This window comes from Henckelia pumila, chromosome 4 (assembly GCF_033568475.1).
Source record: "Henckelia pumila isolate YLH828 chromosome 4, ASM3356847v2, whole genome shotgun sequence".
NCBI lineage: Eukaryota > Viridiplantae > Streptophyta > Magnoliopsida > Lamiales > Gesneriaceae > Henckelia > Henckelia pumila.
The window spans coordinates 151,771,109-151,843,197 of NC_133123.1; the positions used below are offsets into that span (position 1 = coordinate 151,771,109).

The following is a 72,089-nucleotide window of genomic DNA, read 5'->3' on the forward strand; positions in this document are numbered from 1 at the left end:
ATAGGTAAAAACCATACTAACAGACATCTCGAAGGAGATAGCTCAGTATGCAAATGAATGCAACATAAATCAATGACATATAAATCATGCAGTCACATAATACATGCATACTCAGTCATGATATCTCGAACAGTACTTTCGTACCTCAAAACAGTGCAAGCTCTACCAACTCTAGGTCCATGCATATAGTCTGCTCTACACTGCCAAATGATACTTGTAGTAGCCCATAACCAAAATCAGTAATTGAGGGATTAATCATAATTACTTGGGTAGAGTTCGAAAGCTCCGAAGGTGAGTTCGGAAGCTCCGATCGGGATCGAAAGCTCCGAACAGGATCGGAAGCTCCGATCGATATTACGTCAGGCATGACGTGTGGTTGGATCGGAAGCTCCGATCAGGACCGGAAGCTCCGATCACCCCTATCCGGAGTCATCAAGTGATATTTTGACACGTGGCAGATCAGGATCTTCGGAAGCTCCGATGACAGGATCGGACGTTCCGATCGAGGTTCGGACGTTCCGATCAAGGATCGGAAGTTCCGATCGTTGTCTATAAATAGAAGGCCGAGACTTCACTTTCATTTGCCAATTCCGAGTTCTCCTTTCCTTTCTAGTCCTTTTGGAGCTGTTCTGGTCTTCTTAGGCTTGGTCCGGAGGTCGGAGAGGCGTTCGGTAGTCGTAGCGGAGTTGTGCCCATGTTCTGGAGGCATCGACATCAAAGGGCTAACGACGGACGAAGGTATAGATTTTGCTTCCTATAAATATTTAGGAGTATGCAATAGCTTAGTTAAGGCTTTTAGAGCACTTTGATGATAGTGATATCATTTGGCAGTGTAGAGCAGACTATAGGCGTGGACCTAGAATTGGTAGAGCTTTCACTGTTTTGAGGTACGAAAGTACTGTTCGAGATATCCTGACTGAGTATGCATGTATTATGTGACTGCATGATTTATATGCCATGATATTATGCTGCATTCATTTGCATCTTGCTGTATCTCTTTCGAGATGTCTATTAGTAGGGTTGTACCCTATCCTGTTAGTGGATGGACTTCCATCGATTTGGGTCCGGCGTATCCACGATTATCTCGGTATGGGAGCCACCTCCTGAAGCGACGGCACAACGTGCTACATACCAGGGCCCGGTCTGTCTCTGTTATCTGATCCTTGACCTCGAGTCTATAGGAAGTTCACTTTGCATGCATGTATACTCATACTCTCGTACTGAGAGTTGTATGCTCACGTCTCGTACTCTGTATTTTCTAGACACCCTATTCCATGGGGCAGGTTTGCGATTGGACGAGGAGGGTGGATCCAGGAGGGGCTAGTCAGTGGTTGGTCAGCTGGAGCTTCGTCTAGGTTTATTACTGTTGTTTGGGTTTATACAGCTATTCGATTTGGTTGTATATTATTGGATAATTACAGATTCCTTTACTTGGGATTGTATAATGTTATTGGATTCCGCAGTTTTATTCTGATATCTGTTTAATTAAGTTAATTGCATGCATAAGTTCTGTTTAGTAGGTGATCCGGGTAAGAGTCACTACATTTATGGTATCAGAGCATGCAAAAGAATTCTTGGGATTTAGTCTCATCTTGAGGTATTTTTGTAGATGTCAAATCGTGACGACCAGAGTTCTCATGGCAGTGTTGGTGGGCGTTGGGGTGATGCCGACCGGGAGCCTCGTCGAGAACGGCGTCATCGTCACCATGACGACGAGCGTTTCACTGTGCGTCGATTCTTAGCTATGGGTCCTAAGCCCTTAGTTGGAGGTGAGTTTCCGGAGGATGCGGAGAACTGGTTAGACCGCATGGAGACGACTTTTCAGACTTTCCAATGCACCGATGAGCAGAAGGTGGAGACCCTTGGCTATCTTCTGGATGGGCGTGCGCGCAGGTGGTGGAGGTTTACTTCTACACCTTTTGTTGCGGCGAGAGGAGTGGCCACCTGGGCCGAGTTTCGCACAGCTTTCCAAAAGCGGTATTTTCCTCTTGCACTCCGACAGTCGAAGGCAGGCGAGCTACTGAGTCTGCGACAGGGAACCATGTCTATCGATGAGTATCAACAAAGGTTCTTTGATCTGCTATCCTATTGCCCCGAGATTGCTGATAGCTCAGAGATGAAGTATAATCTGTTTCTTCAGGGCCTTAACCCTGAGATCCATGACCGTGTGGCGGTTGGCGACGACATGTCCTACGAGGGTTTGGTGAGCCGTTGTCATCAGGCAGAGGACAGCATTCGGCGGAACAGGTCTTTCCCTCAGTCGAGGCCTGCTACTTCTTTGGGTCCCCATGCCCAAACTTTCAAGAAGTCTGGATCTTCTTCTTCCTCTGGTTCTGGAGGTATTGTCCGTTATGGTAAGAAGGACAAGTGTGATCACTGTGGGAAGAACCATCCATCTGACAAGTGCCGCAGAGCTTCTGGAGCTTGTTTCCGTTGTGGAGAGACTGGTCATATCCGGAGGGATTGTCCACAGTCTGGGGGAGGCGGTTCTGGATCTGGTTCAGGATCGGGTTCTCAGGCCACCGTTCAGCAGAGGTCGCAGGGACAGTCTGCTGGGAGTTCTCATTTGAGGCCACGAGCTTCTGGCCAGGTGTTTGCCCTGAGACATGATCAGGCTGTGGAGGAGAATGAGAAAGTCATTGCAGGTACATTTATGCTTTATGGTATACCTGCTCTTGTACTTATTGACACTGGTGCATCTCATTCCTTCATTTCTGCACGTTTTGTTAAGAGGCATAAGTTACCATGCATTGCACTAGACGTAGTGATGTCTGTTTCTACTCCGACGGGCCAATCTGCTTTGGCTAAGCGTCTAGTGATGGGTTGCCCTTTAGAGTTCGAAGGAAACATTCTGTTAACGAATCTCATGGTCCTGGCGATGGACGACTTTGATTGCATTCTGGGAATAGATGTGCTGACTACCTATCGATCTTCAGTGGACTGCTATCAAAGATTAGTACGCTTTCATCCGGAAGGGAGTGAGAGTTGGTTTTTCTATGGTGAGGGAGCGTGACCCCCGATGCCTTTGGTATCAGCTTTGAGAGCCTGTCGAGCTCTAGAGTCTGGCGGGGAAGGCTACCTTATCTATGCAGTTGATTTGTCCGCTGAGAGTATTGGGATAGAGAGCATTCCTGTTGTGGATGAATTTCCAGATGTGTTTCCTGATGAGATTCCGGGTTTTCCTCCTGCTAGGGAAGTCGAGTTTGGCATAGAGTTGATGCCGGGTACTTCGCCTATTTCTAGAGCACCGTATCGTCTGGCTCCGTCAGAGATGCGTGAGTTAAAGAATCAGCTACAGGATCTTTTGGACAAGGGGTACATTCGTCCTAGTGTATCTCATTGGGGAGCTCCTGTTCTCTTCGTAAAGAAGAAGGATGGGTCGATGCGGCTGTGCATTGACTATCGGCAGCTGAATCGAGTCACTGTGAAGAACAAGTATCCGTTGCCTCGTGTTGATGACTTGTTTGACCAGATGCAGGGCACATCAATTTACTCCAAGATTGACTTGAGATCTGGGTATCATCAGTTGAGAGTCCGTGATCAGGACGTAGCCAAGATTGCATTCCGTACTCGCTATGGGCATTACGAGTTCCTAGTGATGCCATTTGGTTTGACTAATGCGCCGGCTATATTCATGGATCTGATGAACCGTGTCTTCAGGGAGTATTTGGACAAGTTTGTCGTGGTCTTTATTGACGACATCCTGGTTTATTCGCGTAATACGGAAGAGCATGTTTCTCACTTGCGGTTGGTGCTGCAGACTCTTCGAGATGAGCAATTGTACGCCAAGCTGAGCAAGTGTGAGTTCTGGATGGATAGAGTGGTTTTTCTTGGCCATATCATATCCAGGGAGGGGATTTCTGTTGATCCAAACAAGATTGAAGCGGTACTTAATTGGTCGCGTCCGACAACAGTTGCTGAGATCCGTAGTTTTCTGGGTCTAGCAGGGTATTATCGTCACTTTATTCTGAATTTCTCTCAGTTAGCTCGACCGTTGACGCAGCTTACCCGCAAGGGTGTGGATTTTGAGTGGTCCTCCGAGTGTGAGGAGAATTTCCGCGAGCTTCGACGGCGGTTGACTTCTGCGCCGGTGTTAGCATTACCGTCAGGATCTGGAGGGTATGTAGTTTACACGGATGCTTCTCTTCAGGGGTTAGGTTGTGTCCTGACTCAGAATGGGCATGTGATCGCATACGCTTCTAGACAGCTGAAGCTTCACGAGGACAACTACCCAGTCCATGATTTGGAATTGGCAGCCATTGTGTTCGCTTTGAAGATCTGGCGTCATTATCTTTATGGCGAGAAATTTGAGATCTTCATCGACCATAAGAGTCTCAAGTATTTGTTCACTCAGGCAGAATTGAACATGAGACAGAGACGTTGGATGGACTTGCTTAAGGACTATGATTGCGAGATTAAGTACCATCCGGGAGCTGCTAATCTCACCACTGATGCTTTGAGTCGCAAGGTGCGACTATCCGCACTTCAGACTTGTTCGATGTCTAGTGCGATCAGTGACTGTTGTACTTCAGGTTTTACCTTCAAGCATAAGAAAGGTATGCAGAGTATCCAGATGTTTGCGATATTATCTGAGCCAGCCTTGTATTCGCGGATCCGAGATGCTCAGATGTCTGATTCAAAGACCCAGCGTTTAGCTCGTCTAGCTAACGAGGGTAGCTCGTCTGGATTTCATTATCAGTCAGATGGCTTTCTGTGTTTGTCTGGTAGGCTTGTGATTCCACAGGATGAAGAGTTGCGAGAGGAGATTTTATCTCAGGCACATCGCACTAAGTTGAGTATTCATCCTGGGAGCAACAAGATGTACAAGGATCTACGTACTCGTTTCTGGTGGAAGGGAATGAAACGCAGTGTTTATCAGTTTGTTTCGATATGTTTGGTGTGTCAACAGGTCAAGGCAGAGCACCGACGACCTGGAGGATTGCTTCACAGTCTGCCTATTCCTGAATAGAAATGGGAGTTTATCACTATGGACTTTGTGACCCATTTGCCGATATCCCCGAGGAACTGTGATGCTATCTGGGTTGTGGTGGACCGACTCACCAAGTCAGCGCATTTCATTGCCTATAGCCGAGAGTACTCTGTGGATCGCATGGCACGGATGTACATTCAGGAGATCGTCCGACTTCATGGAGTGCCTGTGAGCATTGTCAGCGATCGGGACCCCAGGTTTACTTTTAGATTCTGGGGGAGTGTTCAGCGTGCGATGGGTATTACTCTCAGTTTGAGTACAGCCTATCATCCAGAGACTGATGGTCAGTCAGAGCGCACTATCCGTACGTTAGAGGATATGCTTAGAGCGTGCGTCATGGATTTTGGTTCAGCCTGGCAGGATCATTTGCCGTTGATCGAGTTCGCTTACAACAACAGCTATCACACTAGTATTGGGATGGCACCTTTTGAAGCGTTGTATGGGCGACGTTGTCGTACTCCACTCTTCTGGGAAGAAGTGGGGGAGAGACAGACTGAAGGACCGGAGTTTATCCAGCAGGCGATAGACATTGTTGATCAGATCAAGAAACGGATTAAGACTGCCCAGGATCGTCAGGCCAGTTATGCTAATATCAAGCGTAGGCCTTTGCAGTTCGAGGTCGGGGAGAAAGTGTTTCTGAGAGTGTCACCTTTCCGCAAGATTCTCAGGTTTGGCCTTAAGGGCAAGTTATCTCCCAGATTTATCGGTCCGTTTGAGATATTGGAGAGTATTGGCGATTTGGCTTATCGACTAGCATTGCCACCGCATCTATCCAGCATTCACGACGTGTTCCACGTATCTCTGTTGCGATGGTATGTGGCGGATGAATCTCATATTCTGCAGCGATCTGAGGTTCAGGTAGACAAGGATTTGACTTATGTTGAGAAACCTCTTCGCATCCTTGATTATAAGGATAAGGTTTTACGGAACAAAGTCATTCCTTTGGTTTTAGTTCAGTGGCAGCGCCGAGGCACTGAGGAAGCTACTTGGGAGCTTGAGGACAGGATGCGTAAAGACCATCCTGAGTTGTTTTGATTTCATTCTTTAAGTTGTATTCAGTTGCAAACTCTGTAAACGTTTGATTTGAATAAAGAATGTTCTGATTTCTGTATTTGCATTAGGTACTTAAGATCTGATTTCGAGGATGAAATATCTTAAGTGGGGGAGAATGTAGTAGCCCATAACCAAAATCAGTAATTGAGGGATTAATCATAATTACTTGGGTAGAGTTCGGAAGCTCCGAAGGTGAGTTCGGAAGCTCCGATCGGGATCGGAAGCTCCGAACAGGATCGGAAGCTCCGATCGATATTACGTCAGGCATGACGTGTGGTTGGATCGGAAGCTCCGATCAGGACCGGAAGCTCCGATCACCCCTATCCGGAGTCATCAAGTGATATTTTGACACGTGGCAGATCAGGATCTTCGGAAGCTCCGATGACAGGATCGGACGTTCCGATCGAGGTTCGGACGTTCCGATCAAGGATCGGAAGTTCCGATCGTTGTCTATAAATAGAAGGCCGAGACTTCACTTTCATTTGCCAATTCCGAGTTCTCCTTTCCTTTCTAGTCCTTTTGGAGCTGTTCTGGTCTTCTTAGGCTTGGTCCGGAGGTCGGAGAGGCGTTCGGTAGTCGTAGCAGAGTTGTGCCCAAGTTCTGGAGGCATCGACATCAAAGGGCTAACGACGGACGAAAGTATAGCTTTTGCTTCCTATAAATATTTAGGAGTATGCAATAGCTTAGTTAAGGCTTTTAGAGCACTTTGATGATAGTGGTATCATTTGGCAGTGTAGAGCAGACTATAGGCGTGGACCTAGAGTTGGTAGAGCTTTCACTGTTTTGAGGTACGAAAGTACTGTTCGAGATATCCTGACTGAGTATGCATGTATTATGTGACTGCATGATTTATATGCCATGATATTATGCTGCATTCATTTGCATCTTGCTGTATCTCTTTCGAGATGTCTGTTAGTAGGGTTGTACCCTATCCTGTTAGTGGATGGACTTCCATCGATTTGGGTCCGGCGTATCCACGATTATCTCGGTATGGGAGCCACCTCCTGAAGCGACGGCACAGCGTGCTACATACCAGGGCCCGGTCTGTCTCTGATATCTGATCCTTGACCTCGAGTCTATAGGAAGTTCACTTTGTATGCATGTATACTCATACTCTCGTACTGAGCGTTGTATGCTCACGTCTCGTACTCTGTATTTTCTAGACACCCTATTCCATGGGGCAGGTTTGCGATTGGACGAGGAGGGTGGATCCAGGAGGGGCTAGTCAGTGGTTGGTCAGCTGGAGCTTCGTCTAGGTTTATTACTGTTGTTTGGGTTTATACAGCTATTCGATTTGGTTGTATATTATTGGATAATTACAGATTCCTTTACTTGGGATTGTATAATGTTATTGGATTCCGCAGTTTTATTCTGATATCTGTTTAATTAAGTTAATTGCATGCATAAGTTCTGTTTAGTAGGTGATCCGGGTAAGAGTCACTACAATACTACTATCATTAAAGTGTTCTAAAAGCCTTAACTAAGCTATTGCATACTCCTAAATATTTATAGGAAGCAAAAGCTATACCTTCGTCCGTCGTTAGTCCTTTGATGTCGATGCCTCCAGAATTTGGGCACAACTCTGCTACCACTTCCGAACGCCTCGCCGACCGCCGGGTCAAGCCTAGGAAGGCTAGAACAACTCGAATAGACTAGAAAGGAGAGGGAAATCCGGAATTGGCAATTGGAAATGAAGCCCCAGCCCTCTATTTATAGACAACGATCGGAACTTCCGATCCTCGATCGGAACGTCCGAACCTCGATCGGAACATCCGATCCTGCCATCGGAGATTCCGAAGATCCTGATCTGCCACGTGTCAAAATATCACTGGTTGACTTCGGATAGGGCGATCGGAGCTTCCGATCTAGCCAATCGTCATGCCTGACGTAATATGATCGGAGCTTCCGATCCTGCATCGGAGCTTCCGATCCTGTTCGGAACTTCCGAACCTACCTTCGGAGCTTTCGAACTCTATTCAAGTAATTATAATTAATTCCTTAATTACTGATTTTGGTTACGGGCTACTACAATATTTCTTTAGCTTTAGGATTCTTGATAAATTTATGGCTCGTCATATCAGGTCTCCTTAGCTTGATGAAATGAAAGGGTTCGTGTGATCCTTTTCCTGTTGGTTCTGGAGCTGCACTGAAGAAATATAATTCAAGCACATCTCCTCTGGACAAATTATCATTATTTGCCCATGTTTCTTGAAATGCTTCCTCGATCCATTTTGGTAACTGTGATATCTCCGAAATGCTTGGCGACATTGTATAAACTGAGGCCAAAGCCCCAAATTCATACCAGAGCTTTACATCCTTATGATTGACATTGTTTTTAAGCCAAACCCTTGGATATATTCCTGCAACATCAACCCTGCAAGTGTTCGGATTGATTTCACTCCTTGTCTTCAATTTCTCCCACTTTTGTTGATAAACCTGGAATGGAGAAATAATAGCTGGATTAGTATCAATCTTAGATTTACCCTTGTCAGTGTTGGGCCTAAGATTGATCTCTTCCTCTTTTATCCCAGAGGCGGAGGGTTGACTTGATGAGTATTTTTCATCAATTGTTGCTTCATCCAGTTCATCAAAAGCTGATGATAGATTAGCACTTGTTTCTTGGATTTTGGAATCCTCAACCTTTTGTTCTACAACCAGTGGCTGTATTTTTTCTTCTTGTAAAACCAATGGTTTTAACATTTTTTGTTTATGAGAAACCAATGGTTTCTCTATAGCCTTAACAATTGGCCCTTGAATAGCATCCCATAGTTGAGTTTGAGCTTGTATACATCCAGTAATACGATTAGATACTTTGATCCGATCAGCTTGCTGTAACCTGCCAGCCATTTCAGCATTAATGACTAACTGGTTGAACTTGATTTGAAGCAACCCAAGGTGTTCCCTGAGATGCCTCTGCATTTTCATGATGGAATCCACGTCACTGCCTTACATCTCTTGTTAAGAAATCTGCAAGAATATTTTCATGAGATTTAATAATAACAATATCAAAAATATAATTTTGACATAATGCTTGCCATCTTAATAACCTAGCTTTATCAGGTTTGGATTCAATCTTATTTCTTAAGAAAGCTTTTACCTGGGTGTTATCAACCTTCAACGTGAATTTTTTAGCAAGTAAAAATAATGGCCATTTTTCAGAAGCCCTTTTAACTACACAAAATTCCTTCTCGTTGATATGTCATCTAATGGCCTCAGATTCTAAAAAAAGACCGCTACAGTATCTGCATGGTATTTCTCCATCTGGGGTGATCATGGTAAGGACAGCAGCCCATTATTCGTCACTGGCATCCGTAAATAATACCAGATCATCTTCATCTACGGGTATAGCCATTTTTGGGAGATTCTTACATATCTCCTTTAATTGGTTTACCCCTTTAGTATGATCATCGGTCCATATAAACATGGCATCCTTTTTTAACAAAGGACTGAACATCTTTCTGTACATTGCTAGGTTGTTTATGAACATCCCTGCAAAATTAACTACTCCTAAAAAACTCTGGAGTTGTTTTATATCTTTGAGCTTATCTGGAATTTTTTTTACCTTTTTCACAATATGGGGTTGTAGAATTATTCCAGTTTCATCAATCTCAATACCAAGGAATTCAGTTTTCCTTGTTGCTATGACTGCTTTATTTTCAGGTAAAACGAGTCTTTCTTGTTTACAAATTTTAGAAAAAATTTCTAAGTATTTAACATGTTCGTCTATATTTTTTGATGCTATAAGAATATCATCAATATAAACAAACATAAAGTTAAAATAATCTTTAAAAAGATTATCCATCTTTTTTTGAAATATTTGGGATGCATTGGCCAATCCCATAGGCATAACTTCCCAAATATAGTGTCCTTGTAGAGTAGAGAAGATTGTGAATTTCTTACTGCCTTCTTCCATTCGAATCTTGTAAAATCCAAACTTACAGTCAAATTTTGAGAACACTCTAACATTTCGTACACAGCTAATTAGGTGTTTTCTACTAGGTATGAAGTAACCATCAAACTCCAGGATTTTATTAATACTTTGGTAGTTAATAACTAACCTGGGTTTCCCTCTTTTTATTTCACCATGATTTCTGACCAGAAAACCTTGACTGCTATATAGTGAAACTCCTTCTTTGATTAAACCAAGGTCCAAATGTTCCTTGATAATCATTCTCATATCCATTTGATCTATTATGTTCATCGGGATAGACTTATATCTGACGAATTCATACTCTTTGTCTTCCTTTAGAGTAAGACTGGATTTCTATCCCACCATACCAAAGGATGCTCATTATAACTTTCTTTGAGTCTCTTTTTGACATCTTCATGGGATACCTTATTTTTTAACTTTATATCTCTGTGATTTAGAGTTACCTTGAGAAGCTCCATATCCTCTGTTCGGAGTTCTTGTTCTATTGTTATTTTCAACATTGTTTCTCCAAACCTTCTTGGATCTTTCATTTTTGGGTGAAAAAGTTGTCCTTTATCACCACGCTGGCTGCGAAATATTATCGGCAATTGTCGATAAAAAGCAACCTTGAGTCTTTGAACGATAATTTTATGATCACAAATTGTATTGAACATAAGTCTTCTTGACTCATTGTCTTGTGTGTACTTCTTAAACATTTGTAAGAAGTTATTTCCTAACAGGATATCAGCTCCTGTATCATGGAAATAGATTGGTGGTGTCTTTACCTTGTACCAAGGTGTTTGACCTGCTCCTTCCACAAGGATTTTTGCTTGTTTTATTCCTTTGCAAAAAATTAAAATTCTTCGAGAGAAATCTCGTCCAGCAATTTTTGGCAAGTCCTCTTCACATTCTTCAGGAAAGACTCCTCTTTTTGCTGCACAAATTCCTGCTTCCGAGTCAATATAAGCTGCAAAGTATTCAGCCTTATATTGTTCGTATAACATCCCAATTGGAATGTAGATGGAGAAAGGACTTGTTGTCATTTTACTTAAAGAGATTACTAAATGGTCCTGCCATTTTTAGTAAAGTGCATTGTAACTCAGTAATTCGATTAAGACTATTTAGCCTTAATACTTTTAAGGCCTCAGTAGGTAGAGTATTGTTACTCTTTTCTACTTTTTCAATGCGTTTTAGTAAATCATGCTCATGATTTACTAATCTCAAAAGTTGCTTCTTTCTCTGTTTGTGAACAGAGTTCTCGAATTTGATTAAGGGATTGTCCCTTATCCGATTCTCTTGGTTTTCCATATCGTAGAATTCTTATTGAATTCTCCAAGTCTTTTCTTTTGCCATGAACTCTATTCCCTTTTCAAGGCGTTTTCGTGGTTTATGATCCTCCAAGAACTCTAGACCAAGAATGAGCTGATCCACTTCTTTTCCTGGATTTCCCAGATTTGAACTTCCAATTCTCCAATATTTATCACTCCTTGGTAAGTTCCTTTTTCCTGTTGTTCTAAATAGTAAATCGAGTTACAAGGGAACTGGTTCCGATGACTTGTAATTTCGAATACTATTTTCACTTCTTTCCATCCTTCTGGAGATCTAAGTTTTCCTATTATAGAAAAGTCTTTTTCTTCTGGTGGAATTTCTTGAATAGGAGATTTGTCCCATCTCCTACTTGTCATTTGGTTTCCTTGGAAAGATAACCTTCGGGGTTCTATTTTAAGTTCTTTATATAGAACTAGTCTGTCTTGAATTTGAATGTCTGTTTCCTGAATTAAAGGAAACTCGATTCTTTCCGGGTATGTTGCTTGAGCAACTTTTCCAAAGATCTCTGGAATTTCAATAAACTCATTTCTAATAAAGAATTAAGAAGGATGAGTATTAGAAAGAGCATACGAAATTTGATATGTAATAAAATATGGTCTGTTACCTTCCTTCATTAGTCTTTTTTCCTTGAAATTTTGATGCAATGTCAAGGCTCGACTAAAGTCTCTGTCAGCTAAATTGTAGGCTATTCTTGGATAAATAACTCCTACAATTTTTCCTGCACAAATATTTCCTGAGATAGTACCCAGTACATCATCTTGAATATTCCCCATTCTTTTATCACATACTACGATATCTATGGGTGAATCTATTCCTTCCTTAAAAGTTGCCTTAATCATTATTTGGATTGCTCCAATATGAATCCAAGATATCGTCCTTTCTACCTCACTTTTTCAGCTTTTGCAATTCCTCTCTTATTTCTTCAAAAGGAATTAACTGCATCTATATTTGATTACTTGTTAACTCCATAGGGATTGCCATTTCCCTTCTGGATACTTTGTAAATCAAATGATGTCTTCTTTGTCTAAGCCCTAGGTTGCCTAAGACTCTTTTTACTTGCCCTGCCAAAAATACTTGATACTTCTGTAATGCTATCATGTGGCACCATTCTGCCAATTTTTCTTTCAAAAAGGAGGCGCGTCTTGCCAATGTATCAAGATTATCTGGAACGTATTCTTTAATCAGCATTTCTCTCCAGGGACTTGGCATTTTTGCGAAAAATAGCTGAATATCTACATTTTTCTCGACTCCCGAATTCCATCTGTATTTAATGAATAACATAATGTATTCATCAACTAAACAGATTTCATGTAACTCGAGGCTATACAGAGCTTGAGTATATCTTCTCTTTTTCTCTGTATCTTGATTATTGAAATAGTCCATCCTTATGAATTGTGCTTTAGAAAGGGTGGCCATTCTTCCTCCAATTTCGCTGAGGGATTCTCCTGCTAAGATTGATTCCTTAATTTCTGGTATAGTCATCTCCCAAGCGATTTTGACAGATCCCATTAGACTCATTTCTAGAAGTTTAATGAATTCTTCTTTATTAAGATCTAATGTTCCTGCTGCTATTCTCATAGCTGATGTCCAATCATCTATGAGATCTTCTCTGTTTTTGAAGTCCAGAACATAAAGGTTTAACATAACCCCATAAGGATGTTTCGGGTCTAAAACAGTTTTTCCATAAGGAGTCTGATGTAGTGGTATCTTACTCCTTCTTGATCTGGTTCCTGCTGGATGTGAATTTTCTCTAACATGAAACTCACTATGTGGTTCTTCTGTTTTAACCACATATCTTGGGGGATTCCCTATGGGTTGTTCACCCTTAGTAGAATTCATTTTTAGATCTACTACTTTGAGATTCGCAAAAGAATCCGCAAGATCTTGTAGATCTTCGAGATTTAATCTTTCTAAAGTAGTCATCAGATATTGTTTTTCTCTGATACTGCTTTTATAAGATTAATCATTATTTCATCATCAGTTAAAGGTTTTTTTAACTATTTTGGTTTTACCTTTCTGATGTAACAAAGGTTCGGTACCAAACGAGAGTGGTAACCTTCATCCTGTGTTTCCTTTTCTAGAACCAGAAGTTTGTTCTAGATTTGTGATTTTAGTTTGAAGATCCTTTAGAGTTACAAGAATTTCTTCTTGTTTCTTAAGGATTCCTTCAATCTGCCGAGGTATTTCATACAGCTGATTGCTGTAATATTGTACCGTCTTTTGAATTTCTCTAAGATCTCCGGAGAGTTTAGAGGAATCTGGGGTAATCTCTAAAAATTGAGAGTTAGAAATCATATTTCTTTATCCCTTCAAAATTGAGAGCATTAATCACAATCTGTTGTAAGTAACCTATTGTGAATAGATTAACTTGTTTATAGGATTTCATATGAATAAAATCCTCTTGATTCAAACCTTCGTTTGAAGTAATTTTTTGTAAAAATCTTCTCCTTAACAAAGAAAAATATGAATTAACCAATAATATAAAGTCTGAATAATAAACCTAAGGCTTTGATGTCATTTTTGCGAATAATTCAAGTACCATAATTGAGCACAAACATTGCATAAATGAAGAATAAATGCATAAATTGAGTACAAGAATTAAACATTGGATTTGACCAAGTTTGGTGGTCCTAGGGAGTTTTAAGAAAAAAATTTTATTGTAGAGATTTATAAAAAAGTTAAGTTTGAGTTTAGGAATTTATTCACAATTAACTTTTAATTAATTGTATCATACATCGATCCAATTATTGGCCAAATTAATTAATTAAATATAGAAAAAGTAAAAAGTAGTGTAGAACAAATTATGATATAATTGGTGATTGTGTGTAACTATTTGAAAACCCATATTTTAAAAGATTAATCTCAAAATAATAATTATAATAACATCGGAAAACAATTTTTAAAGTTATTTATTTATTATTATTTGAGGAAAATATGAGAGAAAAAATATTTATCAAGAATTCGTAATGTTTATTTATAGAAAAATAATAATTTATTTTCTGGGTCGACGAAAATATGATGATTATATTTTTCGAAATTTGATACTATGACGTCCCCCATTTAATTTTCTCCACGACTTGAGATCTGAGAATATTTTATTGCCAAGCTTGCAAAATTACGTTACTTGGCTATGTTGTGATGTTTGTTTATCCATCCCTTTATTTTTCTTTCCTCCTTCAATTGTTTTTGTAGAACGAGAGATTATGTAACACCACACGTTTTAAACATTTGAGTTATATATTATCGGTTACAATATTTGATAAAATCACAAGTTTTAATTTAATCTTAAAATTGACGATATAAACAATATTATGCGTTGAGTCGATATCTAGGATGACAAAAAATTTAATAGAGAGATCGATGAAAAACAATGATTGTTTCTATCAAAAGATTGATCGAAATATGATACTTGAATCGATATTTAATTGAGAAATTTTAAATCATATCATTATAGTCAATACTAACTAACGTAACATACACTCGATCATGCTTTTTTTTCCATAGCTTTTTTGAAATGAAGTTTTAATGCACTAATCGATTATTTATTTATTTTAGAATATGCGCATGCATTTGTACATGTTTTTAGTGCACCAATCGATAAAAAAAAAAAAACGTTATATAAATATGAAACATAGAAACACACAAATATTAAGAAAAAAAAACCATTTTCGAAAAAGTAAATTTTAAAAGCAAGGTTAAAATTAGTCACACCATGGTACCTTAGACTATTATAAATGTGTTGAAAACTTATTTTGAGTTGAAAGATATCTCCTTTAATTATTAGCCTTAAATAATGGAAATCTACAATGTGATACTATTAATTCCAATTTTCTTGTCACATGATTTGATTCCATCCTTTTTTTTTCTTGCATATCATAATGTATTATAAACATAAAATTTGAAAGATGTCTCTATAAAAGCAAATAATTTGAACCATTGATCCACAATGCGTGCACTATTCTTCGTCAAATAACATAGTACTCAATAAAGAAATGTCAGTCTGATCTCGTCATGAAAATCTTAAGATATTTATTTATAGAATATTATTTTTTTTTATATTTTGTTTTGGAATATTTACAATATATGATTTCGAACTCGAGCTCTCGACTCTTTATGGAAAGTTAGAGTGTCGGTGTCAATAGGCCGGTGGTGGCTGTAGATACAACAAATTACTTAGGCGACCAAGATGTGTGTGCATGATTTGATAGGAATGTCATGTATGAAGGAAACTATTGTACAACTTTTACAAATATTTTCCAAATTGTCTTTTATATTATTATTATTTAATTATTAAATAACACGAACTTTATTACTGCCGCAAGTCGGGTGAGCCCATTTAGACCATATCTTAGCCCACTTATCACTAATGGGCCTTTCCGTTGACCGAACTTAGCTTGAATTTTAAATAAGAGAGCTAGTTTGGACAGAGAGAAGGTAACGTTTCAATAAATATTGAAAATTATATTTAATTTTATTTGTAAATAGAAACAGAAGCTAAAAATTTAGAAATCCTAGTTTTAGAGAATCATTTGTTTCTAACTAAACATTATATATTGATTTGAAAAAAAAAACTAAACATTATATATATATATATATATATATATTTAAAAAAAATGTCACACCATTGCTTATCTAATGAAATGCCACATAAGTTTAAATACAAAAAATTAACTTAAATAATCAGTTTACTTAAAATATTATACAAACATTGTTATTAAAGTTCTTAGCTTTAACATAATCTATAACATTTGAAAATGAAAACTACTTAGTACCAAAGTCCAAAAATAGTTGAGGAAAAAAACTCCAATTCATACAAACACAACATATATATGCATAAAGTTACTAGTCATCTATTAAATAATCCATCTAAAGACAACAATAAAATAAAATAAAATAAAATAAATCAGTCATTTGGCTAGAATAATATTTATTCATGTTGGAACTAATTCTCCATGCACAGTTTTCCCATTGCACCTTATTGAAATTAGGCCAAATATGATCACAAACAACAAAATCACTAACCAAGCCATTGCCAAAACCATGCACCTTCCACCTCCGCCGCCTCTCAGCCTCCCGCAGTCGCTTTTCTCCACCGCCCTTCCCACGTCCACCACCGTCTTCTCCTCCTCCTCCTCGCCCACGCCTTCTTCCGACAAAATCGAACCCGAGAACGTACAAGATTGCGATCGACTCAAGCTTTTCCCATCACAACTTTCATTCATGATCACTTCTCTTTCTTGAATCACCACACCACTATTATCCTCATAATCCAATTCCAATGCAACCTCGTTTTCCACCTCTATCGAGTCGAAAACCAGGCGTCTCCTCTTCAGTTTACCGCTCATTATCACATCCCTTCTGTCCATAATCACTTCTTCAAACGTAACATCGCAGTTTCTTGCACTCGAAATCGCGTGGGAAGGCGATATTTTGCTTTGAAGAGATGACATGAGCTCTCTAGGTGAATTCTCGAGTAGCCGTAGCAGATCAAAAGAAGCTAAAACACTGCCTCCATAAGATGAGCCACTTGAATTCCTACGTTTGTTTTGTGAAGATTGCCAATATTTTTCAAGAATGTCGTATTTTTGGAACAATTCTTGGTTTTTCTCGCTTTGTGAATCGTTTAATTTCCCTGCTTCTGATGAACTTTTCATGGTGGGATCTGTCTATTATGTTGGTTATTTTCTCGATGATGAAGCAATGGATATTATTAATGGATGAGAATTTAGTGGGATTTGAATTTCCCCACGTCCCTGATTTTTCTAAGTTTGAAATTTAAATCCAAAAGTTTAGATTTAAGATATCTCCTTTTCTACCTATGTTCTTGTTAAGGATAGAATGTAGGGTTGAAAAAGAAAAAGGAAATCGGATTTAAATATTATGGTGGGATATATATTTAGATTTTTTTTAGGAATTGGTTTTCTAAAATTAGATGTTTTACCCTTTTTTTAAAAAAAAATTGTTTTACTCATTGATATATATTAACTCAAGTCCATAAGAAAAATTGTGTCCAAAGTTATCGCGATAAGGTAAAAAAATATTTTGAAAATTTATGCAAAGTAGATACACAAAAAAATTTCATGTAAGCAATTTTGTGAGAAAATTTTTTTATTTAAATTATTCATGATAAAATATTATTTTTTTAATCAAATATATTATTTTTCATTATAAATATCAACTCCCAAAAGACCTCTTATTTATATTATAAAATGATTTTTAGTTGATTTTTTAAATTAGTATATTATATTAGAGAAGAAAATATCTTATATATATTAAAGAGTTTGGAATATACTCAATTAGTCAATTGTACAAAATGAAAGGAGAAAATTAATCACAAATTGTTCTTGTTTAATGTTAGAAAATGATTATAAGATAGTAAACTATAAAAATAATTAAATAGTTTATGAATCATAATCAATCAATAATTTAAAGATTTAAAAAATAATTAATTAGATTAAAGACTTAGGCAGTATATTATTTTATATGTATCCAAACTTATCTATACATATAGATGGACCAAAAGATAAATATGTCAATGAAACGTAGTTTCAGCCTCTGATCAATAGTTCTGGCTGTAGCTTAAACAATGCTGCATTGCGTAACAGCAACCCCAAAAATAAATAAAAATCTGCTAGAAGATAACAAACATCTGTATTCCAGTGTGCTGGAAAACACGAACCATTAGCCTAATCCAGGAATTAATAGCGAGCCTAACCTTCAGCCTTCCATTTTCACCGTCGATATATCTTCAATTAAACCTTTGCCATCCATTGCATCGAAAAAGAAGAAATTTTTTAGCGGATCACCCTTGCCTGATATGGCTTTAATAACCTCCTATAATGGATGAAATTTTAGAAATCGGCGAATATTATAACTCACATGCACAAAGCACTCAAGAGACTATATGGGAAGCATGTCACCTGTCCGAGGATTCCACCAACGATGGCACAAACAGGTGGGAATTCTGTTTTACCTTTCAACAATCTCACCAGGAGGGAGTCAGGTATCAGCGACTCACTCACCGACTACATGCGTTGTTTATAAACGATTAGACACAAAAATGGTATGTCATTCAATTGTATAGTTGATGAATAAGTGCCCAAAGACATACATTTGACTCACAAAGTTCCCTCTTTAATTTTTGGACATATACTAAGTCGGTGGTTGATGTTTCCCCTGGACTGCGGCCTTCAAGCTCTTCAAACTTTTCTATCACTGAAAAGATTCATATAACCGTTTCCAAAATCAACAAGGGATGAAGATTTGCAATTCCAACATGTATCAGGCGGTGTATAAAATCAATCGTCTCCACTTCAATAAACTTCATCATCGCAAGATATGACTGATACCAAAACCATACCTCTCATGGCTAGGTACAACTTAGAAACCCTCTTAGGAAGTGATTTCCATGGGACAAAAATAGCTTCCTGCATGGAACAAAAGAGATAATACAGCTCATGTAAAAATCAGAACTGAATTAAACAAAAAATCATAATAGTGTAGTGCATAAATAAATAGGCAGATGGGAGCTGAAAGATATGAGTTGGTAGGCGGTGATCAGAGATATTCAGGTTATCAGGAAACATACTAGCAATTCCCTACATAAGAGAGTATCAAGTCACTGTCTATTTTAAGTTTTCATTTAGAAGAAACTGAGCCATCAGCTGGAGTAAATAATTTAGTAAAGTTCAAGGTCAGAAAACTAATCAAGCATTCAAACATGACAGGCATACCTCAAAACTAGGATACTCTATGAGGCATTCGAACTTCTCGTCACCCTTGTTCTGCCAGAGGAAAGAGGAAAAAAAGTTGAATCTCGATTTCCACAAAATACACGCTGAAGAAAGACAGTGATGAGTTCAGCTGAATAAACCATACAGAAGACTGAATATCAAGCTCAATCCCATAAAACACATAACAGATCATTAATTTTAATCAATTCACATTCCATTATAAGGAAATAAAATCATCACATGCAAACAAAACCATATAATCACAAGGTAGAACGTTAAACTGAGTTATATTCACCTTCAAGTATGAGTAATTCTGCAAATCAACAAATATTTCAGCACACGTGTCTCTGCAATCGACTGTATAAAAGGCAACTCGTTTTGATGATTTTCGGCACTTCTCATTCACAGATTTCTGCGGTAGATTTCATCAAAACAAATTATTAGAAACATGGAACATGTAAAACAATAAAAAACAACAGCTACAAAGTCTAACTTTCTCCAACTATTGAAGCTGACCTTTGTTGCTAGAGAGCAACAATTTATAACCACTGCATCAAACTTGCCAAAGAAATCAATACCAAAGCCAGACAAGTCACCTGAAAGAATTAAGAAAACTGGATATTAGGTGAACGAAGTCTACGGAAATCATAGCAAATGAAGCAAAAACTAAACTGCTGTTTCAAGGATCCCACCTTTCTCAACAAAAACTTTAACCATAGGATTAAAATCTTTCAAGGACTCGCAACAGAGCTCAGCAAGAGATCTCCCAGAGTACACGCTCTCGTCTAGAGGAATCAAAAAGTTAGCTGACAACAACTCCTCGGTCACTAAACGATCATCATTTATAGTCAAACTGCCTACTCCAGCTAACACAATATTCTTGCAAAACTGCATCAACATAAGAACAATAATTTCATGGCTATAAAAGTTAGGGGCTAACATAAAGTTCCCAACTGAATCAACCAACATACAATAAAACTAAACCTCAAACTCTGAAAACAAAGGGATCGTACAAATACCTCAATAACACTGCCTTCAAGTCCACTAACGAGTATGTGAGACTTGGTTAGCCTAAAAACCAAACAAAGCATTATACACACTGCAAGCGCTAGAAACGCTAAAAACCCAAAATTGAGCCAGCAAAAAAAAAAAAAAAGAAAGAATCTTTCATACCTCCGCTGAGCATCGGCGCCCCAGACACGAATTTGGCGATCATAGAGGGCAGTTTCGTGCTCCGTCAGTTCTTCTCCGTCCATTTTTGGGTTTAGCCTGAAGTTTACGGACCAATTATAAACCCTAAGCGGGAAATTAAGCTTGTAGGGGAAGCATAGCTCAAAAGCGCGTTTCTGTAATTGACAACTAACGTTAAAATCGCTCTTCGCGTGATATTTTTCCAAAAATTACACTCTTTTTTTCTGAACCTTATTATTCAACAAAATTTTCGACAAAAATAGTATAATATTTTAAATCGGAACCCATTTGTCAGAATTTTCTTTCTTTGTACAAATACGATAAGATATTTTATTTTATAAAAACGAAGCTATCATATATTGTTAAAATAATAATAAATGATTCTTTAATAAACAATATTTTTATAAAAAGAACATACATAAATAATTGGATTGAGCTCATAATACTCACCTCATATTTAGAAACTCAGAAATGAGTCTATGTTGGTTATTTCTTGACAATAGATTCGAATTCCCGCGATCTTCTTCTAGATCACTGCTTTCCAACAAAAGTTTTAAACCTGCAATTTTCGTTTTAATATCAACAAAAATTCACAATAACATACATACTAAGGTAGATCCATAAAAGTCATGCGTGAATATTAAATAATTTGTTTTTCGATGAATATATATTATTGTACATCCACGTATAGAGTAGCTAGTATTATATTATATTCTATAAATTTTAATTAGATACATATATAGATATACCTGCATGAAGAAGGTTGCGTGTCCATATGTTCGACATATCCACCAAACTAGCTTATTATGTTATGAAGTTGAAACTAATGAGATGTGGAAGTCGAATTTATATAAGCTTAGATCCATTGGTGCAGTGTTTTGGTTCAGCCCCTCTGGGTAATGAATGGAAACAATTAGTCTGGCAAACAAGAAGTTCTTCATATTCCATTTTATCAAACATTCTTATTGGCCTTTGTATTTTATTAATAATAATAATAATAATATAACAATAATAATACTAATAATATAATAATAATGAAATATAAAGGATATTCATGCTGTTATAGACTCCTAGAATTCCCCCCTTTCGGTGCATGAATTGCACACTGAACCACATGGGTCATAATTTTTTTTAAAATCTAAATTTTGAGTGATATCACAAATTATATAGAGGTGAAATGGAAAAAAAAAATCATATTTGTTATAGGGGATCAGAGTAATAATATACTAATATTTGACAGTAATAAAAGTAATTATATTCCACAAAATCCTTTAATTTACAACCGAGTTAATAATAATAATAATAATAATAATAATACATATATATATATATATAAGTTTATTTGTTAAATGGCAACAATATTTTTCTCAAATAGTCGAAAATAGTTTTGAAACTATTATGATAAAAGTTAAAGCCATATAATCTAATGGACAAGCTCTATTGTTTAGAATATTATCCAATGGAAAAAAATAATTATATGCTCACTTGCATCCAACTCCATTAAGATCAATAGCAATCATACCTTTTAATTGAAAAACATAATATAATTATTTTTAATTTGGATTCCGATTATTACTGATTTTTAAGATTCTGATAAGCGCTAAAAGGTCGAGGTTAAATATTTAAAATTATACGTTTAATCAAAGTTTAAGAATTAAAAAAATGTATATATATTTTAATTAATTCGAGCCAAACAATTAATAGTCAAGACAACGAGTCTCGAATTTACGAGAAAAGAATCTAATAATCCAAGAGTTTTAATATAATTTTATTAAAAAATGTTAAATTCTTATAATATCAATATTTTATTAATTAATTAGCTCGTGTTTTCATTAAAACACATTTAATGTAGTCAGTCATCTCATTAACTGGTTTTCCTACTTTGACCAAATCGCACCATTCCTCTCGTAAATCTAGAACACAGTTAGAGGTGCCTCTTTGAGATATATATATATATATATATATAATATTTATGTATTGTATGATACAAACAAGCGAAATTTACCGCTAGTTAATTATTATATACTTCATCCTACTTGTATTCACAAATGAATTAATACTACTTTATAATATATTACTAATATATATATATATAAATTATATTTTTCTATATCTTTGGTGTGCACTGGGTAAACTCCGCACTAACATAATAGCCTGCAAACTGCGTTTAGCCAAGTAAATCATACTAGGCAAGCTTTGTGTGACAGGCTAGTCCAAGAAAGTATTGGTATGAGGAATCGAACTCCTGATTTTTGACCAAGAGTTCACCTACTCTACTAACTTGAACAATCCCTTAAGACATGATTTGCTTTTCATTGTTACAAGAGAAGGTGATTATGTAAAGAAAATGATTGATTAGTTAGAAAAGTGGGGTAATGATCATACAATATTAGTTTTGGCTTCCTTGTATTGCTAGTTTAATGAATAACATTAGAATTATTTTTTTAAGTATCAAGTACAATTTTGATCTAAATTACAAATGAGTAAAATTTATTTTGATATACGAACTATTGATAAAAATGTCAAATTGATACATGAACTATTGAAAATGGTTTAATTGATACATAATCAACTTATAAAGTCAATTTTACCCTTTATCTACATTATTTCAAAGTATAATATTTTTGTTAAATTAAAATAGATACATAATTTATTTTAAAAAATATTTTATTAATACAATTATAAACATAAATTTATATTTATTTAAATTTTATATTATAAAAAAGAGATCATACTCATTGTACGAGACATTGTAAATATTAATTCATACAAACATGCACATACACACAAAAACAATATATATTAAAAATATATAATAAAATATATATAATTTTATGTTTATCTATGTTATAATATTATTCTTTCTATTAATCAATAAATTTTATGTTGAATATTTTTTCGTATAATGATATATAAAATTTTTATAGTATAGTAATTAGTAAATATGAATTTATATTTATAATTGTAATTAATATAACAATTTAGAAGATAAAAATATGTATGTAGTTCAATTAATCAATTTAATAACAATATTCAATTTAAAGACAATTTAAGTAAATGACAAAATTGACTTTTGAGTTTGATTATATACCAATTAAATCATTTTCAATATTTTATGTACCAATTTAACATTTTATATATCAATATTTTATGTAACAAAATAATTTTTACTCAATTACAAATATATAATGTAACAACACACATTACTAATGAGACTTGAACATGAACTCGAAACTTGCTTATCTCAAATAGAGAAATTACAAAAAAAAAAACTTTTATATATCTACCTAAATAAATTAGGAAAACTACTCAAAGATAACAAAAATCGAATCTAATATCAATTGATCTCAGCACATTAGGGTACCGTTTGGTTCGTGTGAAAAGATAAATAATATCTGAATAAATAATAAAATGTAATAAAAAATAAATAAAAAATGATAGTTAATAAAGTAATTGATTTGATTGATAGATTGTAATTGATTTGATTTGATTGATTAAATTTTATATAAGGATGATAAATTACTATTTTGTTCTTTTAAAAATAAATAAAATATGAATAATATTATTTATAGAGGTAATATAGTAATTTAAATTTAATGATTTGATGATAAGATAAATGATTAATAATTTGTTTGATGTAAAATAAATAGTTAATATATAGATAAATAATATGATGAGAAAAATGAATGATTAAATATGATAAGTTATACATGTACTATTATACTTCAGCCAAACAGTGGATATTTTTGTATAACTACTAAACTCATAAAAAAACGATTACTATATAATCACTAAAACTATATAACCATTTTGCAATATTATATAATCATATATATATATATATATATATATACATGTGTGTTTCGGTTTTAACAATCCAACATAAAATATATAATATATTTTTTATAATGTCGGAAAAATAATTATAATTAAAAAAACAAACATATGGGATTAGGATCGAAAAGAAACAATGTATAATCGATGCAAATAGTAAATTTCGTTCACTCTAGTGAACTAAGAATGCTCTTTTAGAAATCGCTACTTTCTCATTTTCCTCACTCGCTCCTTCCTTCCTTCATACACAGGGGTCCGAATTCCGAAGCACTCAGCTGCTGCTTTTCGTGTCAGGGCGAAATCGGCGATGGAAAATCAGTCCATTCGATCATTGAAGAAAATGGTGAAAATGAAAGAGAAAACACGTTCATCCAAGGTCGGCGGCGAGGATAACGTCACGGAAATCAGCGATTTAGGAGAAGATCTCTTACAAAAAATCCTCAGCCGACTGCCGGCCGTAACCTTCGCATCTGCAGCGTGCGTTAGCCGCTCATGGACCGCTGTCTGCAACAGGATACTGTCTTTTCCTAAGCTCACTTCTGCCATCTCTTTCAACCGTTGCCTCGAGGTGCCTTGTGTCCCACCCCCCCTTTGATTTCGTTGAAGCCACTTCTTACTGAACTATAATTTTTTGTTTTACGACCCATTTGCTCATGTCTTGTGTTAATATTTTTCCTGTTCCTTTTTGTGGGGGTATTTTTGTTAAATAGAAACTGGGTTCCTTCTGATAGAGTGTTATGGATTGTAAAATGTAGTTTGCTGTCTTTTGGAACTGGAAAAACCCAATCTTTTAGCAAATAAACCGGTTATGATGCAATGCTATAGATTGTGCACCCATGATTCTGTGCAAATTTATCAAGGGTACGTAAGGGTATGTTTAAATCCACAATGACAGGCAGGCCTTTAGTTTATTGTCTTTCAATGATTTTTTAAGAACTCAAAGTAGCAATATGATTCGTGGCTCTGAAGAAAATGCACCGTATGCATAGGAAAATATATCAGTAGGGTCTCAAGATGCGATTGAATTTTCAGCATTTGATTAGTCTATTTTTTTTGGCTCTATCCAATAATAGTATGTCTCTCTGTTGTGACGGCAGGATGCTATAGATGAGGTTGTGAACAAGGTTTTCTCGGAACCAATACGCCCTCATTTTGCCCTGGCTTCTTTTGCTCCTTATTTGCACTTTGTACCAGCTCAAAAGATGGTATTGTTCTCACTTCCCTGATATGGGTATCCCGTATCCTATACACGGTGTTTTTATTTTCATCCAGCTCTTTAAAAACTTGATGCTTTGCAGATGAAAAAGAAATTAAGTCGCAAGATTCCATTAATTTTCACATTGTCTGAGGGATCCATTGGGAGAAACGTCCTTACTGATGAGCTAATAGAGGTAAGTACTTATTGTTATGATGTTTATGGTGATTCACTGCAATAATCTCGAACTTTTCTAAAGTCAACATCTTGCTTCTGCACTTGTTACTGTGGTAATTCTTCTTTGATGTAGCCTTTGAAGCACAAATAATAAGGTGCTGATTTTTTTTTATTAATAATATTAATTAATATGAGATTCTGGGTCAATAAGCCACTCTACATTATCATAAAATGTGTCAGACTTATTGGTTAGGTGCAATGGGGATCACATGAGGAGTTTGAAGATTTTGGAGATGAATCCCCAAGTGAGGAGCTTGTGAACATAGGATTGCTATTGACAATCGGTTTTCTACCGGGAATAAAGACCGATATAATTCCATTGCCCCTTAACCACCAGGTAATGGTTGTTCGTATAGGTTCCTAGAAAAAAATTGTTAATCTCGGTTGCATATATTTCATTTGAATGTTTTTAAGTACTACCCTGGAGACATGGTTCTGTACTTGTGATCTGGGAGTCTAATTTGGTAACACTATTACCTTCTGTGCTACTGTTGTCTCTCAGTTTACTAATATTAATTTGGCTGCCTATGACTACCAGTCTCCAACGCTTCACATTGAGGACTTTGTGATGGATATCAGACGTTATTCATCAGCTGTTTCTGGTTCTTCATCTCCTGCTGCCATCATGCTATTTGTTGTGAGTTATAAGCTCTTGGGATTTTCTTTATCATTTTGTTTTAATGATGCTTTGAAATACTTTGATTTGTTTTTATCCAGAAAATCTGGACACATAATTTCTCGAATGTTTTCCTTGTTTTAGATCTGAGATTTGAATGACCACCTATGGACGTGATTTTCCTTTCTATATGCTATTCTGATTTAGTGGTGGCTCATCTCAAGTTATTACTCTGCGGAATGGTGCATTAAATTATTGTTAAGCTGATCATGTGTGTAATTTCGGAAACCGGGAACTCTTATAACAGTTCAATAAACAAAGACTTACTCTATGGAAGTATTAGACAATTTGTAATTTTTTATTTGAAAATTTTACATTTTAAAACGCGTTTCTCACCTTTGAGTATTATGTACCAGGATCGTGGAGAAAACATCAATCCTGTCCTACACTTGATGGGTGAGTAATTATATCCAGGCGTTATGCGTGATATGAAATTGATCTTATATGATGATATACATTGGCACGAAGTAAAATAGAAGCGTCAGCAAGTGGAATAAACGTAACTGTATTTTTATCAGTAGCTGAACTTGAATTTTCGGTGTATCAGCAGAGATTAAGATGAACTCTATGCCATTTTGCAGAGTACGCCTTTCCTACAGACACTGTCATTGTAGGGAATTCCGATTGTCATATCTTACACAAATGTCCAAGCAGACATCCTTTTACGTTAAGGGAACAATTTTTCTATTGTGCTGCAGTTGCACTAGTATTTGCGAAGGACAAGAACAAACCAGCAGGTGAGGTTATTCTTTATTCTGCTTTACACGTAAAATTTCTCATATAATATCACGGGACAAAAAATTGTCATACACTAGTTGGTCATCTTTCCACTGTAATGTTTAGCTTGATTAGGTCTGTGATACCAATGTCTCCTATATCATATTTACTTGCAGATGTTGGCGAAACGCAATTTGATGTCATTTTATCAAGCGGCATATCACCAATCGGTACTCCATACAAGGCGGTTTCCGTTAAATGTGGTGAAACGTCAACTATGCTCACTGCAAAGAGACTAACACATCATGAACATCTTGATGGTGAAGCTATTTTGGCTCAAATATACGATGAGGTAGTACTGATCCAGGCTTACTTTGATGCCATGTTCTTAATTTGAGCAGATAAAGTGAACAAAAATTATTAAAATGTATGTTCTAATTCGCTGATTTATGCAGCTTGGAGATCGCATTCTGGATCCTGTTCTCTACATTGGAGTCACTAAAAAAAGAAAATGTTCAATTGGGAAAGAAAAAGTTAGGTGGCTGCAATTTCTGGAATTTCATGAAGTTAAGGGGTAAGTTGACTCTTGTTTAGCAAATTCTGATTCACTTTTCAAGGTCACTATACAGTCTAAGCTAGGCTAGCAAAATGACATTAATCGGTAAAAATAGTTGGAATATTTCTCATGTTTTTTAAAATCTTGAGATTTACTCGGTCCTTATTCAACATTAGAAGTGTGAACTGCTTAAATTTTTTTCTGTGGAGGAAGAAATAAGAATCTGTATGATGTCTTGGGACAACCTTGTAAGGCTGACAGCTTCTTTTGTTTTCAGAGGAGATGAAGAGTACCTAGTCGTTTATTCTGGTGACATTAAAACTAGAGATCCCTTTCGTTTTTATGTCTCGAATTCCAAAGCTGCTTTATCATCTTGCAATAAAGTCACCGATGCCCTCAGGCATTTGAAACAAGATCGTGACAAAAGAAAAATTTTTGGTGGCATCCTCTTCACCTGCTGTGGTCGTAATGAATCGTTCTTCGGGCGAACAGGTATTGATAGCTCCCCATTTTTGGAAAACTTTCCTGGTGTTACTTTTGCTGGAACTTACTGTTCTGGGGAAATAGCTCGTGGGAAGTTGAGTATGTATGATAAAGATGATGAAGGCGGCGCTTCGGTTCGGAGCTGTCTGCACGTATACAGTGCTGCTTACCTGGTTATGTCATATACTCCTGCTCCACAGTGTTAAATCCGGTGGGTGTTGGCAGTTTTGTCTTGCTCTTGAATCGATCTGCATGAACCTGAGAAAGTTCGTAGGACAGGGTAGAGGACTGTCGTTGCAGTGAGTTGTATCTAGTAGTATAAATTTGGTATGTGCGCATGGCTAACTTGTCTGCAGACTGTAAGTTTGATGCATCAAATTGTGACATTTTAATGGAGAATTTTGTCACTACTCTTAAGGCATGATTATTATTACTCTAGAATTGTGTTTCATTTATTGTTCTATACATCATATATGTAGAAGCAATACTTCTGAGTATAGTGCAAACTTACTTTCTTGACATACTTTGTAAATAATATAACAAAACATCATCATAAGAACAGGGGACAAAATAAATCTGATAAATAATAGATCGAATTAATAATTATTTGGAGCTTGTTCGAACATGTTCGAGTTTGTGTGAGTTTTTCATTTGTGTCTTTAGTTGTAATGATACAAATGCATATCCTTCTTGATTACCGATGAAAATAATTTTTTTAATGGTAATATTATTGTTATTATCAAATTTCAACAGCTATTATCTAAGATTCTAGGATTGAGAGTCGCATAATTAGTAACTCGAGCTAAGATATAAGTCGCATGATTCGTTGACGATGTACAACAATAATACTCGAAGAATCCGAGATGAAAATACCCTTTATACTCTTTGTATTCCCAACATTTTGTGCCCAAATTCATACACCTAAAATTTTATGTATCAATGAAAAACAATCAGCTACAAGAAGATAACCACTCCTAATTTATAGTCAATCCACTACCAAAAATGTTAAGAAGTTAATAAATCGTAAATTGGAAATTCCATGAACTGAATGTGGGATTCCCCATTTTAATCATTTCAAAATCTTTATTTCTCAATTTTTTCATTTCTAGTTCTCTCAATTCAAACAAGAACTTGAATTGATATCACATAACTTGATATGATATTGGCACGGCTCAATCAAACAAAATGACCCAATTTTCGGGTAATTTGATTTGATTGAGCCGTTCCAACATCATATATATAACCAGCAAATTTCGGAGCAGAAACACTAGAAAATAATTATCGAAATTCAAATATTACCTCTATTGCACCTTGAAATTGTGAAATAATGAATTCAAAATCTCTAATCCAATGTATGCCTTGGGATGCAAAAAACTTGGGATAAAAAAGTGGTAGAAAACTAGAAACAAGAATGAAGGAGAAAACAAAGAAACTTGTGTGTTTTAGATGTTCAAGTTTTAGCCTCACTCAAAAGGTTGGAATTTATATAAAAAAAATTTCCCTATCAAGTCTTCCATGAAACATAGTGGTTGGTGACATATATGTAATGACACGAGGTGTCCCTTTCTTTAAATATGTTAATCAAAATTAATGACTATTTTAGAGAATTTTCCAGCTTGGAAAAAACCTAATTTTGATACAAAAAGTTACAATTGGCATCATCATTAGCAAAATCTTTCTGCAAAGGGAAAATAATTGTGACAAAATTACGAAAATAATCGGACAAGATTTTGTCGTGTCTTGTTCAAATATGATACATATGTAGTTTCTTGATTTGAAAAATATAAGTAAATTATGAAAATAATCGGGAATGAAACAACGAACGCTAATAATAATTCGAGCTATTCATTTTCAAAAATTGGAACGAACACAAATCAATTGTTATCGAAAACCATTATGCATAATAGTAATTGCAAGAGCATGGACCGAAAAATGACACATTTAGTTCGAAACTCGAATTAAATTGACATTATGTTAAAATATCAAAATTCAATAACTCAAGGAGTTTGAAACCATTGTGAATTATGTAGCTTAGGTTAGAACAATGTGCGTTTAAAGGTCAATAAATGGAAAAAGGAAAAATGATTCAAGAAAACAAGTTATTGTGAGCAAGAGAACCAATCAACAACTTTAAAATATTATCTTATATTTTTTGAGTATGTCTCTTGTGACATATTTTACGGATCTATATATGTGATTATATTGATCAATCTGATTTATATTTAGAGTAAAAAATAATAATATTGACATAAAAATAATTCTATTTTATAATTGAGTCGAATAAAGATCAATATCTTGAAATTTACTTGTGAGACGATCGGATAGAAATTTTTGTGATACATATTTGTTTAAAACAAAAAAGTTGTGACAATCATTGCGATAGTGTTCGATTAAATAAAAGGTTTCTTCACAAAGTATCTAACTTGCAAAGAGAATTAATTTTCTACAATAATTTAGATTCCATTAACAAGTATTAAATTGTTTTGGGTTTAGAAGTTTCCTCTTAATGGCTAAGTGGTTGGGCAATTGACAATTGTGGACGGGAAGAAAACGTAGATTCCCATAAGAACATTATTTTAAACAATTTATTTTCTTGTCTTATATGTTTATTGTGGAATGAATTAATGTGTGGAATCAAATCTACAATTAGGAGATATGCACACGAATTCATTATATGGAGTACATACATTATATATAATAAAAATTGTGATGGTTGAAATGTTTCAAATAATTTGTCGATTGAATAAATATTTGAAAGAAAAAGTGACATTTTAATGATAAATTATCAAATGAGCTGGTAATAATTTAATCCTATGGAAATCTTTTAACATGTAGATAAACATTTTAATAATTGGCTCAACAAATTCAATTCACGAAATTTCAACAAAAAAAAAAAAAAACCCATAGGAAACAGAATGATAATGATTTAGTAAACATCCAAAAAACAAGAATCCATGGATGAAAAGTATTCAAGATTATATATCCCATTTCTAAGCATAAAAAAATCAGATGAAATGCAGACTAGGAAGTTCAAGGGCTTGCACGGATCTTACGTTGCTTATTTCTTTCCAAGAATACAGAGCCAGTATAACACACACTTCAGATCGAAATCCCGAGGGACTTCTTCATCTTCTCAACTTCCAAATATACGGTCGAGTAAGGTAAAAACTCCGAAAAATAGCTTTTGCTAAGATCGTTAATAGCAACAGCAAGTTTAGGGATCTCCAGTGTCTCCTCATGAGTCAAAGTCCGAATGAACTTTGCTGGATTTCCGGCCCAGAGCTCGCCAGTTGGTATTCTCCTCCCTGGAGGAACCACAGACCCAGCTTCAAGGATAGAGTGTGTTTCAACCAATGAACCCTCCATAAGGATGGAGTGCTGCCCAATAATGCATTCAGGCTCGATCGTGCAAGATCGCAACAGACTATACGCGCCAACCGTGACATATCTTTCAATCATTGTTTCTGCTGGAAGCCCTGTCGAATATCAAAGAAAACTTTAGCAGGCAGCTGCATCAATTGAACTTTACTGTATCTAAATAATGGAAAACAAGATCATTGTTCAATATATCCCATGACGGAATCCAGCAACAAAATAGCAGGCAAAGATTCACAGCTAGAAGAATTTTGTAGTAAATTGGCAATTGACATGTCCCTGGAGAGAGATTTAGTTATACGGCATCTTCTACCAGAAACCACTTTTCAGAAAAACTCTTGCTTACAGGAGATGGCTTAAACTACGAGTTATACTTTATTATGTCTGCTCACATGTAAAGTGAAGACCAGGAGGTTATCCAGATTTATATATAAGGATTACATTTATATATTAGTCCTTTATTTGATTTGACAAGAAAGGCCTAAGAATTAGCATATAAGAATGAAATATGTGAGAGCTTCGACATTAGGGGGTTTCCACATGTGCTCATAGAAGTGAGTCAAGTGACACAAACAATAATTTCATGCTTTAAGTTTTAACAGCTTCATCAACACCATTACCTAGTTTTTTTTTCATTGACAAGAAATGATTTTGTTAACAAACATAGATGTACAATCAAAAGATCAGAAATCTTTATGGTCTAATTTCAAAAAAATAGAATAACAACCCAATTTGAATATAAATTCTCAATACAAAAAAACGACAAACAATCAATTTTCTCTAGTGACAACTGACAACTACAATATTTACGAGCCTGATTCAAGTTTGCGTTATTTATGGGAATGAACTGGAGAACTCAACACTCCTGCAGGTGTCAACAAATCCATCCAGATCAATAAGAACCCTCTTTTTGATTCAAGGTCTTTAATGGAATATTTTGAAGCAAATATATTTTTAACTAGAGCAAAAAATCATGGGATGTGATGTAACATAACATTATGTATCATGAGATGAGCTATCATCAGCAAAATCAAGACAATGTGATGTATATTAATATGATGAACAATGCAGGGTAATTTAGTTATAAAATTATTAAAAAAGATGAAGCACGACAGAGAAGTGTTCGAGGAAAAAGTTTGATTAGCATAATTTTATAATTTTAGGTGTTGAGAGTTAAATTTGCTCATAGAAATCTAATTCTAGTATATATTATGGATATTCAATTACATCACGAAAAATTTCAGATTATCGCACCGCATCAATATCTGAAACAGCTCCAGTCTTTTGCTCTATGCACTACTACTGAGCAAACTATAAGCAACTAGACCAAATATCTGCTGATCTACCAAAAACAATGACTTGTACATTGGTGAAACTCAAATTTTTAAATCATACTGTAACCTAAAGCCGCATATTTCGATCGCTATCTCACAATCAGCTTCGAACAACAACAGAGACAATTACTGCTCCCAAAATAGCCAACAGACTGAATAACAGTTCAAACTACAATCCACTAGTTTTCTACAAAAAGAGTCTACACAAATACACTGTCATCACATATAAAGCTTAATAGGTCTACTGCTACAAGCAACTAAACTGTATAGTTAATCAGAAAAAAAAAACCTTGCCAGTTGCCCTATTTAATCAAAGTGTTGACAAGCACAGAAGGTGAAACAAAACGTACAACCATTTCTGCACAGAGTACAACAAGAGAGAGCCAAAAAAACCGACCTGTAGGAGAAGACCAGGCGGCGTGAACAACACATCGCTCCTGCACATTGGAGCAGAATCCAACGGTGATCTTATTAAGGTCGCCCCGCAGGACGGCGCCGTTCCACACGGAGGCGCCGTCGTAGACCACCACTTGACCTGCCAATACGACATTGGGCGCCACGTAAGCATCGACGGCCGTCTTCGGGATCCACTGCCCTAAAGGTATGACCTTCCTCTGCCCCCTATAGTCCCATTTCACCCGATCGGGGGACTCCCTTATCACCGGAGCTGGCGGAGGCGGCGAAGGGACCGGTTGTAAGGCTTCCGCCGAATAAGCCCGGCCCGAAAGAGGTGTGGAGAGGGTCCGTGGAAAGATTCTTCGGAACAATCGAGCTGGCGTTGCCATTTTCCTCTGCTTTTTCTTGCTTTGATTTGCAGTAGAGAAGAAAGTCTAGCTCGCCGAAGGCCGAGTGAGCTTGGAAGATGGATCGAAAATGGGCCGGGTCGGCCTTCCGGCCAGATCGGGTTTGGACATGGGTTTTAGTCCAACGGGCAGCTCTTTATGATCCACGTTTGGGCCAGAGTGACTATTAATCTGGTTTAAACAGAATGTTTTAATTTTAACAAATAGAGGCAAATTTTGATTTTGAAAATTTTATTAAATAGTATATATTTTGTTAGAGATGGATCCTCGTTTTTTTTTCATTTTTTTTTATATTTTTACATTTTTTTGGGAAAAAATCATGACCGAAGTAACCGATTTTATATCGGAACTACTAATGAAAATAAACATTTTGAATAAATTTATAGACATCAACATTTATGTATTTTATTCTATTCACGAAATATTTATAATTTTTTTAAGAATGTTATAATTTTAAAACATAAATAATTTATTTAGAACCAAAAAAAATAAATTAATTGATATACGGACCACATGTTTATGTATATACATTAGTTGAATGCCATAATAATGAGCAACAAGGACCTTTTTCCAGGTGCGAGATTATTGGCTTACGTGTCTGCCTTCCATTGGCTACTTTCCTTAATCCTCGAACATTTTCAAATTATTAGTATTAATATTAAAAATTTAAAATAAATAAAAATATATATAAACGGCAAATCCTCATCCTTCCTTTTTTATTACCGTGAGGAAAATTCATTTCACGTAATCATTCTAATTCTCAAAGGAAAAAGGGAATCTATTCCTCTTTGACTCATTTATCTTGCCATTTTCACGGCTCATTCGATACGATTGCAACAGGTGCATTACTTTTTTTTTTTTGAAAATTTAATCTGATCATGAGTTTTGTTCGTGAACGATTGATTTTTTTTATTAATTTTTATTTTTTGGATCAGTGTTCAATTGTTAGGTGTTGAATTTGTTGTTGATCGAGTTGATAATGGCGAGTCAAGGAGGATCATCTTCGCGGAAAAGCATCTCGTTGACCAGCTCGTCTTCTCAGGCCAGGAGGAAGGCCGCCGCCGCCGCCGCCGCGGCTGCGGCTGCGGCGGAGAACGGAGGTGGAGGTGGGGGCGATTCCTCGACTCACCGCAAGTCTCTGTCGGCTTCCCGTTCAATGTTATGCTCTTTTAAAATCAGGATGTTTCTATGTTTTCTTCTTTTAAATTAATTCTAAAAAATTTATTGGAAATGCTAGCGAATATTTTTCTTATCGTGCGTTTACTTTTGAATGGTGTCCACGTCTTTGAATTCAGTTTTGACTGATTTTATGCGGATGCCTGACGGATGTAACATGTATGTTTGCACGTGTGGTGTCTTAGCTTCTCTATGCTGTTTTATTGTGCTAATTTGGGTAATAAATGTCATTTGCTTGGACTGTTGATTCCTGAGAGGGTAACAAACTTAATTTGGAACTGGTAGTATGGTCACTTTTGATTGAAATGCCAAACCAATTTTTTTTATGCATACATAATTATTTGGTTATCTACTTTGATAATAAGCAAAACAAACAATTAAGAACTACCTTCTTCATTGTTTGAGTGCATGCATTTATAGAATCATATTTTGTTTTTGGCGACAGTACCATAAACATCTGAAAATCATTCCTCACATTTTCAACAGGGGACTGACAGGAGAACGAACAGTGAAGCGATTACGGTTGTCAAAAGCCTTGACAGTACCTGAAACTACTAGTATCATTGAAGCTTGTCGTAGGATGGCTGCACGCAGAGTTGATGCTTTGTTGCTGACTGATTCAAATGCTTTGCTGTGTGGAATCCTGACAGATAAGGTCTACTCAGATGGACATAAATGGCAAAACAAAGCGCTTTGGATTTTTATTTGCAATGTTATAATTTTCTTTATTGGTTTTGTTTCGTTTCACTGAAAAATGAAAAATTTGTTGTTTCTGGCCTTTTTGCTATAAAGGATATAGCTACAAGAGTCATTGCACGAGAGGTTAATCTTGAGGAAACACCAGTTTCCAAGGTTATGACAAGGAACCCTGTGTTTGTGCTTTCTGACACTCTTGCAGTAGAGGCCCTGCAAAAGATGGTTCAAGGTTAGGTTTCATCTTAGCAAAGTGCACATCAGACCCCAAGAAATGCTCCGTTTTGACCCCCTCATTTTAAAACAATAATTTGTCCACAGGAAAGTTTAGACATTTGCCAGTTGTTGAAAATGGAGAGGTGATTGCTTTACTTGATATAGCGAAATGTCTGTATGATGCTATAGCTCGTATGGAAAGGGCATCTGAGAAGGGAAAGGCCATTGCGGCCGCGGTGGAAGGCGTCGAAAAACACTGGGGAACATCAGTAGCTGGTTGGTGGATGGTGCTTCTTTTTAGAGTTCTTTTTCTGCTGCATTTTCTCACCTTTTTTTACTCTAATGATCATATATGTTCAAGCAATCAGTTTGCTTGAAAATTTTCAGAAATTAATTTTTTTAACTGCATGATGTTTAGGCACCAACACATTTATTGAGACACTTCGGGAGCGAATGTTCAGACCCTCCTTGTCCACTATAATCTCTGAGAATTCAAAGTAGGTAATATCTAGACTTGTCTTATTAAATTACTTTTAATCTTATGACCATAGAAATTAATCAAAGTAAAATTGGATTTACATGACCTTTTTACCCCATTATTCTTTCGATAGGATTGTCACACTTGATCCAAGCGACACTGTGCTGGTTGCAGCAAAGAAGATGCTTGAAATCCGAACTAGCTCTTCTGTTATAATTGTAGATAACAAACCACGAGGAATACTAACGTGAGTTGTGAGGTTCCTCTATTGTTGGAATTTTATTAAATGTTTCTTGACATGATAACATTAAGATAATTTGAATTGTGTGTCTTCTTACTCTTCGTTAGTTCGAAAGATATGTTGATGAGAGTCATAGCGCAAGATCTTCCTCCAGAATCTACTCTGGTGGAGAAGGTGATGGTCTTCCTGCTTCTTTCTGCATCTCTTGTTAGAGAACTTGTTTATTCAGCATGACTTTTAGATGCATTTTGATAATTAGGTGATACTCATTCAAATACATGCTAGAATGGTATCAATTGAATGGGCTTTATAGTATCACAAATAACCTGCAATAATTTTCATTACCTATGTTTGGCGAGAACCGTGAGATACAATGTGAATTAACTTGGCCGTTAACCTTCTTTCTCTATCTCTCTCACATAATTCTCCAGGTGATGACCCCAAACCCGGAATGTGCTACAGTTGATACCCCTATTGTTGATGCTCTTCATACCATGCATGATGGAAAATTTTTACATCTTCCAGTTGTTGATCGAGGTAGATATGTTTCTCTATTTTGGCTGAAAGCTGATGGAAAGTAGTGGTTATGATTTCATTGTTCTTCACAATGTACTTGACTAATGCAAATGAAAATCACAGATGGAGTAGTTGCAGCTGTTGTTGATGTGCTTCATATAACTCATGCTGCTGTCGCCACAGTAAGTCAGTCATATTCAATGTTTTTAATGCCGGGAAAAGTTATTGAATTCTTGGTATTAACTTTTCTGCTGATGAATTAATAAAGGCATGATTATTTTATCAATTCCCAGATATATCATTGTCCCTAAACTCTCATCTTATTAGACTGGTGTCTGAATAATGTGGTATTCTTTAGCTGGCTTTCAGAGCACTGCACTAGCAGAAATGTTGATTTTCAAACTGTTTCCCGAGTAAAATACAATTCAGACGAGGATAAAATGCTTCTCCGAGCTGCCTATCTCTTTCTTGCCGTATCTGGTGCCAAATTAGTGAGGTTTCTTGGGCATACATCAATCTATGGAACATATTTCTGTTGACACATTAACCATTTCGCTGAAAGTGGTTATCAAAGCCTGTTAACTTATTGTGTTTGAACAATTCTATAATATAACCAGAAAAGTCGATGTGCATCATATAATCCATTAACTTGCAACAAACAACTTTATTGAACAATTTATAGACTACAGATACAGTTCCTGTTTCTATCTGAATTTGGCTGAAGATGCTTCTGCAAAGAAATTATTTAATTTTATCTGGTAGCTATTATGATTTTGCCCATTTAATGTGTTTAAATTATTATTATTATTTTTTGTGGGACCAATGTATAGTTATGTGGTATGATGAGCAATTCCTGTTGGAATTCTTTTTAACTATTGATTAAATCCCTAATATGTGTGAAGTATATTAATCATTCGTGCTATTTTATGTGACAACCGAATTATTTGGTGTATATTATTTGTTGTTGATTATGTTGTCAATGACTAAGATGGAAGTTCTGTGAAGATTATATATTGGTTGATTGATTTTAGTTATCCAGGTTGGTAATACTGCTGGAGTCAATAATGAGGCTGCAAATAATTTGATGCAAAGGTTCTGGGATTCTGCAATGGCATTAACTCCAGATGATGAGGATGAAACCCGAAGGTTTTGAACTTTATATTAGATATCATTGTGGGTTCGACGATCTTCTCTTACATTTATGCATGATTTTCCAGTGAAAATTCATTGAAGATGCCTTCTGAAGGAGGAGAGACTGGTCGATCTCTTCCCTATCCTTCTTCCACCGCACCGAGTACTTTTGCTTTCAAAATTCAAGACAAAAAAGGAAGAATGCACAGATTTATATGTGGTATGTTTAAGTGCAGCTTCTTTTTAATGAAAACAAAACCTTCTGGCTCTGATTGTGTTGTATTAATACTTCATTTAAAATGCATCAACTGCTACAAACACCCGAGTAATCTTTCCATACAAGTAAATAATACTGGCCATTTTTTGTTCCACCATTGTGAAATTCCTATTTAACTGAGCAAGTCTGAGCACTTGGTAAAATATGTATGTGCTTGTATATGTATTAAACAGTTTGGTATGCATATCGCACACTAGGTTCCATGAATGAAAAGTTTTTATTTGCATCCTTGTGTATTGATTTGATTTTCGCCATTTTACTTCTTCCAATTAATTATTCAATGGTCATGATTTTTCTCATTGTCGTTCTGCTTTTAGATACACAGAATATGGCTGAACTCATAACAGCCATCCTTCAGAGAATAGGAGACGAAATCGACCGTAGCAACCTCCCACATATTCTGGTTAACAAACTGCCGATAAACCTCAATTTCAACCGGATTCTCTCATTTTCCCAAATCTAATGAACTGCCACCATTCTGCAGTACGAAGATGAAGACAATGACAAGGTCATACTTGCATCAGACAGTGATCTTCAAGCAGCTGTAGACCATGCAAGATCAGCCGGTTGGAAGGTATAAAAACATTTTTCTTGAGTCTATAGTATTATATCATCAAAAAATGGCCCAAAACAAATTAACAAGTTTCGCTTTCAGGTACACTTCCATAACTAATCAGTTTCACGCTTTCCCTTTTCTTTCTCTTTAACCGATGAATCGAATTTACTGAACTTGGCAGGGACTGAAATTGCATCTAGACTATTCAGGAACCCCTGTTCGTCGAAAGGGATCCAACTCCAGAGGCCTGGAATATGCCCAAGCAGACGCTTGGGCTTCCGCATACAGCACTGTTGCGGCTGGGGCTGCAATAGTTGCTGGTTTAGGTTTACTAGCATTCTTGAAACGAGCTGGAAATTAGCCTTTTCGAGTAATTTCCCAGCTGCCTGCGGCTAACTTTGTTCAATATTTTTCGAGGGTTGAACAAGAATATGAGTGCTTATATCTCTATTGGATCTGTATATCAAATACGCATAGAGAGTGTTGATATCTTCACCTCCTGCATGAATGTTTGCGGGTGCCATTCTGACAAAAAATGGATTTGGTCGGATTCATTCGATAGCCTATAGAGAATGGAGTTTTATTTCTTTGTGTATAAATTGGCAAATGTTCTTTGTTTTTCTGATTCGAAAGTGTGTATGTGGAACTAGTTTCAAATGCAAAACTTGCATTTTAAAGAGAAAATTTGGTGAATTTGAGGAAATAATAGTATCTATCACTTGTATAGTATATCTTTTAAAAGGCACATGCACCTAAAAAAAGGGTCATTTGCAAAAATGGCCCCACAACAAAATTCATTTAAGTTTGTAGGCTTGTCATATTTTTATTTTGGTCAATGGACCTGTTTTAATTTAATATTTAAGATAAATACTAATTAATTGTTAATAAGGGTTATTGTTAATAAGGGTTTGGGGGCCCAACAAAATTGGTTGAGAAAGAACAAAACCCCACCAAAAAAAACGGATTCCCTTTTCTCGTTCCATTTCTGCTTCCTTCTTGAGTTCATCAGTTCCATTTCTGCTTCCTTCTTCTTTTCAACTTCTCTCAATCTTCATTTAATTTGTTGTGTGACCTCTTCATTTATTCCATCCAAAGAAATCTTGATGAAAAACCAAAGTTAAATGGCATTCTCATTGACACAAAAATAATTTTATCACTAGAGATATATATATAAGGTATGTTGTTTGCTCATTTATGTTTTAATGTTTGTGGGTTATCCATTTGTCATGTTATTTGATATGTCATTGTTTGTTGAATCATTTATTTCAGTCGGTTACGTTATATATTTCAGTCAGTTGATAGAATTAAATCAGTTGGTAACGTTTCAGTATGTTAAACCATATAGTGCAGTCTGTTAATAGCATTCGATCGGTTTGTTACATTTTCGAATTAAATCGGTTGGTTATATTTTCATTAGTTTAAAACATAATTTTCAGTTGGTTGAGTTATATATTTCAGTCGGTTGCAAGCATTAAATCGGTTGGTTATCTTTCAGTAGTTTAAAATTTATATTACAGCAGGTTACGATGAGTTGATTAATTTTCATAGGTTACTTATTATTCTTTTTTTTTTTTTTGTTATAGATCTTGTGAACCGAGATATGATTCAAATCTTAATTAATTTTGATGGCGAGTGGAAGGCTGACGGTGAACATAAATATTCATGGTGTGATGGAAGTAATTCGGGATGTCATGCTATATCTATTGATGAGAGTAATGTGAGTATTGAAGATGTTGAAGATGCAATTTTTGAGACAGTTCAATTGGATAGGCATGATAGGGTGTTGAAGCTAAGTTACTTGACAAAATTTGAGGCATGCAATCCGAGACCTATATATATAAAAAGCTCCCGTGCATTGGCAACATATCTGTCTTTTGGCGTTTCAAAGGTTAGACCTTTGCTTCATGTTGAATTGATAGAAACAAGTGGCCTCAGAACCATTGATGAAACAAATGATAATGCTAGAGATGTTGAAGTTTGTAAAGATCTTAATGATGAGAGGGTTGCCAATTATGATATTGAAATATATGGTGGTGATAAGAGAACATATGATGAATATTTTGACGGGGTATTTTTTGAAAATGAGTTAGACGATGGAATGAATGAACATGAAGTTTTGATGGATGACACAAGAGAGATTGATAATGCGGTGACCGAAATAGTTGAGGTTGTTATGAGTGAAGAGAATCGTATTGATGACCTTACATTGTGTACTCCAAGAAATACACGAGTTGAATCTTCTTATCATGAAGAGTATCATGTTGATGAGCGTATATTGTGTACAACACAGAATACACAAATACGAGATGTTGAAGGGAATGCGACTTATTCATTTAATGATTTGTCTAACTTTTTTGTCGGTCAGGAGTTTGAGAGCAAGGATGAATTTCAAACCGAGTTGTTCAAGACTTGTTTAAATGCCTCCTTTGAAATAGATGTTCGAAAATCCAACAAAAAAGTTTATGATGTTAGATGTGTGACACCGAGCTGCAGTTGGAAAATACGTGCATCACAAATAAAGAAATCATCACGATTCTCGATACGTGTTTATCGCAACGACCATACTTGTGACCTTTCACATCGGAGGAAAATGCATCGGCAAGCAACTTCAGACTTTGTAGCAAATATTTTGGTTGAAAATTTTAAAGGACAACTCAACTTGCCTGAACCAAAAGCCATTATGACGATGATGCAAAATAAAGGTGTTGAAATTAGTTATTTCAAAGCATGGAGGGGAAGACAAGTTGCTTTGGATAAGTTACTTGGAAGTCCTGAAGAGAGTTATAGAATTTTGTCATCGTATTTGCATATGGTGAAGCAAGTGAACAAAGACTCAATAACTGATTTGGTGACAGATTCGACGGGTAGATTTAAATATATGTTTCTAGCATATGGGGCATGCATTGATGGATTTCGTCGAATGAGAAAAGTTATATCTGTTGATGGAACATTTTTGAAGTGCAAATATAGAGGTTGTTTACTTGTTGCTACTGCACAAGATGGTGACTTTCATCAGTATCCTATAGCATGGGCCATTGTTGATTCTGAGAATGATGATTCGTGGGTTTGGTTTTTGCAGAAATTGATGGAGTTTATTCATGATGATCCTGACTTGGTAATCATTTCTGACAGACATATATCTATTATTAATGCTGTCCGTACTGTATATGAGCATGCATCACATGTACATTGCTCGTGGCATATTTCACAAAATCTTAAGAGAATGTCTGGCGGAAAAGATGGGATTGATTTGTTTATGAGAACAGCATATGCATACAAACTATCCGAATTTGAAGAGTTGTACAGATGTTTGAGAGAAAGGTATCCTAACATTGCATCATATCTTGAAATGCATTCATCTCCTGACAAATGGTCTAGAGCTCATTCTCCCGGTGCTAGATACAATATAATGACGACAAATGGAGTGGAGTCAATAAATGCAATACTTAAAAAAGAAAGAGAGTTACCTGTTGTAGCGTTGTTGGATGCAATTCACAAATTAACTTCAAAGTGGTTCAACAAGCATCGAAATGCAGCAGGTTAAGTCGATTAATTAAATTTATTACAGTTTGTTAAGTATGTTTATTTAGTAGGTTTATGTTTATATTTCAGTCGGAAAATAAAATATTTAAGTTGGTTAAGTGTGTGTAATTAACAGGTTCAGCTATGACGACACTTACTCCTTCGACAGAGGCTATCTTGAGAGCTAATTTTACATTGTCCCAACGTTTAAAAGCATCTCAGCTGAATGCATTTGAGTATCAAGTATTTGGTGATGGGAAGAATGAAGTTGTTAACTTATGTAACAAATCTTGTAGTTGTCGAGTGTTTCAAGTTGATAAACTTCCATGTGCTCATGCAATTGCAGCAATTTACGGCGCAAAATTAGATTTGTATGAATTTTGCTTGCCCTACTACTCTTCTCAAATATGGGCTCTCGCTTATGCCGGTACTATATATCCGGTGCCTATTGCGAGTGAATGGAGCATTCCAGATAATCTTCGATACGATGTACTTCCCCCGGACGTCAAGAGGAAATGTGGCAGAGCACAAAAAGAAAGAATACCCTCTATTGGAGAGTTTGGTCGGAAGAGGAGTAAAAAAAGTGGTGTGTGTCATGAATCAGGCCATTATCGAAAAAAATGCCCACGTAAACAGACTGATATGTAAACAATTTTCTTAGTTTCTTGTTTAAAATGTTGTATTTGGATGTTGATTAGTTTTTTTCGATTAGGTTGTATTTTGTAAACATGTTATCAAACTTTGTATTGGTAAATGATCTAATGTTTCTTACAATCACTCGGTTAATGCAAATATATCAGTTGGTTGAATGTGTGAAATCAGTCAGTTCCTGAAATATATCAAATAGTTCATTTGTTTATTCAGTCGGTTAATACAAATATATCAGTTGGTTGGATGTGTTAAATCAGTCGGTTAATACAAATATTTCATATTTCAGTTGGTTCAATGTCTTGATATCATAACTATATAATATAGTAGTATGTAACACGATTTACATATGATAATATGATGTACAATCACACTTCAATTGGCTAAATCCTACAAGTCAATTAGTATTAATCACTTCAGTTGATTCAATGAGATATATCTAATAGTTCATTAGTTTATTCAGTCGGTTAACACAAATATGTCCGTTGGTTGGACGTGTGAAATCAGTCGGTTAATACAAATATATCGGTAGGTTGGATGTGTTAAATCAGTCGGTTATTATACATATCGGGCGGTTGATGCATAATTACATTCACCATCACAAACCTTTAGTACTAATCAGTCTAAATTAAAGAATTAGATTTAAAGTATTTTAGTTGGTTCAATGTGTTAATCATATTTCAGTTGGTTCAATGTCTTGATATCATAACTATATAATATAGTAGTATGTTACACGATTTACATATGATAATATGATGTACAATCACACTTCAATTGGCTGAATCCTACATGTCAATTAGTATTAATCACTTCAGTTGATTCAATGAGATATATCTAATAGTTCATTAGTTTATTCAGTCGGTTAACACAAATATGTCCGTTGGTTGGACGTGTGAAATCAGTCGGTTAATACAAATATATCGGTAGGTTGGATGTGTTAAATCAGTCGGTTATTATACATATCGGGCGGTTGATGCATAATTACATTCACCATCACAAACCTTTAGTACTAATCAGTCTAAATTAAAGAATTAGATTTAAAGTATTTTAGTTGGTTCAATGTGTTAATCATATTTCAGTTGGTTCAATGTCTTGATATCATAACTATATAATATATTAGTATGTTACACGATTTACATATGATAATATGATGTACAATCACACTTCAATTGGCTGAATCCTACATGTCAATTAGTATTAATCACTTCAATTGATTCAATGAGATATATCTAATAGTTCATTAGTTTATTCAGTCGGTTAACACAAATATGTCCGTTGGTTGGACGTGTGAAATCAGTCGGTTAATACAAATATATCGGTAGGTTGGATGTGTTAAATCAGTCGGTTATTATACATATCGGGCGGTTGATGCATAATTATGTGGCCTTGATTGAAGCCAAACTACTACTCACTAATAAACATAATTCAATAATCCAAGTTTACAATAATAAAATAAAAAAACAAAAGTAGAAGAAAATCTGAAGATTGAAATGGAATGGAAGGATCCTGCGGTGACTAAACATCATCGTCGTCGGGAATGGAAGGATCCTGCGGTGCAACCGGAGCATACTGTGGTGGGACTGTAGACTGGAATGGAAATGGAGGTGGATAATGCGGAGCCGCTCGAAAGCCCGAAGTGTCAAGCCCCAACTGTGTCGCCATGCTCCGCATCATGTCTTCCACATTATGGAGATGAGTGGAAGTCGCCTGAAAGTAATCCATGGCATAGTGGTCGAAAGCGGAGCTCTCGACGGCCATTTCCTGAGCAGTGCGGCGAAAAGGAGAGGGCTGATGCGGTGGTCTACTGCTAGAAGAGCTCCCGACATGCTGTTGACCGCTAAAAAACTCCAGATTGCGCTTAGCTTGCTTTGAAGCAGCAAGCTTCTCATCGACGGTCTTGAAAGGCGGGAGCCACTCCTCATCGGGACTAATCTGAACGCCCGCCTGGCGACACAAGGCTGTGATGGTTTGAGGGAAGTAGAGGCCCACCGTCGGAGTCCGCATTGAATACAGAATGGAATCGTGGACAAGATTGCCCACATCAACCGGCCACCTCCTCGTGAGAGCATAAACAAGAATAGCCCTATCGGCTTGCACGTCAACAGTATGGAGCACGGGTAGAAGTCGTCGGGCAATAAAAGCATACCACAACGCCGGCTCAAGCTTCAGAAATCTCTCCGGAAAATGAGTGAATTGGAGTTGATCGTGCCAACGGACTCCCGCATAACATAAATCGCTCAACATCAAAGAATAGTCCGGATTAGCCTTAAAACTCCTAAACTCACTATCATCCACAGCAGGAGTATCATAAAATGTATTCAATGTATCGGCATCAAACGAGACAAGTTTACCTCGGACAAAAGCTTTTGAATCCTATCGAGAAAGGGAATTAGCATAAAATTCCCGAACCACCGGAATAATAGCGGGTTCGGGCACGCGGAAAAACACGGTCCATTTCCTCTTAATAATCCCAAAAGCAACCGATTCATTACAGTCTAACGATAAGCCACGCTCGGCAATAGGATTGCGATGGAGTCGAGCATGTTCATACCTGTCTTGGGCTTCCCGAGAGACGAATTTGTTGGAAAAATCTGCGGACGACGAGGAGCTAGCGACGATAGGGCCGGACGAACGGAAGCGCTTGGCTGGCATTATGGTGGTCGGCCAGAATAGATGCGGCGTTCGGCAGTGATGTACGGTGGTGAGCGGTGGTGATACGGTGAGGAGTTCAAAAATCGATGATTTCTTCAGAAATTGACGGACCCAAATTTGAAGGTCAATGATATACTCCACAAATCTGCAATTGAAGAGCAAAAATGTCAAGAATTAATGGAGAAATGGGGGGAAAAGATTTGGGGATTTAAGGTTCATGGTGAAGAAGGAGAGGAAAAGAAGATTGGAAAAGAATGGGAGAGAAAAAGCTAATTTCGCTTATTCTCTGTAAGCGTCTATCGCGCGCGCGCGAGACTTTATAATTTTTTCTGAATCTTTGTTCAGCGCGCGTGCGAGGATGGGAACCCGCGCGTTTTCTCTGGAGCATAACCTTGCGCGCGCGAGGATGGATCCTCGCGCGCGCGCAGTGTAAGATAACAGAGAAATGAGCGATTACTCGCGCGCGCGCGAGTAGGAGCCTTGCGCGCGCGCAATATTTTATATAGGCTTCTGAATGTTTGTTCTGCGCGCGTGCGAGGAAGAATCTCGCGCTCGCGCGCGCGCGGGTTCCCTTAGTTTTCTCTGAAGCATAACCTTGCGCGCGTGCGAGGATGGTTCCTCGCGCGCGCGCGGGTTCCTTTCAATCTCTCTGGAGCGCATGATTGCGCGCGCGTGAGGGTGGGTCCTCGCGCGCGCGCAGTGGAGTAGAACAGAGAAATTGAAAAAATCTCTCTCGCGCGCGCAGTGCATTAAAACATAGTATGCACCTGCAAAATATTGAAAACCACACAAAAAAAAATTAAAAATAAAATTAAACGAAATAAGAGAAAATATTAAGAAAACAGATAAACTTTTTTTTAAAATTTCAAATATAGTTGTTTAATTCAAATATAAGAAGTCGGTTGAATGTTTTTAATCAGTTGGTTGATTGTTTTAAATCAGTTGGTTGAATGTTTTAAATCAGTCGGTTCAATGCTTATATTACTGGCGGAATAAAAAATTTAAATTGGTACATTGTGTTAAATAAGTCGGTTTATAAAAGTATATCAGTTGGTTCAATGTGTTTAATCAGTCGGTAAATGCAAATGTAGCATTTGGTTAGATTTAAAATTAGTCGGTTAATTCAAATATAACAGTTGGTTGAATGTGTTAAATCAATTGGTTGAATGATAAGGGTCGTTCAGAAGGAAATGACTTATGCTTATATTTATAGTGTATTCAATCAGTCAATTTCCACAAAATAAATCATTCTGAATACCATCACATCAACATTAGTCCACAAACCATCACATCATTAACATCTTTCAACTACACAGATAAATCGACAAAATTATTCCCAATATATAACATCACTGCAAATCTATAAAATCCATTCACCATACCATACAGATGTTCCTAAATATTTTCTATATGAATTCACAATATTATCATTCAATCCGTATGGAGACTGCTGAGACAACTCCACCTCAAAAGTCTTCAGCATCCATGCACCGCAATCAGAACTGTAATAATGAATTATTTTAGACTCCCACAAAATATGTTGAGATCAAATGAAATGATAAATTATGGTTTGTAATAAAAATTCCAGAAAATTCAAGAACATACTTACCTACTCATATTTTGCGGGAAATCTTTGGGGCGTGCAACTGTCCACATATCAGGAATCTTGACTTTGGAATAATGTAGAAGATGTTGAACCACATATTCTACTGGATCAATATAAGCAATCATTTCAGCATCGGTGTAGCAGCCGTGGTTGCAATCAAATATAGTGATGATTCCATCCTTCACATTCACTACAACTGCTACCCAATGTATAGGCAAATTCAAAGGAATCAATACTGAAGATGCATTTGCCCATGGTACTGAAGTCCATCGACGACAATATCCATCAACGTAGCCAAATAACTTCTTCCAATAGCTATTGCTGAAATCATCACGAGCATTCCGATATGCAAAACATATATCTTGAGAGAAATACGGACTCATGATGGCAACATCCTGTTTCACCAAATGTGGGTATGTCTTTTGCAAGACAGATAATCCATACATGCACTCGTATACGTGCTGCATGTTATGGAATCATATTATATATAAAAATTAATATTATTAGAACACGACTATAAAAAAATATCCTACTCACGCTTTCATCAAGCCAGTGCCTCGGATTAAGAAGGTCCGTAAACCATGACTTGCCATATGATCCATATGTACATGCTTTAAATCCATCATGTAATCTATTTACTTCTTTGGTGACAGTGGACAATACTTTCTTGATGGAAACACACTGCACTGGTTCAAATGAACCGTTGTAAGGACCGGTATATCCAAATGCAGTCAAAGCAGGTGTCTCAGGCAGTTGTACATATGGAGAGCGACAAAATTGAGACTTTTTACTCCTTCGAGCATCTACATATGGAAAGCAAGGGTTTTAGATAGTGATGCATACCTTTCAAACCTATATTTCAAACAAATTATAACAAAATATAATGCATACACTTTTTAACTGCAATGGATGGTGTGATCTCCTTTGGTAATGCTTGATCATTCATAGCTGCATTATCTTCAATTGTGATGACATTTGCATCATCATGTTTGAATGAAATCTCCGTAGTAGCAACATATTGTTCATTCACACCACAACCAGAGATAAGATTTTTTTGAGACTCAACTACAACTAAAAGAAAGTAATGTATCAAACACAAAAAAACGAATTTTTCAAATATATAATTTCATTAATATTGGCACACATTACCATTTTTTTTCTTGGAACGCGTGTAAAAAATAATATGTTTTCAAAGTCTCTGTCGCTCGTTGGAAGGTGGCTCGTCTATGATGAAACGAATTAATCAGGTTAAATAAAACTACAAAAAAATTTAAATTGAAATTTTAAAATAAAACATACGAAGTGGATCAAACAAAACATCTAGTTCATTGGTCACTTCATCATTGACCAACAGTTGCTCACGACTAACTCCTCCATTCAAGTCTCGATCGACAAAAGTTGTTTCTTTGACTATGTAATCTATGATTTAAAAAATTAAATAATTATAATTAATAATTTTTTTATAAAACAAACTACAATTTGAACGTAAAAGAAATATACCGAGAGATGTCAAAGGAGATGTTAACGGTTCAACGGTTGCCTCTTGCCCAAGAACCACTCCTTGATTGAAAAAAGGCGTCACCGGCTCATCTACAATTCAATTAATCATATTAATAAAAACAAATACGTTATTATCTCCAATATTTTAAAATACACAAAACTTACATTCGTGGGTCTTCTTTCTTTTAGATCGTGCAGATACAGTGGTTGGTTCATTCGAACGCCTTTTGGATGAACTTGAAATGTTCACAACTTGTATTACACGTTCAAGCTTGCTATCCAAATTAGAAATCATATTTTTCAACTCCACAAAATTTTTATCTATGTGCTCTTGCAAAGCTGTAACTTGTCTTATAATATTTGATTCACCAAGGGCATCATCTCGTTCAGCTTCATGAGATTGTTTTTCTGGTGCTTTCTTGGCTGGATAAATTTTATAAGACCTTGTTGACTTAATTTTGGGACAAAACTTACTTTTTTTGTCTTTTTCTTTGGATTGGAGAGTCTCTTTAGATTCACAAAGAGCGGGATTCCTAATGCAATAAACGGATTTTCCCTCCAACAATAACGAATTGATAAATGACAAATCAGAATCTGTGGAATCTTCAATGAAAATATTTCTAATGTAAGGACTGGTAGATTCTTGATCTGTTGGTAACAAAATACTTCTAATAATCTGTAAATTTAACATATTTTAAATTAGTTAATAAATAAATAGAAGTTGTTTTAATAGAAATCAATCATATTCTAAATACACTAACCTTTTCACCACTCTTTGATGCATTTAAAATGTCAATATATCTAGGAGATCCTTTTTTTGGCCATTTATTTGAAATCCATTGGCACATGCATGGAAGAGATGTATTGTCTCCTTTTTGTTTCGCAAAACGCTCTCCAATTCCAGAAACGCATTCGTATGCAAGAATCTAAATTCAAATTCAATTCAAAAAATATAAAAACACATATAATCAATCATGTTCAAAAGATATGGAAAAGTACAAAAATATTTACTTACCTATAGGGGATAAATGAATCCAACCATATCATGGGTTCCACTGTTCAAACGCTTACCGTTTACTACTTTTTCCCTCAAACTAACTTCTTTTTTCTTCAAATCACACTTCAAATCACAAACAGCTCCTTTGAAAGCTATTGTACCCCAAGGATGCTTATTAAAAGCATCAAAATCATCAATCAAGCTGAAAATTTTTTCATCAACTAGAGGATTCTTAACTGGCGCAATAGGCCACAATACACCACATACGAAGTACAAACAAGCCATCTTAACTCTCTCTATACTCAACAACTCATCCACACTTTTCAACTCTTTCAACTTCATCTCAACTTCATTCACAGAAACTTTATCTATGCCTTGAAAATATCTATCACAAAAATCAGATATCTTTGGTACTTCTTCGAGAAAATTATCAGAACAATCCAACCCTGTAATCAATGCAAACTCCATTCCAGAAAATCTTATTGGTCTATCATTCACAACAAACCACATTTCATCGTCATCAGTTACATATGTTTGTCTCATCACCATAAACCACAAAATCTGACTAGATAAATTATAATTTGCAGCATACTTGATCAGATTGCCAAATTGTGTTTTTTCAACCATGAAGTTCATGTCCTCCTTGTTTAAGCAATCTAATATAATTTCACTTATTTTTTGATATTTGGAATGTACACTAAACTTGCAACTAAAATATTTCTCCTCTGATAGTTGAGATTGAAGATTAACCTGAAGAAAACAAAATCAATCAAGTCAACAATTAATGTCAAGTAATTAAAGACTCAATTATGTTGAAATTCATAAAATTTATAGAGCAATATGGAAAAAAACATTTTTAATAACAAAAATTAACATACCCAAGTTTTTTGTGTAGTCATATCTGATATTCTTTCTTCTATCTACAACTTCATACACAAAACAGAACAAAACCAAAGGATATTTGCTTAACAATTTGAAACCAGCTCTTTGTGCTTGTGCCACAAATGATATGTTGCTTCTTCTTTAACAAGTATTCTCCTCCAGCAAAGCCAGCAACATATTTCTCTTCTTTGCAGAATAAATAATCAGATTAATTTGTTTTCAACTAAAAATACGTACTATTCAGTAATGCAATAAATGCAACATGTGTATCATACAAACATGCTGAAGAACCAAGAACAACTTACGAACAAAACAACTACATACCCAAATGCATCAAAAAATATGTACAATACTATATGATTTCTATTGAATTATGAATAAAACAAAGCTCCCTAAATTAATCTATCGGTGAATTGAGCTAAATATCTACCTTGTTTAAGAATAAGCAGCAACCTATTCCTTTATCGGCAGCGGCAATCGAACAAGCAGCAATCTTTAGTCAAGAGCTTCAAGAATCAACTCCACATTTTCAAGTAACACATCCTCTGCATATATATACCGACTGCGTGTCAAAAATTCATATTCAAATATGAGTATAGTGTAGCAAGTGATCCAAATAGAAGAGGTGGGGGGGGGGGGGTGTGGCAGTGGAGAGGAAGAAGGAAGGGAAAAGATGGAAGGGAATCGAGGCTGGGGAAGCGCGGAAGAAGAGGAAAGCGGAGTGGGTGAGAAGAGGGAACGGAATCGGGGCTGGGGAAGCGGGGAGGAAGAGAAAAGCTTGGTGTGGTGTGGCAACGGGAGATGGAGATGGAAGAGGGGGGCGAAGAGCAGGGGAGCCGAACCCAGATGTGAAGACCGAATAGAAGATGGAAATTGGGGATTGGGGAGAATTGAAATTGAACCCACGTTTTTAAGAGAGAAATGGTTATTAAGAGATTTTGTATTAGAGTTTAATATGTTTAAGTAAAGGACAAATAAGTCATTTGTTATACAAGGTCTATTCCCTTAAATCTATTTTTGGGGAGGTCCATTTCTCTAATTTTTCCCCTAAAAAAATGAAATCAAGTATTTCCCAAGTTTCTTCTTATCCTCTCAATTTTGGATGGAGCCGTCTTGATATTGCTGGATTTTTTATATATATCAATATACAAAAACCTTTATAATATTGGAATAATTAAATTCTATTAATTTGAGATATTAATTAATCATAAATTAATAATTTATTTTAAAAATTACTTTATTGATCAACTAAACAGAAATTGTATCTATAATCCCTATAAATCTATGGATTTCATTTATGAATTTCTCTAATTGACTTTTTTCTCTATAATTAATTATTAATTACTCCTTAATTATTATTACTCATTAATTACCCAACTATACCAATTGACCTATTTCCTGATAATTACTTAATTACTAATGACCATAATTTAATGATTAATCTTCTATAATCTATAAAAAAAATATTTTATTCAAAAAAAATATTTTTCCTTTCACGTTAATTTTAATAAACTTTATGATAGGATTGAACACGGTGTGTAGAGGGGGTGAATACACACTTTTAAAACATTTTTTGAGCTACAATAGCTCGGTTATTGAAATATTGAGCACCGATGAATTATATCGAGTTTGGTTTTCAAACCAAGCATAAGACACTCGAAATAATCCTTCGTAAAAACTAATTTATAATTTTGTAAATCATTTTAAAAGGATGAAAGTTGGAAGATGAAAACAATTTAGTTGAAGCATGTTATCAAACACTTTGAATGCAACATTTAGGTATTTTATCAAACACATAAAATGCTTCAACAATGCAATCCAAAACAGTAGCAATGAATAAATGCAAGAAATAAAGAGACTCAGATTTGTTTATGGATGTTCGGAGATTTCAAACACTCCTACGTCACCCCTTCTTCCACCTCGGAAGGATATCACTAGAAGACTTTGATTTATACAAGCCATTTGTACAAACCCAATCCAAGACTAGGACTTACCATTTCCTATCTTAGAACTCCTAGCCACCACTCGATTGTGAAAGAGTGGGTGCCCGGTTAGCCAACTTGTGGCTAAAGGGCTTTTATGACTCTATGTATAAACAATCTTTGTTTAATATAATTTATTTTCATTAATGACATTTTCTTTATCTTTCTTCATATTGTTATATTGTGATATACTATTGCTGTTTTGATAAAGACCTTGAATATACTATAGTGTAAGTAAGATGAGATAGTGAATAAAGAGAGATCACTATTATGAAACACATCTTATAGTCACTGTATATTCTAAACAGTTCCTAGTCAATTGAGCCATCCGTAAATAAGGATAAGGATCGCTCGAGATTGAGACTAGCATTTGTGATGCCAAGTACCACGTTTCATTGGTAATGAACATGGAGATGTTCAAAGCATGCAAATGGATATTCATATGATGAATGATCGAACTACCCTATTCGGACTTTCCAAGTGGTTATCACTTATCGAGTGGATAAAGTCCGCGATTTTGGTTGTACACCATTAGTCCTTATTACTTGAAACATCATTGAAACTTTATATGCTAGTACTGTACTTTGACTCGTTTACCGACTCTATTGGGGTCATCAGGTGTCGGGATTGGGTACAGTTACGACACATATAGGAGTCGATGCTTTGTTGTCAAGGATTCACCACATATTTGCGAGTGTGGATATCCTATGCGATCTGAGGAGATATTAGTGTGACAAATCTCTGGCCAGAGTACTCGATGTGATTTAGGTTACTTGGTTTCCTAGTAGCACATGCGATGTCACTATTTGATCTTCAAGATGCATTGCATAGTTATCGAATCTCGAACAACTCTCGATGTACCAATGGTTGTTGATTCGATCGGGATATTTGGATGAAGGGACTGTACTGTACGCTAACCAAAATCTACTGGTTCTTGCAGGCACTATCAGTGATACCTAGGGAATCATGGGGCGATGTTGCTAGACGCTCTTACCATAATTCGATGGGTAAGTCGGAAATTGTTGTTCCGAGTCACAAGGAGTTGTGAGTCCACGGCTAGCTGTATCCCTCAACCATTGAGGGTTACACAAGTAATGGATTACTAAAACCCCGTAGAGATAGTTAAATTTAAAGAGTTAAATTTAATGAAAAAGAAGTTGAACTTCTTAACTAAAGGGAGTGAGATTTCCTAAAATGACATAGGGATGGACATTTTTGGAAATCACTGAATTCAGATTCAGAAAAATTATCTTGACTCTAAAAGATGCAGAAATGGTTTTTGTGCACATTGGTGAAATCAGTTTATCAATCGGAGTCACGATGAATTTTATATTAATTTCTAGAACAACGGGATTGCCTTGTTGGGCTTAAGTTATGGATTGTGGGCTTTAAGGAGTTAGAGTCCTAATACAATTATACCTTAATCTAGTCTAGAAATTATCTATAAATAGGCAGCAGTGTTCGAAAATTCCATACAGTTCATTCTTGAATTTTTGAAAATACTGCATCAAATTATTCAAGAGGATTTTCGAAAAATTCCTCTGTCCCTTTTGAGAAAATTCGGACTGTGATTTTTGTGAAAAATTGCAATCCGAATTAACAGATCAAATCTGTTTATTCTCAACGTAAAACTTTTGAATGATTTCTAGTGCAGTCAATCAGAGAGTTTCTGTTTTTCGTTCGTGGACCTAATTCCGGTGATTGATTGTGACGCCATCGGTTCTCGAGATTTACAAGAAGAGCATATTAAGTTCTGTTGGTGTCCATAATCTCGCTTCGAGATTTTAAGGTAAAATATTTAATTGTGATTATTTGTTTTACTTACACATATTTAATCGTAAAAGTTTTGATACCCTTGATATGGAATCGTTTAATATAATAAAATAAAATTTTTAAACTTCCGCTGCACCGAGTATCAATTCTTGATTGATCTGAACACGTTTTCCAACAGTGGTATCAAAGCCAGGTTGCTCAGATCAAACGATTAAATTGATCGATTGTACAAAATTTTTTAAGCCTCGGTTTTTGAAACAAAACGAATTTTTAAAATTAAAATTTAATGGGCAAATCGGGCAGCGGAAACCGCACGAGACTCGTCATCCGGTCCATGATCTTGAACTAGCTGCGATCGTCTTTGCTCTGAAGATCTGGCGTCACTATCTTTATGGTGAGTCTTTCGAGATCTTTTCTGACCATAAGAGCCTTAAGTACTTGTTTTCACAGGCAGAGCTAAATATGAGACAGAGAAGATGGTTAGATCTGTTGAAGGATTTCGACTGTGAAATCAAGTACTATCCGGGGAAGTCTAATGCAGTTGCAGATGCCTTGAGCCAAAAGCTTTGTTCTTTATCTCTTTCTACTATGGGTGTTTCCCAGTTGATCGATGATTGTTGCACTTCTGGTTTAGAGTTTGAAACAGATAGGGAGACTATCAGAGTGTTTGCTATTCAAGCCGAACCAGAGTTGTTTGTTGCAATCAAAGAAGCACAGAAGTCTGAGCCGAGCATTCAGGTTTCAGTAGAGAAAGTCAGATCTGGGCATCAGTCTGAATTCCAGGTTAGAGATGAAGTCTTGTTTGTGAATAACCGTCTTGTTGTGCCTGATGTTCCGGAGTTGAGACAGCGTATTCTCCGAGAGGCTCATTACAGTCGGTTTAGTATTCATCCTGGAGGTCGTAAGATGTACAACGATTTGAAGATTCAGTTTTGGTGGAAGAGAATGAAGAGCGATGTTGCGAGGTTTGTATCTCGGTGTTTGAACTGTCAGCAAGTAAAAGCAGAACGGAAGCGACCAGGAGGTCTGTTGCACAGTTTATCTGTTCCTGAATGGAAGTGGGATCACATTTCCATGGATTTCGTCACGAAGCTACCACGATCCGTTCGAGGATGCGATGCCATTTGGGTAGTGATCGACCGATTGACGAAGTCTGCGTGTTTTATTCCGTACAGGATGACGTATCGTCATGATCAGATGGCTGAGTTGTATGTTAGCAATGTTGTGAGATTGCATGGTGTGCCGAAGTCGATCGTTTCAGACAGAGATCCTAGATTCACTTCTCACTTTTGGCACAGTCTTCAGGGGGCACTTGGTACTCAATTGCATCTGAGTACAACTTATCATCCTCAGACCGATGGACAGTCAAAGCAGACTATCCAGACGTTAGAGGATATGCTGTGAGCGGTAGTGCTAGACTTTGGCACTAGTTGGCAGGATTCTTTTCCTCTTGTCGAGTTTTCTTACAACAACAGCTTATAAGCGAGTATCGGTATGGCACCTTTTGAGGCATTGTATGTCAAGAAATGCCGTTCTCCGTTGTTTTGGGATGATTTGTCCGAGTCACCAGATTTGGGACCGGATATGCTTAGAGATATGGAAGAGCAGGTTAAGATCATTCAGACCAGAATGAAGACAGCTCAAGATAGACAGGCAAAGTATGTGAATGTCAGACGTCGACCTCTGAGTTTTGAGCAGGGAGACCGTGTTTTCCTTAAGATTTCTCCGTTCAGAGGCACCGTCAGATTCGGTAAGAGAGGAAAGTTATCTCCGAGATTCATCGGTCCGTACGAGATTCTCGAGAAGATAGGCGATCTTGCCTACAGACTTGCACTTCCTCCGTCTTTATCTGATATTCACGACATTTTTCACGTCTCTATGCTGCGAAAGTATCATCCAGATCCTACTCACATCCTTCAGCCTAACGAAGCCGAGTTAGACGAGACTCTGAGCTATTTTGAACGACCGATTCAGATCCTTGATCGGAAAGAGAAGCAACTCAGAACCAAGTTGATTTCATTAGTGAAAGTACAGTGGAGCCGTCACGGAGTCGAGGAAGCGACTTGGGAGACAGAGTCTGACATGAGACAACGTTTTCCAGAGTTATTCAGTTGACGTGAGTTCTTCTTACTGTCTTTAGTTCTTTATTCTATCTTATGAGTTGTGGTTCTCGTTGATTTCGAGGACGAAATCTCTTCTTAGTGGGGGAGAATTGTAAAGCCCCGTTTTTATCTTAATTGAGCTTATTTGAGATAATCAGAGTTTCCAGAGTTAATGAGCCGACTTTTTATTGATCGGGGTCTATTTTGTAAAAATTGGATTTTTCAGGGACTAAAACGCAAATAGTGGATTTGTTATATTATCTACACTTAGAAAGGATTTGACTTAGTCTCCTTTGCATTATCTTCATATCCTCCATCGGTTCTCCACCATTGAAGACGCCTCCTTAGGCTTTCAACCTTTCAAAATCCAGTCCGAACTCGATCCGTCCGTTGGAAATTAATTCTGAAGGCAGATTAGTGATCACAGCAGTGAGAGCTCCGTTATACCGTAAGTATTTCTCCGATCAGATATGTTTTATTTTTCGAAGGTTCTTAGAATCGATTTAGATTCTAGTATGTTGTTCTTGGCGGAGTTTTGATCGTTTATTATCTGTCGGTTTTGAAATAGAGCGACGTTCGGAATTGTTATGATTTTTGGAAGCTATTTTCGAAAATCATGATTTTGAGATTTGTTGGGTTTGTCTTGTTGTTGTTGTATTAGCATTGAATTGAGTTGATATCGCTATTGATTTGCTGTCTGCGTTGCCGGTTTGTTAAGTTTATAACCGTTATGCCGTCGGTTTGAGTTTTGGGGATTTGGAACCGTTTTTGAGTTGTTGGAACTTGGCTTAAGTTGATCTTGGTTATTGATCATTCCTTTGTCTCCGTACAGATTCGTTTGGACGTATCAAGCCCAGAGTTAGCAGCTGTTTGATCGTTCCGAGATTTGAACAAAGAACGGTATAGAGAATTTCCTTGAACCGTTGCCTTGTTGTTGTTAGATTGTATAGTTGTTGATACAGTCTCTTTTGTAGCGTATCCAGAGTTGGAAGCTACTGCATTGAAAGGTAAAAGCAGTCATCGTAGCGGGATAGCATACTCGGAACTGTGGTTCTCGAGTTTTCCCTTTGAAATCACATACTTGCCTTTACACTTGTTCTAGCATGAGGAACTTGTGTCTTGTTTGATTGTATTGGCTTTTGTTAAATGACTTATGTGTTATGTTTATGTTATGTATTCATCTTGAGCCAATCTTGTTTTCAGCGGGCAAAACCGCCCTTTTTGTTTAGACGTTTGAGAACTATGATTGAGTGGCCTAGGTCGTAGTCGTTTCGCCTAGTGCTAGCATACTCATTATAGTTGCTCAAAGTCTAGAGGAGTGAGATACGTGGCACCACCTCGATTGGGAGAGTCGGTGAATTGTTACGTGATCTTATCCTCGGGATCCCAAAAGCACAGCAGCAATCCCTCGTTTATCAGATTGATATCCCGGTTTAAAAGACATGCATTCATTATGTTGTTATTAATTTAATTGTTGTATTGAAAGCATGTTGATTGTTGTATTAATTGTTATGTTGCTTTTTCTGGGAATGTCGTTCTCACTGGTTATCCGACTGTTGCTTTGTTTTGTATGTGTACTTGGCAACAGGTGGGGCAGGATCAAGTCAGAAGAGGCATGGTTAGCTCCGAGAGAAAGTTGTAGCAGTGAGACTCGGTTTAGAAGTCGTGTCAGCATGTCTACCTAGTGTTGTTAGAACATGTTTAGATATCGAACTTCGTTATTATGTTGTATTGACATGCAAGCTTTGCCGTGTTGTTATCGTGGCATGTTCTATTTTGGAGTAGTTGTTAAACTCTAGAATTTCATGTATTAATCAGAGGAACTGCATTTATAATGTATGTGTTGATTTGGATTGCATTGAAATAGTTTTAGATGGAATTTCAAAGCATGTTTTTCTGCTGTAGGGGGCGCCCGAGCTGCAATTTTTAGCAGCCCGAGCGCACCCCACTCTGAGAACTCAGTAGCGCCTCTGTCTAGGGCGCGCTCGAGCGGCGGTTTTTGGCCGCCCGAGCGCGGCCCTCTTTAAATTTTTTTTTTTCCTTTGCTTTGCTTTTAGTTCTTAGATCTTGGATGTTTAATTATTGTTTACTCCTTAATTAGATGTTTAGAACCGAGGTCTCATATTAAGTGGTATCAGAGCATTAAGATTCTTGGTCGAACTAGAGTGAGTGGGTAGATCGAGTCTGCGTGTATTGGCTCCTCGCATGTGTTTGAATTATTTAACTGTGTACTTAATTCCATGCGAGCATGCTTTATTATTGAGAGTTATTGAATTACATGGTTTTGTGATTTAATTTATAAAGCATGATCTACTTGAGATATAACTGTTTCTGTTATCAACTGGTATCCTGTATTCCCAGCGATTGTAAGGGCATTGATTGTAGCGATTGAGATATCTCGTGTCCTAACCTTTGATTATCAGATGGGTCCTCGTCGAGTGATAAACAGAAACACACCGCCAGTTATTCCTACGACTGAGCAAGCTAGCACTGAAGTTGATCAGTTGGATGCTTCAGCGACTCCTATGGAAACCTTGCTGAAGAGGTTTCAGTCGTTCAATCCGCCGTTGTTGATGGGTTCAGAAAATCCAGTTGACTGTGAGAGTTGGTTGGATGATATGGATCAGTTGTTTGATTCCATTGACTACACAGATGACCGCCGAATCAGGTTAGTAATTCCTCAGCTACGTGGTGGTGCTAAGAGCTGGTGGATCATGACAAAGAAAGCAATAGAGAATAGAGGTACGGAAGTTACTTAGACTCTTTTTAAATCTGAATTCTATAAGCGGTTTTTCCCTATCTCGTACCGTAAGGACAAGGGAGCAGAATTTGCCAATTTGAGACAAGGGAATCTGAACATCGAAGAGTACGTTGCCAAGTTTGATAGTCTGTTGCGTTTTGCACCACTAATTGCCGGAGATGAAGAAGCTAAGGCAGATCATTTCATTAATGGCTTGAATCCTGACATCTTCACTTTGGTGAACACTGCTAGGCCAGACAACTTTGCGGATGCCATGAATCACGCAAAGGGAGCAGAAGCAGGCTTGTGGAGGCAAAGAGGTAATCAGGTGGCACCTCAGCAGCAGAGGCAGTATCAGAACCAACCCTCTCAGTATCAGAATCAGCCACCTCAGCATCAGAACCAGCAACAGAGGTATGAAGGTGGTAACAGTGGGGGAAACAGAAAGGATCAGTACAAGGAAAGAGGTAAACAGTTCAAGAGGCAGGGGAACAGTTCGTCCAGTTCCAGTGGTTCGAAGCAATTCGGTTCAGGACCGAGTTCGGGGTCATCATCCTTGTACTGCAGCAAGTGTGGAGGAAGACACTCACCGGATCAGTGTGTGGGAGTCTTCGGCAATTGTAACTCCTGTCAGCAACCGGGACACTTCTCTAAAGTGTGCCCACAGCGTAACAGAGATAGAGCTCAGAGTGGGAGTTCGTCTAGATCTGCAGCTCAGCCTGAGAGGCAGTCTTCTGCAGTGCACTCTTTCCAGCCTCAGCAGCAGAACAGACAGGGAGGTAGTACCAGTGCAAATCAGCCTCCGAGACAGCAAGCACGAGTCTTTGCTCTGACAGAGGATCAGGCTCAAGCAGCACCTGATGATGTTATAGCAGGTAACTGTTTGATTTTTGGTCATTCTGCTCATGTTTTGATAGATACAGGTGCTTCCCATTCCTTTATCTCTGAGAAATTCGTATTATTGCATGCTTTGCCAACTAAATTATTGCGTACAGTAGTAGCTGTTACTTCACCTTTGGGTGGAGGAATTGTTTCTGTCAGATTAGTCAGGAACTGTGAACTGTGTTTTGAAGGAAATTTGTTAAAATTCGACTGTATTGTACTTGGACTATCGGATTTTGATTGTATTGTCGGGATAGATGCTTTAACCAAGTACAGGGCGACAGTCGATTGTTTCCAGAAAGTTGTCAGGTTCAGACCCGAAATGGCAGACGAGTGGAAATTCTTTGGTAAGGGTTCTCGATCTAGAATTCCTTTGATTTCAGTGTTATCTATGACTCGTTTGCTACAGAAAGGTGCAGAAGGATTTTTGGTGTATGCAGTTGATGTACTGAAATCTAGCCCAGCTTTGGTAGATTTACCGGTGGTTAGAGAATTTGCGGATGTGTTCCCGGAAGATGTTCCTGGATTGCCGCCTATTCGAGAAATCGAATTCAGCATTGACTTAGTGCCAGGTACTCAACCTATTTCGAAAGCTCCTTATCGTATGGCACTTGTTGAATTGAGAGAGTTGAAGGAGCAGCTTGAGGATTTGATTGCCAAGGGATACATCAGACCTAGTGTATCGCCTTGGGGTGCTCCTGTTCTATTCGTTCGGAAGAAGGATGGTTCTATGCGGCTCTGTATCGACTACCGTCAATTGAATCAGGCTACATTTAAGAACAGGTATCCTTTACCCCGAATAGATGACTTGTTTGATCAGCTGCAGGGTTCTTCTGTCTACTCTAAGATTGATCTGAGGTCAGGTTATCATCAGTTGAGAGTGCGAGAGGAAGACGTTCCTAAGACCGCATTCAGGACGAGGTATGGTCACTTTGAGTTTATAGTCATGCCGTTCGGTTTGACTAACGCCCCAGCGGTTTTTATGGGTTTGATGAACCGTATCTTTCAGCGTTATTTAGATGAGTTTGTCATTATCTTTATCGATGATATTCTTATCTACTCGAAGAAACGTACTGTAGTAACCCGGAACCCATTTTAAGATAATAATATGTTAAACATGATTAAGGGTTGGTAATTGATCTATTTCGGAGTGTTATTGGACTTCGGAAGAGGAATTTGGGCTTTTGACTTTGGGCCAGATCGGAAGCTCCGATCCCAGTTCGGAAGCTCCGATCCTGACCACTTCGGAAGCAGATCGGATGCACGGGGATCGGACGTTCCGATCAGGAACGGAGGTTCCGATCTCAGCCAGCCAGCAATGCTCGATGACTCAGCCGTGAGTTTTGACAAGTGTTGATCGGGGGTTCGATCGGAAGTTCCGATCCCGGAACGGTGGTTCCGATCCCGACGTGTCGGACATGCACAGAATGAGCTGGAATCGGAAGCTCCGATCCCGAGATCGGTGGTTCCGATCGTTGCCGAGATTTTGGCTATAAATAGGGCTCATTTGCTTCAGTTTTAAAATACGAATTCCCGCGTTTCCTTCTTCAGTTATATAGTGTGAGATATACACTTGAGGGCCCTATCGGTTAATAGTGAGGTTCTGAAATAACCACGGTGAGGTTATAGTCATTCAGGACTAGCGACTCCAAAGGGCTAACTACGGACGAAGGTATGGTCCGGGAATCTATTTAAGTTTTGGGAGTACTTATTAGCTTAGTTAAGGCTTATAGAATTTATGTAGTGATACGGTGAACTTTTGAATATAGGCTTGGAACCTAGGATCTATTATACTTGAACTAGCCTAGAGGTACGTACACATTGACTGAGATTGCCAGCGAGTATACATGTTTATATGTTGCATTTATTTGGCATTATTATATGGCATGATGTATGATTTACCATTTTTTTTATATACTCATATGTCATGTGCATATACACGTTGAGCCTATTCCTTGTTATACCTGATTATAGAGCCGCTCATCTCTATACTCGATAGTCTGTCACTGAGAGTACCGCGACGGCGGGGGCATTTATGTCTGTCTACTCTGGTGTACTAGACGAGTGTGGTTGCACCCAGAGGTTGATCCGTGCGGTGGCAGCACTCATATGGCGCCGGTTCTGAGCATGACTTTTCAGATGACCCTGTACCAGTCATCATGTTGCATGCATTATATACATATGTTTACTCATGTCTATGTACTGGGCGTAGCGCTCACGTCCTAGTTGTTATCTTGGACACCCTATTTCATGGGGCAGGTCGCAGGATGGACGGAGCTGGTAGTTCAAGGCAGGACTAGGGAGCAGGAGCTTTGAAAGTTTTTATACAGCACGATTTATTAGCTGTATAATGTTTACTTTTAAGAATTTCGATATGGTTGTATCACTACAGATTTAAGCCTGGATTATATTACTAAGCTGATATGTAAATTATGGATTATGTTTCCGCACGTTTTTACTCTGTTAAGTTTTTTGCTGTATTAAGTTTAATGCATGCTATTAGTTGCCAGTTAGTAGGTGATTCCATGCAGGGTCACTACATTTTTGGTATCAGAGCATGCATAGATTTTGGGATTAGTACTTGGGATTTAGTTTAGTCTTGAGTAATTCTTGCGCATTTGGGATTTTAATGTGCAATTCTTTTCAGGATATGGCTGACGAGAGTCACGGTAGTGTCGGCCAGGGAAGTGGTCATCATCATCGTCGCCATCATCATCATGATGATCAACATCGTCCTCATGAGGGTCGACGTCGCTATACTATTAATAAGTTTATGCAGGTAGGACCGAAACCCTTAGTGGGAGGCGAGAATCCTGAACAAGCTAGAAGCTGGATGTCTAAACTTGAGAGCACGTTCCGAGCTTTTGAGTGTACTGAGGAGCAAAAAATGGAAGTTCTAGAATTCGTTCTAGAGGATAGAGCACGTTTTTGGTGGGATGCCAAGGTTGCTCAGGCACGTACTGAGAGAGGACAGGTGACTTGGGGGGATTTCTGTCGGGAGTTCCAGAAATTATATTTTCCTCCGGCTGTTCGCCAAGCACGATCTATGGAGTTGCTTACTCTGAGGCAAGGATCAATGACTATTGATCAGTATCAGCAACGATTTCTTGATCTGCTACCTTTCAGTCCCCATATCAATGAGAGTGATGCGTCGAAATATGATATCTTTCTGCAAGGCCTGAACCAAGATATCTACTCTCAGGTTGTCGTCTGTGATGACCCGGTATCTTATGAGACTTTGGTGAACCGTTGCCGTCTTGTGGAGACCAGCAACAGGCGTGGACAGTTGATGATGCCAGCACAGCCTAGTGGATTTGTTGAGCCTCGAGCTCAATCTGTTGTGCAATCTGTACCTACGTCTTCTTCTACTCCTACTACTTCATCTGGATCTCGTGGTTCACGAGGTATGTTCCGTTTTGGAAAGAAGAAGAAGAAGGAGGAGTTTTGTAGCCATTGTGGTGGGAAGCATCCTGCAGCTTCATGTCGGAAAGCTACTGGGGCGTGTTATATTTGTGGTCAGCAGGGACATCTGCGGAGAGATTGTCCTCAGCGCATGGGTTCTGCTAGTGGATCGGGATCCCAGGTCGAATCTCAGGCTTCTATTTTTCCACGTCAGCAGCCAGCACCACAGAGTTCTTCTGGTTATCGTCCCCAGACTCAAGGGCAAGTGTTTGCTCTGTCTCAGGAGCAGGCTACTGAGGGAAGAGATCGCATGTTGGCAGGTAACTTCTTGTTATGTGGTATTCCTGCACTTGTATTAATTGATACGGGAGCATCGCATTCCTTTATTTCTAGTCGCTTCGTTAAGAGACATAGATTACCTTATGTATCATTAGATATGGATTTAGTTGTATCTACTCCGTTGGAGCAGAAGGTAGTAACTAAGCGTCTAGTGATGGGTTGCCTTCTGGAGTTTGAGGGTAATGTGTTATCGGCTAATTTGATGATATTAGCGATGACGGATTTTGACTGTATCTTGGGAATAGATATGCTGACTTTTTATCACGCTACTGTGGATTGTTATCAGCGTCTGGTACAGTTTCATCCTGTTGAGGGTGATAGTTGGTACTTTTATGGTGAGGGTGCGCGACCTCCGATGCCACTTGTTTCGGCTCTGAAGGCATGTCATGTCTTGGAGTCAGGTGGGGAGGGCTACCTCATCTATGCAGTTGATATGTCCATGAGTAGTACGGATATTGATCAGCTACCGGTTGTCAGCGAGTTTCCTGACGTATTCCCTGATGAGATTCCTGGTTTTCCTCCGGTTCGAGAGGTTGAATTTGGTATTGATCTAGTACCAGGAACTACGCCTATATCTCGAGCACCTTATCGTCTGGCACCGTCAGAGATGAGGGAATTGAAACAGCAGTTGCAAGATCTACTTGATAAGGGATATATTCGTCCGAGTGTTTCTCCATGGGGAGCACCTGTTTTGTTTGTCAAGAAGAAGGATGGATCGATGCGATTATGTATTGATTACAGGCAGTTGAATCGTGTCACCATCAAGAATAAGTATCCTTTGCCGCGGATTGATGATCTGTTTGATCAACTACAGGGTACTTCTGTTTATTCGAAGATAGATCTGAGATCTGGATACCATCAGATGCGGGTACGAGACTCAGATATATCTACGACTGCTTTCAGGACCAGATACGGGCATTATGAGTTTTTGGTGATGCCATTCGGTTTGACGAATGCACCGGCAGTCTTTATGAATCTGATGAATCAGGTATTTCGAGATTATCTGGATAGATTTGTCATCGTCTTCATAGATGATATTCTTGTCTATTCTCATGACAAAGATGAGCATGCACAACTTTTGGAAAACTGGCGAGTTCCCAGACCAATTACGATTGATACCCGGTGCAGCGGAAGTTTAAAAATTTTCTCATGGAACGATTCCATGGTGTGGGTATCAACCATACAACGATTGAATTATTGTGTGTAAAATTTAAATAACAATTAAATAAATTTTACCTCAAATCTCGCAACGAGATTAATGGACACCAACAGAACAATTCTGCTCTTGTTGTCTCTCCCTGGAACCGATGAACGCCTTCAATCAGGTCCACGAACAGAGGTTTAATCCCTCTGATAGATTGCACTAGAAAATCTATCAGAAGTTTTCTGCGAAGAGAATACACGAATTTGATTCGTTATTCCTTACTGTGATTCAAAATCACAGACCGGAATTTCTCTGTGACAGAGCAAGGGGGCGGCCGAAATATTATTTGAGAGAGCTAGGGTTTTTCGATTTTTGCTCTCAAAAATTATGACCTGTTGTATGTAATTTCTGTACTGAAATAACTTATTTATAATGCAGGCCACTAACACCTTAGGGCCCATTAGTCATAAGCTGGGGCCCGACAAGCAAAGCCCGCTCGTTCAGAAATTAATATAAAATTCATCGTGACTCTGATTGATGAAACGATTTCACCAATGTGCACAGAAACCATTTCTGCACGTTTTAAAGTCAAAATAAATTTTCCTGAATCCGAATTCAGTGGTTTCCAAAAATGTCCATCCCTATGTCATTTTAGGAAATCCTACTCCCTTACTCTTATTTAAGAAGTCCAACTCCTTAGTTCATTAAATTTAACTCTTTAAATTTAACTATCTCAACGGGGATTAAAACTCCATTACACTGTGTGACCCTCAATGGTTCAGGGATACAGCTAGCCGTGGGCTCACAACTCCTTGTGACTCGGAACAACACTTTCCGACTTGCCCAACGAATCATGGTAAAGCGCCTAGCAACATCGCCCCATGATTCCCTAGGTATCACTGATAGTGCCTACAAGAACCAGTAGATTTTGGTTAGCGTACAGTACGGTCCCTTCATCCAAATATCCCGATCGAATCAACAACCATTGGTATATCGAGAGTCGCTCAAGATTCGATAACTATGCAATACATCTTGAAGATCAAATTAGTGACATCGCATGTGCTACTAAGAAACCATTTCTTAAATCACATCAAGTACTCTGGCCAGAGATTTGTCACACTAATATCTCCTCAGATCGCATAGGATATCCACACTCGCAAGTATGTGGTGAATCCTTGACAACAATGCATTGACTCCTATATGTGTCGTAACTGTACCCAATCTCGACACCTGATGACCCCCTCAGAGTCGGTAAACGAGTCAAAGCACAGTACTAGCATATAGAGTCTCCATGATGTTTCAAGTCGTAAGGACTAATGGTGTACAACCAAAACCGCGGACTTTATCCACTCGATAAGTGATAACCACTTGGAAAGTCCGGATAGGGTAGTTCGACTATTCATCCTATGAATATCCATTTGCATGCTTCGAACATCTCCATGTTCCCTACCAATGAAACGTGGTACTCCGCATCGCAAATGCTAGTCTCAAACTCGAGCGATCCTTATCCTTATTATCGGACGGCTCAATCGACTAGGAACGGTTTTAGAATATACAGTGACTATAAGATGTATTTCATGATAGACATCTCCATGTTCTACCACATCTTACATACACTATAGTATATTCAAGGTCTTTATCAAAACAACAATAGTATATCACAATATAACAATATGAAGTAATATAAAGTCATTGCCATAAAAGTGTAAATAATATTAAACAAAAGATTGTTTATACAAAGAGTCAACAAAGCCCATAGCCACACAGTTGGCTCACTGGGCACCCACTCTTACAATCTCCCACTTGCCCTATAGCCAACTAGTCATACTACGTAGACCCATTGCTTCGCGATGTTTGTCAAACAATGGTCCTGGCAAAGGCTTAGTAAGTGGATCAGCGATATTGTCTGCAGAGGCCACTCGTTCGACACTGATGTCTCCTCTTTCCACAATCTCCCGGATTATGTGGTATTTCCTCAGTACGTGTTTGGATCTTTGATGAGACCTTGGTTCCTTTGCTTGAGCAACGGCACCCGTGTTGTCACAGTACACCGGGACTGGACCAACAAATTCAGGAATGACGCCCAACTCTTGGACGAAATTCCTCATCCAAACGGCCTCTTTAGCAGCAGCTGATGCTGCAATGTATTCAGCCTCAGTGGTGGAATCCGCTGTGGTGTCCTGCTTGGAACTCTTCCAAGAGACAGCACCACCATTGAGCATGAACACAAATCCAGAGGTTGACTTCGAGTCATCCACATCACTTTGGAAGCTAGAGTCGGTATAGCCTTCCAGTTTGAGTTCTCGTCCTCCATAAACCATGAACATATTCTTAGTCCTTCGCAAGTACTTAAGAATGTCCTTCACGGCTTTCCAATGCATCTGACCAGGATTAGACTGATATCTGCTCGTGACACTCAGAGCAAATGCTACATCCGGTCTGGTAGATATCATCCCATACATGATACTACCTATAGCTGACGCATATGGTACATGTGTCATATTCTCTATCTCTGCATCAGTCTTGGGACACATAGACTTGGATAGAGAAACTCCATGACACATGGGTAGATGTCCTCTCTTGGACCCATCCATTGAAAACCGTTTCAATATGGTATCGATGTAGGTTGATTGAGTGAGTCCTATCATTCTCTTAGATCTATCCCTATAGATCTGTATCCCAAGAATGTAGGATGCCTCACCCAAATCCTTCATCGAAAATCTACCTGATAACCATATCTTTGTTGACTGCAACATCCCTACATCATTCCCAATGAGTAGGATGTCATCAACATAAAGTACTAAGAATGTCACCGCATCCTTAACTACTTTCTTGTACACGCAAGGTTCCTCCGGGTTCTTGATGAAACCAAAATCTTTAATTGTTTCATCAAATTTCTGGTTCCAACTTCTTGATGCTTGTTTTAGACCATAAATTGATCTTTGAAGCTTGCATACCTTATGCTCGCTTCCCATGGATGTGAACCCCTCAGGCTGCTTCATATAGATTTCTTCCTTAATGTCTCCATTAAGAAAAGCAGTCTTCACATCCATTTGCCATATCTCATAGTTATACCATGCAGCTATGGCAATAAGGATTCTTATGGACTTGAACATAGCAACTGGTGAAAAGGTTTCATCATAGTCAACTCCTTGCCTTTGAGTATAACCTTTCGCCACCAATCGCGCCTTGTAGGTTAATACCTTACCATCAGGCCCAAGCTTTCTTTTGTAGATCCATTTACACCCTATTGGAACAATTCCATCGGGAGGATCCACTAAAGACCAGACTTGGTTAGTATGCATCGAATCCAATTCTGACTGCATAGCTTCAAGCCATAAATTCGAATCCGCATCAGAAATTGCTTCCTTGAAGCTTCTTGGATCACATCCAATGTCGGGTTCATCTTGACCCTCTTCAAGAAGAAGACCATATCGAACTGGAGGTCTAGAAGTCCTTTCGGATCTTCTAGGTGCAGGCGTGTCCAGCAATGGTTCCTGAGGTGTGGAATCGTTATTTTGTATTTCGGGTTCTTCTCGAACTTCTTCGAGTTCCATCATCTCGCCTTTCTTATCCAATAAGAACTCCTTCTCCAAGAAGGTGGCATTCCGTGAAACAAACACCTTTGTTTCAGCAGGATAATAGAAATAATATCCGATTGAATTCTTCGGATACCCCACAAAATAACACAAGCTGGATCGACTATCCAACTTATCTCCCACTGTCCGCTTCACGTAAGCAGGACATCCCCAAATCCTCAAGTACGAATACTTAGGAGCTTTGCCATTCCATAACTCGTATGGTGTTTTGTCCACTGCTTTAGTGTGGACGTTGTTCAACAACAATACCGCCGTTTCAAGCGCATAGCCCCAAAACGAAGGTGGAAGCTCAGTGAAGCTCATCATGGATCGAACCATGTCCAACAAAGTTCGATTACGACGCTCCGATACACCATTAAGCTGTGGTGTCATAGGAGGAGTCCACTGAGAGAGAATCCCATTCTCTTTTAGATAGTCCAAAAACTCGGTACTCAAGTATTCTCCACCTCGATCCGATCGAAGTGCTTTAATACTTTTACCTAGCTTGTTTTCTACTTCAGCCTTGAATTCTTTGAACTTTTCAAATGCTTCAGACTTATATTTCATTAAATATAAATACCCATACCTAGAATAATCATCAGTAAAGGTAATGAAGTAGGTGTGGCCATGTTGAGTCCCTACTCTAAATGGACCACAAACATCTGTATGGATCAAATCCAACAGATTTTGACTACGCTCAGGCTTCCCCTTAAAAGGAGATTTAGTCATTTTCCCTTTTAGGCAGGATTCACAAGTAGGTAGAGAGTTAATATCAGACATATCAAACATGCCCTCTCCCACTAGCTTGTTCATCCTCCTTGAGGAAATATGACCTAGTCTAGCGTGCCATAGGTTTGCCGGGTTTTGACTATCGATTTTCCTTTTGTTTGTTGTTGCCGGTTTGTCAATACAATTCACTGGAACGTCTTTTAGTTTTAAATTGTATAGATCGTTTTCAAGTTGTCCATTTCCAATTAAACATTCATTCTTGTAAATATTGCAAATCCCATTCACAAAATTACAAGAATAACCATCTCTATCAAGCATAGAAATAGAAATAATGTTTTTAATTAAATCTGGCACAAATAAAACATCTCTCAACAATAATTTAAAACCATTCTGCAAAATCAAACAAACATCTCCAATGGCCGTAGCTTCAACTCTGGAACCATTCCCGAGCCTCAGCTGGGTCTCACCCATTCTAAGCCTGCGACTTCTTGTCATCACCTGCAAATCATTGCAAATGTGAGATCCACATCCGGTATCCAATACCCAAGAAGTTGTATTAAGTGACATGTTTATTTCGATATAGAACATACCCTTTGCAGTTCCCAACTGCTCAAGATACTCCTTGCAGTTGCGCTTCCAATGACCCGGCTTCTTGCAGTAATGGCAAACATCCTTGGATTTTCCATTGTTTGAAGCCTTTGTCTTTTGCTTCTTCTCGGGTTCCACTTTCTTGGGTGGGGCAGAACGTTTCTTGCCCTTCATACTTGGCCCCTTCTTAGCAGAAGATGAGGAGCCCACCAAGAAAGCTGGCTTATCCTTCTTAAGTGTGGATTCATATGTAACGAGCATATTGACCATCTCTTCAAGGGTGGCCTCTATCTTGTTCATATTAAAATTTATCACGAATCCATCAAATGAAGAAGGAAGAGATAGAAGCAGCAAGTCCACATTGAGTTCATGCTCCAACACCAAATCAAGGGTCGCTAACTTCTGTATGAGCCAAATCACTCGTACCCCATGATCACGGACCGAAGTCCCTTCACGCATGCGGCACGTCATCAACTCCTTAACAGTAGAGAACCTTTCAGCCCTCGACTGAGCCCCAAAAAGTTCCTTGAGTTGCGCGTGAATGTCAGCAGCATTCACCGTGTCCTCAAATCGCCTCTGGAGTTCATCAGACATCGAGGCTTGCATATAGCATTTGGTCTTGATGTCATGGTCACACCATGCATCAAGTTTGGCCAATTCCTCCGGACTTATGTCAGCTGGTGCTTCCTTCGGAGGTGCTTTCTCTAACACGTAGAGCATTTTCTCCGAAGTTAAGACAATCTTCAACTTCCGGAACCATTCCGTATAGTTGGCGCCAGTCAGCTTGTTTTGTTCGAGGATCGAGAATAAAGGATTTCGCGAATTCATTGTATGAAATACTGAAAAGGAAAACAGACATATATCAATGATTGTTTAACAATTTACTAAGACATAAAATAGGCGAATTTAATTTTATGAATCTCACTCCCACTATTTTAACGATTTCACCACCCTCTAGTGAAAACGGGAAACTTTTTCCTTAGTGAGAACATGGAGTCCAATTGACAAACTTATGGTCCCGAATAATATCAGCCAACCATAATTCTCAAAAGGTAGAGCCCAATTGCTTCCAAAGCAACCCCCATGTATTTACCTCATGTCCAATAAGGGCCCAATAATATGACGCCGTTTAAAGTGACATGTCAAGATGACCCATCAATATTAAGTTGTGATGGACGGTCGCCATGTGGATCCCCCAATAATATGAGCCGATCCCATGGGAGTTCCACCCAACTTACAACATTTGTCGATCCAATGTACAGCTTTCCGACGGACGGGCCCCCCCAATAATATGAGCCGGACCGTATCCGCGGGTAGCATCACATACATTGACCGTTGATGGAAGGTAGGAACATTTAAACAATATTTAAATTTCCTTTATTTATCTTGATATAAATTTTAAATCATATTTAAAATGAGGGATTTTATTTATAAAAATATTTGTCTCATCATATTTAATTTATTGCATGCATTGCCGGATTCACGCAATTTATGTCTAAACATGCATACAATCATAATATCACATATTATATAGGATGATCGATTCCATTTCTAATTGACCCGTGGTTGCCAATCACGGGTCTTAGTCCAATCCTAGGTAATATGCAGTATGCAAATGCAATCCTATTACATATGCTTCCAATTTACATTTCTTCAGTCTTCATTGTCTGCTGGGCCCACCATCTTCAAATCTTGATCTCCCACTAAATCTAATGTATTTACAATAAATAACAATGACAAGTAGGGGATACATTTTTAGGGGGTGGGAACGGGCTATAAACCAAGCCCACTTTTATTACATATGACATTCATATCGGGCCATAAACCAGGCCCATTAATAAAACCAACAACAATAAAGACAAAATGTAAATTCCTAACATACACCTACAAAATTGGTCATGGCAATCGATCATCCTTATCCAATAACATTTAATTCAAAATTAATTTATTGGATAACATGCTGTGGCAATTCAAATTTAAACAAGATAAAATCATATTTTATATATAAAATCACATTTCACATATAAAATCATATTTTATCTCCATATCAAATAAAATCATATTTTATCTATAAAATCCAATTTTACAAATAAAATCATATTTTACTTAATATATCATAAGATCATATCTTATCATCAATTGTACCAAAATAATTGATTTCAAAATTCAATTTACGGATAAAATATTAAAATTTTCCAAAAATTCAAATTTATCCAAAATCAATTTTAAAATTTACGGACTCGAACAATTCGATCCGAAATCTCGTGAACCAATCAAAAACAATTTTTGACCGGACCAAAAATAAAATTTTAAATATTAAAAT

General features: G+C 37.3%; 5 protein-coding genes across 7 annotated transcripts; 2 read left to right on the forward strand and 3 right to left on the reverse strand.

Annotated features, from left to right (window-relative positions):
* Positions 1–17,728: 17,728 nt before the first annotated feature.
* On the reverse strand, positions 17,729–20,780 carry LOC140864639 (SUMO-activating enzyme subunit 1B-1-like). The gene is made up of 11 exons (XM_073268925.1): positions 20,657–20,780; positions 20,189–20,284; positions 20,035–20,086; positions 19,708–19,903; positions 19,532–19,611; positions 19,311–19,427; positions 19,016–19,066; positions 18,643–18,709; positions 18,394–18,497; positions 18,203–18,307; positions 17,729–18,116 (listed from the first exon to the last, which is right to left on the reverse strand). Exons 1-11 carry the CDS (start codon positions 20,659–20,661, stop codon positions 18,000–18,002), a joined length of 990 nt encoding a protein of 329 aa, XP_073125026.1. The 5' UTR covers positions 20,662–20,780; the 3' UTR covers positions 17,729–17,999.
* Positions 20,781–24,257: 3,477 nt separating this feature from the next.
* LOC140864965 (F-box/LRR-repeat protein At5g63520) lies at positions 24,258–28,337 on the forward strand. Its single transcript, XM_073269423.1, has 10 exons — positions 24,258–24,608; positions 25,138–25,245; positions 25,339–25,431; positions 25,666–25,809; positions 26,011–26,109; positions 26,505–26,544; positions 26,730–26,885; positions 27,042–27,217; positions 27,321–27,439; positions 27,699–28,337. The coding sequence occupies exons 1-10, from the start codon at positions 24,348–24,350 to the stop codon at positions 28,108–28,110; spliced, it is 1,608 nt and encodes a 535-aa protein (XP_073125524.1). The 5' UTR covers positions 24,258–24,347; the 3' UTR covers positions 28,111–28,337.
* A 2,405-nt stretch (positions 28,338–30,742) lies between these two features.
* Positions 30,743–33,533, reverse strand: LOC140866179 (gamma carbonic anhydrase-like 2, mitochondrial). Its single transcript, XM_073271089.1, has 2 exons — positions 33,011–33,533; positions 30,743–31,380 (listed from the first exon to the last, which is right to left on the reverse strand). The coding sequence occupies exons 1-2, from the start codon at positions 33,396–33,398 to the stop codon at positions 31,004–31,006; spliced, it is 765 nt and encodes a 254-aa protein (XP_073127190.1). The 5' UTR covers positions 33,399–33,533; the 3' UTR covers positions 30,743–31,003.
* Positions 33,534–34,144: 611 nt separating this feature from the next.
* On the forward strand, positions 34,145–39,325 carry LOC140859955 (CBS domain-containing protein CBSCBSPB1-like). Of its 3 annotated transcripts, none has more exons than XM_073262619.1 (15): positions 34,145–34,256; positions 34,352–34,574; positions 35,079–35,247; positions 35,385–35,517; positions 35,607–35,777; positions 35,920–35,998; positions 36,113–36,226; positions 36,328–36,394; positions 36,652–36,757; positions 36,860–36,918; positions 37,776–37,882; positions 37,954–38,087; positions 38,462–38,547; positions 38,629–38,718; positions 38,882–39,325. In XM_073262619.1, exons 2-15 carry the CDS (start codon positions 34,396–34,398, stop codon positions 39,059–39,061), a joined length of 1,674 nt encoding a protein of 557 aa, XP_073118720.1. In that variant the 5' UTR covers positions 34,145–34,256; positions 34,352–34,395; the 3' UTR covers positions 39,062–39,325. The 3 variants fall into 3 exon arrangements, with proteins under 3 accessions (XP_073118720.1, XP_073118722.1, XP_073118721.1); XM_073262621.1 differs by having other exon boundaries at positions 34,352–34,550; XM_073262620.1 differs by having other exon boundaries at positions 34,366–34,574.
* Positions 39,326–49,453: 10,128 nt separating this feature from the next.
* On the reverse strand, positions 49,454–50,261 carry LOC140862080 (uncharacterized). The gene is made up of 2 exons (XM_073265083.1): positions 49,700–50,261; positions 49,454–49,554 (listed from the first exon to the last, which is right to left on the reverse strand). The coding sequence occupies exons 1-2, from the start codon at positions 50,259–50,261 to the stop codon at positions 49,454–49,456; spliced, it is 663 nt and encodes a 220-aa protein (XP_073121184.1).
* Positions 50,262–72,089: the final 21,828 nt, after the last annotated feature.

Coding starts and splice junctions, on each gene's coding strand:
- LOC140866179 (XM_073271089.1), bottom strand. CDS start 33,398: ATGGCAACGCCAGCTCGATTGTTCCGAAGAATCTTTCCACGGACCCTC. Junction 31,381..33,010: donor CGCCTGGTCTTCTCCTACAG/GTCGGTTTTTTT, acceptor GATATTCGACAG/GGCTTCCAGCAGAAACAATG.
- LOC140862080 (XM_073265083.1), bottom strand. CDS start 50,261: ATGAACTTCATGGTTGAAAAAACACAATTTGGCAATCTGATCAAGTAT. Junction 49,555..49,699: donor GAGGGAAAAAGTAGTAAACG/GTAAGCGTTTGA, acceptor ATTTGAATTTAG/ATTCTTGCATACGAATGCGT.
- LOC140864965 (XM_073269423.1), top strand. CDS start 24,348: ATGGAAAATCAGTCCATTCGATCATTGAAGAAAATGGTGAAAATGAAA. Junction 25,810..26,010: donor CATTGCCCCTTAACCACCAG/GTAATGGTTGTT, acceptor TATGACTACCAG/TCTCCAACGCTTCACATTGA. Junction 27,440..27,698: donor GAATTTCATGAAGTTAAGGG/GTAAGTTGACTC, acceptor TTTTGTTTTCAG/AGGAGATGAAGAGTACCTAG.
- LOC140859955 (XM_073262619.1), top strand. CDS start 34,396: ATGGCGAGTCAAGGAGGATCATCTTCGCGGAAAAGCATCTCGTTGACC. Junction 35,778..35,919: donor CTGGGGAACATCAGTAGCTG/GTTGGTGGATGG, acceptor CATGATGTTTAG/GCACCAACACATTTATTGAG. Junction 36,758..36,859: donor TCTTCCAGTTGTTGATCGAG/GTAGATATGTTT, acceptor TGAAAATCACAG/ATGGAGTAGTTGCAGCTGTT.
- LOC140864639 (XM_073268925.1), bottom strand. Junction 19,904..20,034: donor TTGAAGGCAGTGTTATTGAG/GTATTTGTACGA, acceptor ATGTTGATGCAG/TTTTGCAAGAATATTGTGTT. Junction 18,117..18,202: donor TTGGTGGAATCCTCGGACAG/GTGACATGCTTC, acceptor CATCCATTATAG/GAGGTTATTAAAGCCATATC.